The 72,089-nt window shown below is 45.0% G+C and overlaps 1 long non-coding RNA gene and 3 other non-coding genes across 7 annotated transcripts in view; 3 read left to right on the top strand and 1 right to left on the bottom strand.

The window, feature by feature from the left end:
* Positions 1 to 14,645: 14,645 nt before the first annotated feature.
* On the bottom strand, positions 14,646 to 14,727 carry trnas-gcu (transfer RNA serine (anticodon GCU)). The gene has a single exon. It is a non-coding gene; the product is annotated as a tRNA-Ser (tRNA).
* Positions 14,728 to 15,624: 897 nt separating this feature from the next.
* On the top strand, positions 15,625 to 15,716 carry trnar-ucg (transfer RNA arginine (anticodon UCG)). Its single transcript is given in 2 exon segments — positions 15,625 to 15,661; positions 15,681 to 15,716. It is a non-coding gene; the product is annotated as a tRNA-Arg (tRNA).
* A 3,213-nt stretch (positions 15,717 to 18,929) lies between these two features.
* On the top strand, positions 18,930 to 19,001 carry trnae-cuc (transfer RNA glutamic acid (anticodon CUC)). Its single transcript has one exon. It is a non-coding gene; the product is annotated as a tRNA-Glu (tRNA).
* Positions 19,002 to 56,713: 37,712 nt separating this feature from the next.
* LOC132388416 (uncharacterized) overlaps positions 56,714 to 72,089 on the top strand; it is a 21,773-nt gene continuing 6,397 nt past the window's right edge. For all 4 annotated transcript variants that reach the window (XR_009510221.1, XR_009510220.1, XR_009510222.1 and 1 more), the window contains exons 1-2: positions 56,714 to 56,885; positions 60,488 to 61,789. This is a non-coding gene — a long non-coding RNA (uncharacterized LOC132388416). The remainder of the gene's footprint in view (positions 56,886 to 60,487; positions 61,790 to 72,089) is intronic.

The raw sequence follows: 72,089 nt of genomic DNA on the forward strand, positions 1-72,089 counted from the left end.
GAAGTGGTCGATGTAATTTCATTCAGGGAACTGCGAGCTGTTGAGTTAGGAGGATTCACACGTTGAATGTTGGGGCGGCGATGAGTGCGGTGGAACAGGGGGATCGGGTAATGGAGATCCATAAACTCTCGGAAGCCGCATCACAGGTCGACAGGGCCGTAAAGAGTGTATTTGCTACATCGACCTTCATAAGTTAAGGTATTGGGTATCGGTGATGAAATGTTATGTTGACATTTTATGACGCCGGTGACGGCGGATTAGGAGTATTGTATGCAGATCTGGTCACCTTTCTGAAGGAACGATATCAAAAAGATTGAATGAGTTCATAGAGATTTTACGAGACTGTTGCGGGGTGCTGAGGACAGAGCTATAAGGATAGCTTGAATAGGTTATCACTTTATTCCCTGAATCAGAGGAGAAAAACGAGTGATCTGACCCATCACTTCAACATGGAGTAAACAGAGCGATCACGACTGCTGGTGACGCATCACTGACGCTCTGGTATTGTCACTGTGTATTCAGACTGGTCACTGACCACACGGACGAGGCTTCTCCCTCAATATCGGCAATCGTGTTAGAAATGTTTCTATCAGGTCCATGAATATTCGCACAGATCATGTCATTGCTCATTCAGAACTTCCCTCACTAAACTAACACTGACGTTACATTTCCTGTCCCAACTCGGACACAGCAATGACGTTCATATTTAAACTCGTCAATAATAATACCCCTTAATCATCGACCACGGACTGTGACTGAATATCCGAGCACAATTGTACATTTAATTCTAAATACCCAACCCCAATTCTGCATACTAAATTGTGAATTTTCCATCAAGAGCCAAAGTGTACAATCACGGGATGAACTTCTCAGTTGTGCGATTGCGCAAAATCAAATTAAGATGATTTATTAAACGAACTCCAATTAAAACACGAATCCCTATGTTATTCCAATCTCAGGATACTTTAAAAATCACCGGTTCAAAGTGAGTCTATCATCAAAATCCGTATATGTTACCATATCCTGTCTCAAGATCTTTTTTCTTTTCTGGCTGTTACAGGAGGGTGTGGAAGAAAAGTAAACTATTTCCCCCCAAGTGCTACACATATGCCGATAGCCGCTGCCAAACAACTGAGAAGGTGCGTTTTAAAAATTTCTGAATGTGAGTCTGTACGCAGCAGGGAATCAAATCGAGGCAGATCTGCAGACGGAGAAGGAAGTGAATCAGTTCCGATGGGATCGGCACAAACACTCCACTCGGCATGTCTGTGACTTCCCGGAGAGACACGACTAGGACTGAAGAGGACCAGCAGAGACGAACACAAACTGAATGTTATGCCAACATTTTAAAGTCATCAAAGCCGAAATATGGACTTTCAAAAAGACAATTCAGTTCAATAAACAGGTTTTATAAACCTGCAGAAAGACACTTCAGTTCATAAACCGAACAGTCTGCGTTTTTATAGACCTTCAGAATGACACTTCAGTTCAATAAACAGAGCAGTCTGTGTTTTTATAGGCCTTCTGAAAGTCACTTCCGTTCAATAAACAGAACAGTCTGTGCTTTTATAGCCCTTCAGTAAGACGCAGCAGTTGAATAAACAGAAGCCTGTGCTTTTATAGACCTTCAGAAAGACACTTCAGTTCAATAAACAGAACAGTCTGAGCGTCTATAGACCTTCAGAAAGACACTTCAGTTCAATAAACAGAACAGTCTGTGCGCTTACAGACGTTCTGAAAGACACTTCAGTTCAATAAACAGAACAGTCTGTGCGCTTATAGACGTTCTGAAAGACACTTCAGTTCAATAAACAGAACAGTCTGTGCGCTTACAGACGTTCTGAAAGACACTTCAGTTCAATAAACAGAACAGTCTGTGCGCTTATAGACGTTCTGAAAGACACTTCAGTTCAATAAACAGAACAGTCTGTGTTTTTATAGACCTTCAGAATGACACTTCAGTTCAATCAACAGTGCAGTCTGTGTTTTAGAGACCTTCAGAAAGACACTTCAGTTAAAACAGAAGAGTCTGTGTTTTTATAGACGTTCAGAATGACACTTCAGTTCAATAAACAGAACAGTCTGTCCTTTTATTGACCTTCTGAAAGGCACGTCAGTTCAATAAACAGTGCGGTCTGTGTTTTTATAGACCTTCAGAAAGACAATTCAATTCAATAAACAGAACAGTCTGTGCTTTCATAGACCTTCAGAAAGACACTTCAGTTCAATCAACAGAACAGTCTGTGTTTTTATAGACCTTCAGAAAGACACTTCAGTTAAATCAACAGAACAGTCTGTGTTTTTATAGACCTTCAGAAAGACAATTCAATTCAATAAACAGAACAGTCTGTGCTTTCATAGACCTTCAGAAATACACTTCAGTTCAATCAACAGAACAGTCTGTGCTTTCATAGACCTTCAGAAAGACAATTCAATTCAATAAACAGAACAGTCTGTGCTTTCATAGACCTTCAGAAAGACACTTCAGTTCAATAAACAGAACAGTCTGTGCTTTCATAGACCTTCAGAAAGACACTTCAGTTCAATAAACAGAACAGTCTGTGTTTTTATAGACCTTCAGAAATACACTTCAGTTCAATAAACAGAACAGTCTGTGCGTCTATAGACCTTCAGAAAAACACTTCAGTTCAATAAACAGAACAGTCTGTGCTTTCATAGACCTTCAGAAAGACACTTCAGTTCAATAAACAGAACAGTCTGTGCTTTCATAGACCTTCAGAAATACACTTCAGTTCAATCAACAGAACAGTCTGTGTTTTCATAGACCTTCAGAAATACACTTCAGTTCAATAAACAGAACAGTCTGTGCGTCTATAGACCTTCAGAAAGACACTTCAGTTCAATAAACAGAACAGTCTGAGCGTCTATGGACCTTCAGAAAGACAATTCAATTCAATAAACAGAACAGTCTGTGCTTTCATAGACCTTCAGAAAGACACTTCAGTTCAATAAACAGAACAGTCTGTGTTTTTATAGACCTTCAGAAATACACTTCAGTTCAATAAACAGAACAGTCTGTGCTTTCATAGACCTTCAGAAAGACACTTCAGTTCAATAAACAGAACAGTCTGTGCTTTCATAGACCTTCAGAAAGACACTTCAGTTCAATAAACAGAACAGTCTGTGTTTTTATAGACCTTCAGAAATACACTTCAGTTCAATAAACAGAACAGTCTGTGCTTTCATAGACCTTCAGAAAGACAATTCAATTCAATAAACAGAACAGTCTGTGCTTTCATAGACCTTCAGAAAGACACTTCAGTTCAATAAACAGAACAGTCTGTGCTTTCATAGACCTTCAGAAAGACACTTCAGTTCAATAAACAGAACAGTCTGTGCTTTCATAGACCTTCAGAAAGACACTTCAGTTCAATAAACAGAACAGTCTGTGCTTTCATAGACCTTCAGAAAGACACTTCAGTTCAATAAACAGAACAGTCTGTGCTTTCATAGACCTTCAGAAAGACATTTCAGTTCAATAAACAGAACAGTCTGTGCTTTCATAGACCTTCAGAAAGACACTTCAGTTCAATAAACAGAACAGTCTGTGCTTTCATAGACCTTCAGAAAGACACTTCAGTTCAATAAACAGAACAGTCTGTGCTTTCATAGACCTTCAGAAAGACATTTCAGTTCAATAAACAGAACAGTCTGTGTTTTTATAGACCTTCAGAAATACACCAGTTCAGTCAACAGAGCAGTCTGTCCTTTCATAGACCTTCAGAAAGACACTTCAGTTCAATCAACAGAACAGTCTGTGTTTTCATAGACCTTCAGAAAGACACTTCAGTTCAATAAACAGAACAGTCTGTGTTTTTATAGACCTTCAGAAAGACAATTCAATTCAATAAACAGAACAGTCTGTGCTTTTATAGACCTTCAGAAATACACTTCAGTTCAATAAACAGAACAGTCTGTGCTTTCATAGACCTTCAGAAAGACACTGCAGTTCAATAAACAGAGCAGTCTGTCCTTTTATAGACACCTCAGCGCTGCTGTGGGGAATAATGGGGACACGATTTTTTTTCTTTCATCCCGCCCCTCCCCCGCTTAATTTGCTTTATCTATCGCCTTCTGTCTTTTATCACCTCCATCTTCATATTCTAGCTCGATTCCCCATCATTTCCTGTGTGATTTTCAAGACCATTATATACAGCAGGAGGAGTCCCCTCGGCCGATCGAGTTTGCTCCGCCATTCTGTCATGGCTTACTTATATCTACCCTCAAACCCATTCTCCCTCCATCTCCCCATGACATTGCATCCAGACTCACCAGGAGCCAACCAACCAACGCTTTAGTACACGCAGTGCTTTGGCCTCTACAGCCGTCGATGGCACTGAATTACACAGGTTCAACACCATCTGGCTGAGCGATTTCCTTCTTATCTCTGTTCTAAATAGTTATTCTTCTGTACTGACGCTGTGCCCTCTGGTCATGTTTCTACAGTTTCTCCATCGAGTCCTTTGAGTATTCGATAGATTTCCATAAATCCACCCTCCTTGTTCTGAACTCAGGCGAGTACAGGTTCAGAACCTTCAAATTCTCCTCATACGCTCAGCCTTGTATTCCCGGAATCATTCCCGTGTACCTCCTCTGGACGCTTCCCAATATTAGCACAGCCTTTCTTACTGACGTGTCCCAGACCGATCACAATACTCTGTGCCGACTGATGAACGCGGTAAAACTCTCCTCCTACGCTCAGCCGTGCATTCCCGGGATCATTCCCGTGAGCCTCCTCTGGACGCTTCCCAATACTAGCCTTTTCTTACTGAGGTGTCCCAGGCCGATCCCAATACTCCGTGCGGTCTGATGAACGCGGAGAAACACCCGCTGAAACGGTTATCTACATTCGTTAAAACATAGAGCGACCAGTCGGTTTCTGCAGTAGAATTAAGTCAAACGCCATGTTTCCTCCATAAGCTATCCACCTGCCGATATGTGGAATCACGGTTAACAACTGAGCTCTCTGAAGTACACATGCATTTAGTGATGATATATTTCACTCGCCATCTACTCCGTACAGGTGAAATTTGCCCTTCATCAGATATGTAATATAACAGGAATCAGCTCAGCTGTAATTCACCCCGATGGACTCTCTGTAGAACACGGGAACTGCCGGGGATGGTTCACTCATGTCACGCCCGTTTTTTTCAAATTTTCATCCTCTCCGTTCGGTCTCATTTTTCTGTCTGGTGACGTTCACGGTGTTTTACTCCGGGAGTGTCCAGTTAGAGTGGATCAGCTCCTTTTTCCCCATCCTCATCGCTGTTCCTCATTCTCCTATTTAATGATGATCCCGGTGTTTTACTCCGGGCTGGTCCAGTCAGAGTGGATCAGCTCCCTTTTCTCCATCCTCCTCGCTGTTCCTCATTCTCCTATTTAAAGATGATCCCGGTGTTTTACTCCGGGCTGGTCCAGTCAGTGTGGATCAGCTCCCTTTTCTCCATCCTCCTCGCTGTTTCTCATTCTCCTATTTAGTGATGCTCACGGTGTTTTACTCCGGGCTGGTCCAGTCAGTGTGGATCAGCTCCCTTTTCTCCATCCTCCTCGCTGTTTCTCATTCTCCTGTTTAGTGATGTTCACGGTGTTTTACACCGGGCTGGACCAGTCAGAGTGGATCAGCTCCCTTTTCTCCATCCTCCTCGCTGTTTCTCATTCTCCTATTTAGTGATGCTCACGGTATTTTTCTCCGGGCTGTTCCAGTCAGAGTGGATCAGCTCCCTTTTCTCCACCCTCCTCGCTGTTTCTCATTTTCCTATTTAGTGATGTTCACGGTGTTTTACTCCGGGCTGTTCCAGTCAGTGTGGATCAGCTCCCTTTTCTCCACCCTCCTCGCTGTTTCTCTTTTTCCTGTTTAGTGATGTTCACGGTGTTTTACTCCGGCTGGTCCAGTCAGAGTGGATCAGCTCCCTTTTCTCCATCCTCCTCGCTGTTTCTCATTTTCCTATTTAGTGATGTTCACGGTGTTTTTCTTCCGATTTCGATCCCGATCCTCCGAATGCTTCCCCGCTTATGTCTTCTCCCTCGCCGGTATACAAATTTAGATTGGTGAGTTGCCGCATGAGAAATCATTATCGGACCTTCACACAGTGGAGTCATGTGTTTTCTTTTCTTTTTCAACACTCTGTCCATCTCCGGACTGCTCTCTCTTTGTTCTTTCATATCTCCGTCTTTATCTCTCTTCACATCCCGAGGATTCGTGACAATTTGCTTCCTCACTTCTCCCTCTGTTCTCTGTTTCTCTCTGTCCACACGTCCGGTCCGCTACTGAGCAAGGTACATCTCATTGTAGCATTTCGGAGCATATACTTACACTGATCATAAATGTACGTAGCACTTTAAATAGCTTTCAAAGACACCGGCAAAAAAGACGTCATTTGATCTTTTTCCGTCCCTCTCTCTCTCTCTCTCTGCAACTAACTGGACTTTAACTTGCAATGTAATCGATTTTTTAAAAAAAGAGAAGAAAATTTGATGCTGGAAATCACAATTAAAACAGAAATTGCAGAAAACGCTCAGCTGATAATGTAGGTCTTTTAAAAATAATAATTGATATTTGAATTGTCTCTAGTCACTGTTCACCACAAGGAGAAACAACGTACCTCGTGTCTGTGGATTCGAACACGGTATCCTCTTCCATCATCATCTGATGGGTCTTCCACCCGATCGGAGTTTCACCACAAGGAGAAACACCACAGTACCTCGTGTCTGTGGATTCGAACACGGTATCTTCATTCATTCATCATCTGATGGGTCTTCCACCCGATCGGAGTTTCACCACAAGGAGAAACACCACCGTACCTCGTGTCTGTGGATTCGAACACGGTATCTTCTCACATTCATCATCTGATGGGTCTTCCACCCGATCGGAGTTTCACCACAAGGAGAAACAACACCGTACCTCGTGTCTTTGGATTCGAACACGGTATCTTCTCACATTCATCATCTGATGGGTCTTCCACCCGATCGGAGTTTCACCACAAGGAGAAACAACACCGTACCTCGTGTCTGTGGATTCGAACACGGTATCTTCTCACATTCATCATCTGATGGGTCTTCCACCCGATCGGAGTTTCACCACAAGGAGAAACACCACAGTACCTCGTGTCTGTGGATTCGAACACGGTATCTTCATTCATTCATCATCTGATGGGTCTTCCACCCGATCGGAGTTTCACCACAAGGAGAAACACCACCGTACCTCGTGTCTGTGGATTCGAACACGGTATCTTCTCACATTCATCATCTGATGGGTCTTCCACCCGATCGGAGTTTCACCACAAGGAGAAACACCACCGTACCTCGTGTCTGTGGATTCGAACACGGTATCTTCTCACATTCATCATCTGATGGGTCTTCCACCCGATCGGAGTTTCACCACAAGGAGAAACAACACCGTACCTCGTGTCTTTGGATTCGAACACGGTATCTTCTCACATTCATCATCTGATGGGTCTTCCACCCGATCGGAGTTTCACCACAAGGAGAAACAACACCGTACCTCGTGTCTGTGGATTCGAACACGGTATCTTCTCACATTCATCATCCGATGGGTCTTCCACCCGATCGGAGTTTCACCACAAGGAGAAACACCACCGTACCTCGTGTCTGTGGATTCGAACACGGTATCCTCTTCCATTCATCATCTGATGGGTCTTCCACCCGATCGGAGTTTCACCACAAGGAGAAACACCACCGTACCTCGTGTCTGTGGATTCGAACACGGTATCCTCTTCCATTCATCATCTGACGAGTCATCCAGCCGATCGGAGTTTCACCACAAGGAGAAACATCACCGTACCTCGTGTCTGTGGATTCGAACACGGGTATCTTCTCACATTCATCATCTGATGGGTCTGCACCCAATCGGAGTTTTACAACACCATTGACGTAGGGGTTGGGACGACGGGTAACCTCCGAGCGCGAAGCGATTCATACCACCACTTTGTCCATTCTCTTTACCAGTCTCTGTCCTCCTGCACCCGCCCTCCTTAAAACAACACTTGCTGCTCCTCCACCTGTCTACGCTTAGTCCGCAGTCTTCGCTACAGCGCCATCAATTTCATCATCGTTAAAAAAGCGGTCCTGACACACCCTTGTGGAACACTCCTAGTCACCGGTAGACAACCCGAAAACCATCCCTTTGCTTTGATCCCACGATTTCCCTGTTGTCAACCAGCCAATGCTCTATGTATGCTCTTGCCTTTCATGTAATCCACTGGACAGATTCATGTGCGGAATCTTGTCAAAGACCTTCTGAAAATCGAAGTGCACAACATCCACCCATTCTCATTTGTCCATCCTGTTGTTATTTGCTCAAATAATTCCAACGCGTTTGCCAGGTTCCCTTAAGGAAAACTATTTTGTCACGTGTCTTCGATTATCCCGAAACCGCTTCCTTAACAATCCACTCCAACATCTTCCCAACCACTGAGCTCTGACTATCGAGCTAACTGCCCTATAATTTCCGTTCTGGATCTTCCCTCCCTGCCTGAAGACTGAAGAGTCATTTGGTATTCTCAGTCCTCTGCAACCATGCCAGAGTATATTAATATTTGAAAGATGATTACTAAAGCACCCACAATCCCGTCAGCTTCCACTTTTAAAACACTGGGGTGTCTTCCCGTCATTTCAAGGTGACCGATCTAACTTCAGACTGATTAGTTTCTCAAGCAGCTTTTCCTTAGTCAAAGCAACCGCCCTCACTTCTGCCCCGGACACCCTCGAACTCTCAGCACACTGTCAGTGTCTTCGACAGTAAAGACTGGTGCAAGATACTTGTTCAGTTCGTCCGCCATTCCCTTGAATCCAGTTATTATCTCGACAGCGCTATTTTCCAGCAATGTTTACACACCCATGTTTTTTACTATATATATATATATATATATATATAACCTGTATGATTGTTGATATTATTGGCGTGATACCCTTCATTTTTAATCACTCCATCCCTCTCCTCTTATGACCATCTCCAACGGAATCCCACCACCATGCATATCTTCAATTCATGTCCCACCCCCCGCCACTTTCTGTTTTCCGCGGGGATCGCGCCCCACGGGACTCCTTTGTCAATTCGAACCTCTCCATGGATCGCCCTCCTGGCGCTTTTGCTTGTAAGCGCAACAAGTGGCAGAGCTGCCCCTACACCTTCTCCCTCAGGGTTTTAAACAGTCCTTCCAGGTGAGGTGGGATGTACCTCACAGAAACTTCGCGCATTGTAACTGTTCATCCATGCTTTTGTGCTAATTATAATAACAAATTCGACTTTAGCTTTGTCCCCTACATTTTAATATCGATACTTAAACATATCGCATGGGTGAGAGCACATCACGCACTGGGTTAAACATTATAGTATGGGGTATGATCTTGCGTATGTATTGCCCCCGCTCCCTCAATATCGATTATATTCCTGTTTGTCCATCCCAGTGTCCAACTCGGACGTTGTGCTGACGTGGGGGAATGATTGTGCACGGTCATTTTCCACAGGGAAATGTTGCCATCATATTCCTAGGATCTCAGCTGGTATCTGCAGCTGCCGTGGGCCTTCTTTACACGTGGAGATCGTTCCTATAAATTCAGCTCAATACTTATTCAAAGTGACGATGGGTAATTGCATAAGGAGAGATGGGAACAGATAATGTGACCGTCATTTGAAAGGGGCGTGGTTAAAGGAGCTGGTGCAGATCACAAACACAGGCTGCTTCTGCTGGTTTGAATGAGCTGATATTGCGTGATTACATTAATTAAAATTGATTATAAATTCCTTCCCCAGGACGCAGCCCATTGCCACAGCTGATCCACCTAAGATCTTTCCTCGAGCATTTTGAATTTTCTGGGGCCTATTATAGATTTCACAGGTCGTTTCCCAAAAAGAATCAGATATATTGTCACTGACCTGTCTGTCGTGAAATTATTTGTTTTGCGGCAGCAGTACTTACCGATGTGCTGTTTGTTACAGGAAGTTGCCAGACTGAGAAAGATGTAAGACAGAGACAACATCTGGTGACAAGTCACAAGAACACTGAGCACCAGGGAGACACGACAGATACAGAAACCCGGATCAAAAATAACATATTGATGCAAGGCGTCAGCGTGTCAGACAACTACTGTGTACGGAGAGGAATGGACGGTGAATCTCTTCCCCAAGCATTTGAACAACCAATATCAATGACACTGAGGTGAAAGAGGGACGATGGGCTGGGGAAGGCGTGAATTCCCGCTGGATATCACTCCTGGAGTTAAATCCCCCAAAGCTCCCCTCCAAGTACCTTGCGTTCTGAGGTTATCATCCGGGATCCCTCTTTCAGTTTAGATAGGAACATAATAAAACAGGTGCATTTGTCGGCTATTCAGCCTCTCAAACCAGTCCTGACAGTCGATACTATCTATGGATCTTTACCATCTCTCAACTTCTCTCCAGTTCCAGGCCCACATTGTTCTAAACTCCCCAGTCTTTGAAAATGTATCCCCTTCCTTATTATCTACAGCCATTGACCTAATCTCAGCGAACCTCTAAGGGAGAGAATTCCAGATATACACTCTTTTCCACGAGAGGAAATTGCGATCGACGTCAGTTGTCAATCGGCCCCATTATGTCCGCTTGTTGAAAGCTCTATTGCAAATAGATACATATCCCTTGGGTGGGTTAAGTGGAGATTACACGGAATCCCCGGGATCTCAGATATTTAACCCGGGTGTTCCAGTTTCCTCAAACATCCCAAATATATGTGTGATTTTGGTTTGTTTTATGAGTCTCTTTAAATGCAGGTGAGCGGCAGACCGTGCATGAGAACAAGTGGGAATGTAAGGGGAGTATGAAGGGCTGGGGCATATTTAGTTTTAAAATAGACTTTGATGGCTGGCAAGGAGTTAATAGGTTGAAGAGCCTATTTTCGTGCTGTGTGTTTCTCTGCCTTCCTCTCAACATCTACCCGGCTGTGTCCTTTCAGGTTCTGTCTGGTTCAAATAGGTCACCCCTCACTCTGTAACCTTTAGCCTTTTGTGATAAGAGCACACCTTTGATCGAGGTATTCGCTGAGATGATATGTTCTGGACAGTAAACGTGAACGTATTCTCTCTGAAATAGGGAATTCAGATCCGTACACCGTGGTCGAGTTGTGGCTGCGTTAATACTCTGGACACTTTTATTTCTAAACTCCAGCCCTGTTGTAATAAATACAACAGTGTTACTTGCTGCGTTAACAGTTTGATGCACCATCATACATACTTTTCTAAATCTCACACGTAAGGACATCCCAATCCCTTTGAATCTCACTTCTGTGCAATATTCTCTACTTCATGCTTCTTCCCTCACATTTTCAATCACTAACCTGCATGTGCAGACTTTTCATTTATCTTTCTATCTATCAGTACGCAAATCGAATTTTCCGCATTGCAACCGGCCCTCTCACCTCCTTTCAGGTTATCAGCAAACTTGGATACACTCTCTAAGTCATGATTACAAGTGGAAATACAGACGATGTCCGTGTCGGGTACTGACGAATCGAAGTGTCGAAACCGGAGCGCGAGGCCGTGTCGAAGTAACACAGAACGAGGAATGACCCAATGTTTTATCGATTTAAGAAACTGGACAGATCGATATGGCCCGTTGTCGGAGTCGCAGGCGAGGGACTGTTCGGCTCTGCTCGCTTCTCCGCGGGTTTGCTCGTCTCCGTGCTGGCCTGAGGCTGTGACCTGCAACTGCTGGATTCTTGTCCGGCAGCAGTGATGCCTGACTTTGTGACCTTGAGTTGTGAATACTGTTTTCGTCCTTTTATTTTTGAACGATCTCTCTCTCTCTCTCTCTCTCTCTCTCTCTCTCTCTCTCTCTCTCTCTCTCTCTCTCTCTCTCTCCTCTCTCTCTCTCTCTCTCTCTCTCACTCTCTCTCTCTCTCTCTCTCTCTCTCTCTCTCTCTCTCTCTCACTCTCTCTCTCTCTCTCTCTCTCTCTCTTTCACTCTCTCTCTCTCTCTCTCTCTCTCTCTCTCTCTCTCTCTCTCTCTCTCCCCTCTCGCTCGCTCTCTCTCTCTCTCTCTCTCTCCCCCCCACACTGTGTGTTTGACTGTCCTCTTTTGTTTTAATGAGTTTCATTAGGTTTCTTTCCCGCTTGTACGGAGACGAATCTGAAGGCAGTATAAAGTCTGCACACTCTGATAATAAATTGGGCAGACACAGAGAGAGCGAAAAAGCGAAACTATTCGCCATCGCATGTTTTGTCGACATTGACGCCAACCCTCTTGCCCGAAGATATCGTGGAGGCACTTGTAGCGATCCTTCGGGAAGCACAATATTTTCGAATAGTATCGGAAGCGTATTTCACTCTTTACGAAGGGACGGAAGCAAAAGGGAGAACATCAGCCTGACCTCAGTGTTTGGGACGATGTTGCAGTCCTTTATTAACGTTCTCGTTTCGCGGCACTTCGAGGCACATAATAAAACAGGCGAAACTCAGCACGATTTCCTCAAGGAGCAATCCAGCCTGACAAATTGTTTGGAATTCATTTAGAAAATAACAGGCAGAATAAACAAAGGAAAGACCGTGGCGACCCATTTCCTGGCACATCCGAACCGGCTCACAATTAGCCAGCGTTCCGGCTAAGGGAGATAGCCTACAGGGGTTTGTGAGTACGTGACTTTTGGAGCATCTGGACCCACGGGGGGCAGGTTGAGGGAGGCTTAAAAGCAAGGCTGTGTAGTTCGAATAAAGTTATTCTGCAGTTTACCGACTCCGTGTCGTTATTTTAGCGCTGCGTGTAGCACACCGCTACAAGACACAACATTTTGCTTACTGGACTTTCAGTACTCGTTGACAAAGCGCAGCGCATACGTCTGATAAACTGAACATAAACGCCCCTCATAATACAGCAGAGATACCGCCATAGATAGACGAATGGCTGACTGGGTGGAGGCAAACAGTGAGTTAAAGAGGACTTGGCTATCGGTTACTAGTCGGTATTGGGGCTGCACCTTTACACAGTATATGTCAGTAATCGGGATGATGAAATTGGTGGCTTTGCGGCAATATCTGAGGAAAACCCAAATATCGGTTGAATGGTAGGTGGTCTTGGGAAGGCAGAAAGTGTGCGGAAGACCTTGGGCAGATGACGAGACGGGCAATGAAGTGGGAGATGGACTATGCTGCAGGGCATTGTATGGAAATGCATTGAGCTCGAAGTAATCAAGGCGAAGACTATTCTCTGATCGGGACAAATCAGCAAAGAAGAGATGTGACATGAGTTCGGAGACCCAGTGCGGATTCTCTAAAGTTTCATTGCCAGTTTGACGCGGTAGTGAGGAAGGTAAATACAATGTCAGCGTTTATTTCGAGAGAAATAGAAAGTAAAAAGAAATATGTAATGCTGAGCCTTTGTTAGGTTTCGCTGAGACCGCACTTGGAATCTAGTGAAAGGTTTTCGTCCCTTATCTACAATGGATGTGCCGCCAAAGGTCAGAGTGCAGAGGTCGGTCAGGAGACTGATGCCAGGAAGAGAAGAGCTATAAATGAGGAATATTTTAGCACCCTGGGCCTTGGTCGCTGGAATGTGGAAGAATGAGACGGAGATCTCATTGAAATCTACCGACTATTGTCAGGCTGAGTTGGAATGGACATGGAGAGGATTGTAATGTAGTGCGAGTGTCGATGGCCAGCGGGCACAACCTCAGATAAAGACATCACTTTAGAAAAGGGACTAGAAGCAGTTTCTGTAACCAGACAGTTATGGATTGTGGAATTTATTGCCACAGAAAGCAGTGAAGGGCAAGGAATTGGGTACATTTAAAGCGGCGGTTGAAGAGGTGGACAGGTAGTAAGGGAGTCAACTGTGTCGATGAGAAGACACGGGAATGGAAATTAGAGGAATGATATGTATGACCATAAGACCATAAGACAGAGGAGCAGAATTTGGCCATCTGGCTCATCAAGTCTGCTCCGCCTTTCAATCATGGCTGATCTTTTTATTTCTCTCCTCAAGAACTCCAGTTCCCAGCCGTCTCCCCGTAACCTTTGGTGTCATGTCCAATTAAAAACCTATCAATCCCTGCCTTAAGTAAACCAAACGACCTGGCCTGCACACCTGGATGTGGCAATAAATTCCACAAATTCACTAGTCTTTGGCTAAAATATTTCTCTCCATTTCGGTTTTGAAAGGGCGCTCCTCTATCCTGACGCTGTGCCATCTTGTCCTAGACTCTCCCACCATGGGAATCGCCCTGTCCACATCTATTCTGTGTAGTCCTTTCAACATTGGGATAGTTTCAATGAGATCCCCCTCTCATCCATCTGAATTCCAGCGAGTACAGTCCCAGAGACATCAATCATCCGTGTGAACGTCCTCTGGACTCTTTCCAATGCTAGTGCATATTTTATAAGATGAGGGACCCAAAACTGTTCAGAATGCTCAAGGTGGGGCCTCAGCCGTGATGGAATGGCGGAGATCGTTGAGCCGGATAGCCTAACTCTGTTCCTGTACCTTGTGGTATTGCTGCTAAATTTGTTGAGAAAATAATGATGAACATTGCTTTTCATGATTCGCATAACAAACCGTCCGGCGTCCCTGTGACTAAATTTGGAGGCTAGGATGTTTTAAAGTGGCAGTTTCAGAGGTGGTCCCCCCGATAAACATGTCGCGACGAGGGTGGGATTCGAACCCACGCGTGCAGAGCACAATGGATTAGCAGTCCATCGCCTTAACCTCTCGGCCACCTCGTCTGCTCTTCTCGCTCTTGTGTTCCGAACTTCTGAATTTATTCACAGCATTTAAAACTTCTGCTTAAGGTCTACACGTTTCTATTCAGATTCTCTGCCGATTTGCTTTGCTCGCCGTGCTTATCAGAAATTCATGTACGTGGATAAGGGCAGTTTCGAGAGATATGTGTCAACCACAGGAAACATGGAAATAGGTATCTTATGGACTTTAGACGCTATGGAGCTGCTGTGGCATAAGTATCGATTCCGTGCTCTGTAACTCGGAGAAACTGTGAATGTTTAGAGTTGTAAAATGAGATAAATTTATGTTGAATTGAACAAAATTTCAATAGCTTCTGCTATCACATTGCTCGAATTCAAGTAAACAGATGTTATAGGAGTTTGCCATCTGGTTGGAGAATGACGATTTTCCGTGTATTGGGCAAATGCAATAACCCGATGATTACCACATTAAGACGCGCTGAATGTCCCGTCCGGCCGTGCGCAGCCGCAGATCCGAACACCCTAACGCTGAACCGACACAAACACATGGCCACCCTGTTCTGGAATACCAATCCCACGGCTGAAGTAGCTAATAAGAAGTCGAGTTTACTCTGTCATTAATGCATTGAATGTGGTGGACCTTTGTCACTGATTCCAATCCCAGAATGTAACTGCTGCAAAAGACAGTGGCGTGTGCCTGTGACAATTCCTTTCTGTGTGACAGAAATGAAATATTGAACAGCCCAAAGCAGGAATGCATGGAGAGATATTGACACAACAATGGTCGAATGCTCACCTGGGATGAAATCACTGCAGGCGAGTACTTATAGCTCGGTCAGGAAATCATTTTACAGGTGGAAACTCCTTGCAGTATTCAACATTTCCCCATTTTCCCTCTTGGCCTTTCTCGCACAATACGGCCGTGTGGCCTAATGGATAAGGCGTCTGACTTCGGTGCTTGACTGGTGGTAGTCATCAGAAGATTGCAGGTTCGAGTCCTGCCACGGTCGTTTTGACAAACTGGCGGATTCGGTTCCATTCTGTCTCTCACTACTTGCAACATGGTTGTCTCAATTCCGCCTGGGGATTAATCGGAGTTCTCCACCCTCGGGGATAAGTAATGCCTCGTCTTGGTTGTACACAACGTATAATATTATGTGTCTACTCTGTGCAGTATTTCTGCAGACACTTTCATAAACAATTGGCTGGAGCTCCTCAGACGTTCAGGAGGAGCTGCTGCTGGGAAGGTGAAGTTTATTTCACATTCAGCTCCGTCTCCGAGCACACCTCATCGGCAAGAATTCACCACGCAGCACTGATGGTACATTCTCCTGTTTTCAACCCTGCTCCTCTTCTTGGACACAACGCGCTGGTTCTCTGCCTGCTCTGGATCATTCTATCACTATTTGCCGACTAGTCATCAACCGCCTCAACATCAGGAATCCTCACTTCTCCTCGAACCTTACCCCCTGTGAATGCACTGCCCTCCAATCTCTCAGCACCGGTCCCAAACTTACCATCAATCCCGCAGACAAAGTGCTGCTGTTGTAGAGTGGCGGACTGACCTCTACCTTGCTGAGACCAGTCGGTAACACACGGACACATCCTCACGCCTACACCTTGAAAACGCCCGACTCCGGACAATCACAGAACAGTATCCGGCATTACCACTGACATCATCAACTCTGGAGAACCTCCATTCACTGTGGAGAACTCATGGTTCCGTTGCCCTGAACTGCTCGCTCCTACCTCCTACTCTATTCACAAACCTGATTGTCCGGGTAAGCCCACTGTCTCTGCCTGTTCCTACCCCTCTGATCCTGTGTTCTCGTAGCTCCAGTCCATTCTATGCCCCGTAATTCAGTCTCTTCCCACCCGCATTCGCAACCCTTCCCGTGCGCTCGATCAACTCGCTGACTTTCAATTCCCTGGCCCTGACCGTCTCATTTTCTCCATGGAAATCCAGTCCTCACCGAAACAGTTTCTCCTCCGCCTTCTTCCACTTACTCCAAATTCAATGGGTCGCCATGAACACCAGCATGCGTCCCAGATATGTCTCCCTTTTCGTTGCCGAAGTAAATCAATCTACCAAACCAATGTACCAGACCCTCCCCGGTAACGCACCCCAGCGCTCCCAGCGCTACATCGACCAATGTATTGTTGCCGCTTCCTGCATTCACACTGAGCTCGACAACGTCAACCACTTCGCCTCCAGCTTCCACCCCGCCCTTGAACGTCCCACTCAATGCAAGCAAAGCAAAGGGAGAAGAAACCAGAGGTCCACGAGCCAGTCCTCATCGGAGGATCAGTGAGGGTGAGCAACTTTAAATCCCCGGGTGTTCCTATTTCAGAGGGTTTGCCCTGGACCCACCACAAGTGCAAATGCGAAGGAAGGACGGCGGCGCCTCTGGTTTCGTAGGAGTTTGCGGAGATCGGCAGGACATTTGAAACCTTGACACATTTCTGTAGAAGTGATATAGTGTGTATCGACTGACGCCGAATGGTAAGGTGGTGTGGAAACATCGATGTCATTGAACGTAAGTTCCTACAGACGGTGGTGGTTTCGGCCCAGTACATGTCCGGTGAAGCTCTCCACCATTGAGCACAGCTGTCTTTGGGGACGTTGCTATTGAGTATTTGGTGGCTAGTGGGCGCTGATGCTTTCTGCTGTAACGTTGGGGGATGGTCCTGATACCTTTGCTGTTCCCCTCAACCTCCATTTCTCCGCCATGTGCCCGTGACCTTAGGCGCCCTGACTTTTCAGAAACCTACCAACTGTTGTTTTACAAAAACCGAATTGCTCCGCCTTTACAGCCGACCATAGCAATGATTCCCCACTCTGATTCACCACAATTTTATCATCATCTTTCTTCCAAAGGTGAGCCCCTGTATTCTGAAGCAGTGCCGTCTGTCCTAGACTCCCTCCACTGGGTGAATTATTCCCACCAGACAGCTCGCAAAAAGTCAAGACGTATTTCTTCTGAACCACTGTCGCTGCAATCTGAAGCCCCTGATTTCCCTTTAAGAAACGTACTGTTGATCTGTCTAAATTACTCAGCAGTTTAACGAGCTGCTGAAGGACCAGATGGAACTGACTCTCGGGAATGCAGGTGCGGCACCTTTCAGCGATCAGCGAAGGTCAGCCATTACCATTGCCGGAAAACAGGTCGGTTCGGAAGACTTCAAGCCAGACTAAATCGACGGGCTACGAAGCATCGTTTACCCGGCATCTTCTTAGCCAAAGGCCAATGGCTTGAAAACAAGATACATTACATAAGCACAACGTTGCAGTTTCAGAGGGAAATGAGGGGCTGCTGTCTTCTCTGCTTCATGGAGACATGGCTCAGTTCGGTGGAACTGCCGGAAGGATTCTCAGTCCACCGTTCGGAGAAGATAAGAAGGTATTGTGGTGCTGGGTGTGGGAGGTGTGAAGGGGTGAGGGGTGGAACGGGGGTGTTGTTTCATGACTAACTCTTCATGCTCTCCGTACATAGCGGTCTTGCCGCACCCTTGTTCCCCCAATCACAACACCCAATGATTGAGTTCTGTCGGTGCTGCTTACCGAGAGCTTCTCCTCATTGATCCGGACGGCACTTCACAAACCGCCAGAGCAGATGTTAAGCAAGCAAACCATGTACTGAGTGCCGCGACCAGCAAACAAGGAACTGCCTACCCTGAGGACTTTCAAATCATTGCGGGGGTTTCTATCAGGCTTATTTAATGAAATCTAGGCTTATTTGTCATCAGCACGTCATACTCAGTACCAGCGGCTCCCGCACTCTCGACCACTGTTAGGGCACGATCAGGAAAGCCTACCATTCCACCCCCAGACCATATTTCGGGAATTCTGAACATCTGGTTTTCTTTCTCCTACCTCCACCCAGGCCGAGGGTGAGGAACAAGACACCAGGTGTATCGGCAACAACGTCACCCGAATCGGCGAGAGACAGGAAAATAAAATGACCCAGAGCTCATAAGAGAATCTGAATATCACAATCTTTATAAAGACACTGGAGAACGAGTGTTTCCCACCGATTCATTCAGAGTCCAGAGTGGTCTTTAACCAGAAGCAGTGGATGAACAAGCGATCTGCAAAGTGCTGAGCAGTATATTCACGTCAATATTTATCACATTTATTCATTATTATTATTTACCAATAAGTTTTGTTTTATATTTTGCTGATTTGGTAGTTGTCTATTGCAGTAGGCAAAGCACCATCAGATTCCCTGGTGGTCTAGTGGTTAGGATTCGGCGCTCTCACCGCCGCGGCCCGGGTTCGATTCCCGGTCAGGGAATTAGGATATTGCCTAATGAAATGTGCTTGTTTTAAAACATCGTGTGTATTAACTTACTGCCACAGACACCCCATTCCTGTCTATGCTTAACCTATTTCAGCAACATAAGACCACTAATTATAGGAGCAGAGTTAGGCCGTTTGGCCCATTGGGTTTGCATCGACATTCCCTCTCAGCCCCATTCTCCTGCTTTCTACTGGTATCATTTCATGCCATGATTAATCAGGAATCTACCGATCTCTGACAAATATGCAAAGAGACTCGGACTCCACAGAGGCCTGTGGCAACGAATCCGACAGGTTCGCCACTCGCTGGCTGAACAACTCACTCCTCATTTCTGTTCTAAAAGGATACTCCTCTATCTCGAGGCTGCGTCCTTTGGTCTTAGATTCTCCCACCATAGGAAACATCCCCTCAACATCCTCCCTGTCAAGGCCTTTCACCATTCGACAGCTTCCAATGAGGTCCCGCGCAATCTACTGAATTCCAGTGAATGCGGGCCCGGCGCCATCAAACGCTCTTCATATCACCAGCCATTCAATCCCAGCATCATTCCTCTGAATCTCCTTTCAACCCTCTCCAGCTTCAGCCATACTTTCTCAGGTAAGGGAACTAAAACTGCTGACAATACTCCAAGCGAGGCCTCGCCAGTTCTTTATAAAGTCTCTCAATCGCATCCTTGCTTTATATTCTAGTCCTCTTGAAATGAATGCGAGCATCGCACTTTCCTTCCTCACCACAGACTCAACCTGCAAATTAACCTTTGGAACATTATGGTGCAGGTGAGTACGTCACAATGGGAGGGCTGTGCAGGGACTCCCGAGGTTTTTAGCTCCTCAGTCTTCTTGTGAGCATGTTCTCTCCTTTTAGAAAGTCTGCTCCTTCATTTCTTATATCAAAGTGTCTGACCATATATCTCCCTGCACTGCATCTCATTTACCACTTCCTTCTCCATTTTCCAACCTTCTGTAGCCTCTTAATCTCCGAGAAGGACTTACTGCTCTTTTCGCTCTGAAAAATCTGAATATGGTAGATGGTGTCATACCAAAGTCTCCCATATCGAGCTGACTACTACACATCCTCACTTGCACCCGCTCGACCCTTGCCCCTTTCTTAATTCCCCATACTGGTCATCTGCTCTCCACGTTCAGTTCAGCGTCAGTGTGTGGATATGAAATGTATACTATCTCTTCAACAAGTGCAAACAAGATCGATGAACTCAACATGTCGGGTAGCATCCGTTGAAAAGCGACAACTGTCGTCGAGACATCAACCGTCTCAACTTCACCACTCCTCTCTCCTATTCCTACTTCACTCCCTCTGAACGCACTGCCCTCCACTCTCTGCGCACTAAACCTAACCTCACCATCAAATCTGCAGACAAATGTGGTGACGTAGTAGTCTGGCGGACGGACTTCTACCTCACTGAGGCCAAACGGCAGCTCTCTGACACCTCCTCGTACTTACGCCAGGAACATGAACTCACCAAAGAAAATCAAACCATTGTCTACTCATTTCAACGGATGCTGCCCGACGTGCTGAGTTTATCCAGCTTGTTTGTACGTGTTGATTTGACAACAACATCTGTAGTGTACTTTGTTTGAACTATCACTTTCCGTCCACAAATGCCTGACCTGCTGTCCACTGTTACTGCAGTTATTCGTTATTAGTTCTGTTTGAACAAGGAGAACATTACTTTGAAAAATAATATCGCAGTTGCAGTCTCAATAAAGTTGGAAATAACTTTGCGAGGTCTTACATACAATAATTTGCAATGGATACAATGTAGATTTGATCTTCTTCACTCCTCACTGCACCTCAATCCACTCAGAGACACTGTCTCTCTGTAGAAGAGGGTGACCATACATTTCCCATATTGGACTCTGGTCCTACTCGCTCGGTTTGCCTACATCACCTTGACTCATCTGCACGGGTTCATCACTGCTCAAATCTCAGTGAGTATTGTCAGGTCCAGTCGGGTTTATTGCCGTGTGCACAGGGACAGGTGCAATTAAACACTTGCAGCATCTTTGCAGGCTCGAAAAGACAGACAGTACGCAAAATTGTACAATTCTGTATCATTAACAAAAGATGGATATAAATCTTGTGCCAGTTTCAGACTTGGAAATAATTCCTCAGGCGAACTGATGATATAGAGTGCGAACTATTATCTCCCCGGGGGAGCATGCAGGCCCAAGAAAAGCCTGTTGATTCCTTTTCTTTAAAAAGACAGACAACAGAAAGAAGGGCGAGTCTCTAGACCTCTTCAGCCAGACCCGGCATTTAATAAGATCAGGCTGGCCCAGACTTTTTCTCAATCCTCCCCCCACCCCCATACCGCAGCTGCCGGACAAAAGTCTGTCGATGTCCTCCACCAAATTCTCTACCGTCTCCCCAGGTGAGAGGAGATAAACTTCTGTCGCCCGCCTTTGTTTCGACGCCATGACAGCGCCCCCAGCATATGAATATTAGAAGCATATGGATATGAATGTTATAAAATGGGACATTGTTCTGAGTTTTGATCAGTTGGGGAGGCAGAAACAGTCAGAGTCTGTGGGAGGGAACAATTCTAGGGTGAAACCCTTTTCGCAATTGGATAACACATTTGATTGACATGTGCATACACGAATGGGAGCTAGGTAGGTTGCACGCCATTTGACGAGATTGGTTGATGTCGGGCAATTACACCGGCTCAGTGACAATTGGCGAGGGTGATTTTGCCGGAAGGTCAGCGAACCGATTTGTCTATGGCAATAGGCGGGGTCGCTCGGTAGACAAGAGAGCAATGGGGAGTCTGTACGGTGAGTGATATGAAACGGCGAAAGCTTTTCGCGTTCAGAGACCGTGCTGACCACTTCAGCGAATCAGTAATAATCACAATCTCCCCTCTTCCAACCGCAGCTGAACAACATTTCTTATCGAATATGTAAATGTTTTTATAAGTTGAAAATTCAAGTGTTTTCAGCTAACCGAAATTTCGCATGATGGTCGTGTCTTAACGGAGCACTGAACGAAAGTCCAGGACAGATATGTTTAAAAAATCGCTACTCCTTCATGTCATATAAACTGTATTGGCATGTCGATTTGTCGAGTTGCCACCTGTCCCCACCCATCAGCAAGTACATTTTACATTGCACTTGTGTGTATAGATAGATGTGCGCATGAATATAAATTTGAGCTCACTTTGAGGTCATCACCACTTAAGTATAATGCATGATCCCCTCGGTTAGATCCGTCACCAGATGCAGATGAATTGAGTCACTGTCAGTTATTTTCGTGCAGTAGAAACCCAAGACCTCGACCAGCATATGTGGGTGTGGGGACGATGGTGGTGGAAGAAATTTTCAATGTTTTCCGTTGTAATACTGAATCAGGACCTCCTAATCTGCTATATATTCTCAGCTAAAAATGCTGCGAGCATTGAACTGACGGAAATATGGGATGTCAATTCCACAAATTCTCGAATCTCCCCTGTCGATCTATTGAAGAAAGTGTTACCGGCTTCGGATTTGTGTTGGATACGGTACCAGAACTCAATACATCGAAATCCATGTCGTTAATGAAAATCGAATCGGGAAAGAACCGCGTTGAACAGAGAATCAGAATCAGGTTTATTATCTCCGGCATGTGACGGGAAATTTGTTAACTTAGTAGCAGCAGTTCAAAGCAATACATAATCTAGCAGAGAGAGAAAATAATAATAATAATAATAATAATAATAATAATAATAATAATAATAAATGAAATAGAACATTTATTAAAAAATGAGATAGTGTTCTAAGCTTCAAAGTCCATTCGTGATTCTAATTGCAGAGGGGAAGAAGCTGTTCCTGAACCGCTGAGAGTGCGTTTCTGTCTCATTACCTTAGACACCCAAGGTCAACACTAATATCCGGTGCCATCTGTGTCGACGTTGCTCCTTTGCAGATTGGAAGAATTTTTATTGGTAGTGTCATGACGGTCGTTTAACGTCCTTTATTTATGAGCTGTCCTGACTGTGTGAGGCTGATGACGTGACGTAGCGGGACAGCGGGCTGCAGTGAGAATACTTAGGCTGCAATTGGTTCGTTCAGTGAGGGCACAAACTGGACAAAAGTGATTATTTTGAATAAAGAGGAATGCAGGAATGTGTGAGGTCATGTACTTCGTTGGGATTAAGTTAAAATAAAGTTGCGGTGAGACTGTCAAAGGAAACTGTTCACGAAACAGAGATGGCGAGCCGATGGGTGGATCAGGTATTTTGCAAGGCAACTGCAGATTGTCAACTGAACAAAGTTTAGGGCGCTCAGTCAGCGTCCAGGGTGTTAAATTTTATTGTCAAACTACACGCTGCTGCTTGTAGTGTTAGCGCTGCGAGCAGGGTTCGAACCAGCGCGGGGAATCCCCATTGGATTTCAAGTCCAACGTCTTAACCTCTCGGCCATCGCAGCTCCATTAATGTTCAGCACCAATCGTAGCACTACATCTGAAATGAGGGGTGTACTTGATTTATTTTCGGTAACGGAAATGGTGAATCATATTGCAATACAAATAGTATAATTGGAGAGCTGTGGAATTTGTTTCAACCCCGTTAGATTAGAATGTGAATGTGGAGCGATAACACAGGCGTCAACATCGTAAATGAAGGAGATTTCCACTGTTGGGGATAAAGGTCAAAATCAGAATCAGGTTTATAATGATGGACATACGTCAACATTACGGTGTTGCTTTTATATTCTACTCCTCCTGAACTGAATGTGAAAATTGCATTTGCTTTCCTTTACCACTGACTAGGCCTAGAAGTAAACATTTAGTAAACATTGCACAAGGTCTCTTTGCATCTCTGATTTCTGAAAACTATCCTGATTTGGAGACGTTTATACAGTGGCATGCCGAAGTGTGTCCACCTCTGGTCAAAATTTCTATTACTGTGAATATTAAGGAAGTAGACGATGAAGTGATCAAAAGTCATAAAGTGATACCCACTCTCGCATTCCTTTTATTCTTCATATGTCTGAAAAAATGGTATATTCTCTATTATTAGCCATTTATTTTTCTCTCATCAAATTTTATTTGCTTTCTTTTGTATTTTGAAAGCATCCCAAACCTCCAGCTTCCCACTAATGCTTGCTATATTATAAGCCCTCACTTTTGCCTTTATGCTGCCTTTACTTTCCAGTGTCGGCCACTGTTGCCTCATTCTCCCTAACGAGTATTTATTCTTATTTGCGATGCATCTATCCTGCGCCTTTCCAATTGCCCCTAGAACACCAGTCCTGCTGGTTCTGCCGTTAACCCTGCTCGTTCTCCTTTCCAATCGACTTGGCCAGCCCTAGACTTTGGTCGCTGTTGTTTTCTGCGAGTGACAGTGTCGAGAACTGTTATCGTCCCTGACTTTTTTCTCTGCGAATGACGTGGTCGGGAACTGTTATTGCTGTTGTTTCCATGCGAGTGATGGGGTCGAGGATTGTTATCGTCCCTGACTTTTTTCTGCCAGTGATGTTTTGGGGGACTGCTATTGTCGCTATTATTTTTTTTTGTTTGCTGCTGGGGAGGAGACAGTTTGGGGGTTGTGAGGTTTTTTTTCATTTCCTTTTTCGTGCCGGGGTTGATGTCTGTCCTTACATCAACCCCGATGGCCTGTCTGTATTCAGTTGTTCTCCGGAGCAGACAAATATCAGAGTTGTATTGTACATGCAGCCTTTGAGAATAATATTAACCGTTTGCACCTTTCTATTCTCCTCACTCGCGCCACTGCAGTTCCACTTACTGCAAGGAATACTCATACGTCTAATTTTAGATTCTCGCTCTCAGACTGCAGGATAAAATCGATCACATTACAATCACTGCCTCTGAAGCATTCCTGTATACTAATGTACCTGGTCAAAGCACAACACAACACACAATCCACAACTGTCTTTTCCTGATGGGCTCAACCACAATGTACTCTAAAAAACTATTCAGTAGGCATTCCCAAACTACCTACATGTTGAGATCCTACAATGACCATCGTAATATTGCCATTTTCACATGCCTTGTGCATCCATTGTTATTTGTACGCAAAGTCGACTGCTAGAGACTCCCATTCTCTGATCCTATGTTAACTCGCACTAAGGATTTTTTTAATGTTCTGGACATCATTATAAATTACAATAAATAAAATAAATAGAAATTTAAAAAGGAAATTGTTAGGGAGAGTTCATGCGTTCATGTGTTGAGAAATGTCTAAGCTGAGCAGAAAAAGTGGCTCTTAATAAAAATGTGATTTTCTATTTTCACCACCCCACACCACACTCCCCCACTCCCCACCCCCGGGGTAGAAATATGTAGAGGGCATGTGTTCCTTCAAGTTCCGAGGTCAGTATGGTTAGCAGGGAGAGTCGCTGCCTCCTCGGTACTTCACCCGTCCCAGTCATTGATCAGCAGTACAGTCAACGCAATGGCTGTTCCTCCGGAGTACCCGGTGTGAGTGACTGTGAGTAATCAGTCCTTGGTCGTTCAGTGTCTACAGAATGGAGCAGCGAGCGGCGTCACGGAGAAGGACACTCTTCAGAAAGGGTTTGCACATTTCACTGCAAACACAGGATGGGCTGAGACTATCACTGTCACGTGATTGGTTTCAGTTCGTTATGATGTCAGACATTCCTGGTATTCGTCTCAGGCTTGGCTTATAATTAGTGATCACATACATAGACTCCAAACAGAACACAACCTAGTCGCGGTATGAAGGCTTGCCTGGCTCAGTAACCTGGAGAGCGAAGCTGGCTGGAGTTAGGAGTTAATGCTTTGGCCTTTGGTCGTGTCACTCATGCCAAACAAGTCAAATGGTAGAGGGCAGACGGCGAGTGTCCACCGGCCCTACAAATTCGAGGGCTTAGCTCAGAGATAACAAGCGGAACTAGTCAAAGAAAACTTCAGTTTAACGAAAATGAAGAGTCCGTCTACATATGTACCCATCGGTATTTCTGAACCGCTACCCGGGACTTGGCAGGCCGAGCGGAAGCTACTGACACGATGAATTAATCCCTGAACATCGCCGACTGGCAGGGATGGAGGATCTTCACTGCGGTCCCAAAAAGCCAGCGGCGAGACTGGCAGTAAGTTATGAATTTAGTCAGCTCCGCCATGGAGACAGGCCTCCGTTGTAACCAGGACATCTTCATGTAGCGGTGACTCAGAGAGGCGGCGACCGTCTTTAAGGACTTCATCACCCAGGACGTTCCTTTTCTCACTGTTACCTTCGGGAAGGAGGTACAGAAGCCTAAAGCCACAAACTCAGCGATTCAGGAACAAATTCTTCCCCTCTGCCATCCAATGTCTAAATGGACATTGAACCTATGAACACTGCATCACCTTTTTTTTAGCTGTTTTGCTCTAGTTTTAATTTAACAATTTAATATACATATTTTTACTGTAATTGAATGTTTGATTGATTTTTACTTCTATATTTATCATGTATTGATTGCACTACTGCCGCTAATTTAACAGATTTCTCGACAAACATCCCAAATATTAAACCCGAATCTGATTCTGATTCTGAAGTAAGTCAGACCCGTTAAACAGATGTTGGTGAAGATCAGAACTGAGACTCTCAATCCGGATCAGCAGAAAATGAGTTCAGTGGGAAGATTCCAGCTCTCTAAATCCAAGCGTTTGGCACAACAATGTGACCGGAGTGAGCAGTTTCGCTTGTCACCTAATTTCTGCCCGCACCGATTCGCAACCCTGTGAAGTGTATAAGCCGATATTCTATGCAAGTTAGCGGCACTTGTGTCCTGGTCGGAAAAAGGGAAGTGGTTAAACTATATAAGTTTACTTGCCGGTTTCTTGTTCTTCCACATTAATGTCTACAGTGCTCATCAACATGCAGATCCATCGTTTTCCAAAAACTGCTGCGCTGTTACCATTTTACACGTATTTCCACAACAGAGTTCAACAGCAACACAGTCTCCCAACTCCTACACTGATCTGAGGCCAGGGCGCCGAACACCTTTCCCACAGTCTCTCTGCATATGAGACGGCTTTCAGCAAACTATGCCTCTCTCCGACTCTCTCTCCCTGCTGAGTTGCACTCCCCGGTGCTCTAATCCTCACAGAATATATACTCAGCTGCACTGACATTCCAAAATGTGACACTTCAAACTTACCTGCATTGAAAACTATTTCCAATTCCTCCCTCAGTGTTTCTGTTTGATATAGCTAATGTTATTCGTGCGTCAATGCAAAAATCGTGAAGCAAATCACTAATAATATCCAATAACGGGGCTCGTCCGGGATTTGAACCCGGGACCACTCGCATATGCCTTTTTTCACCCGAAGCGAGAATCATATCACTCTAGACCAACGAGCCCGCATTCGCAGATTGCGTCACAATTGAACTGCGAAGCTACTTAAAGTTAATTAGTGTAACACCCATTGTCCTCTCCGTTGGTGAGAGGAGAGCCCGATGTCGAAATATGTTGGGCCCATATTCCTTTGAGATTGCAAGAGTATTCGTTACTTGATTCAGTCAAAAAAAGAATATAACGCACCCTGATGTAGAGCAGATCAGAATGCGTTTGCCGATGGAAAGGACCCAAACAAGGGACGCCTGTTTAAAACTCAGTTCCGAGCATACTTTTCTTGCATTGGGTGATGCTTCTGAGCAATTCCCTGCCCCGGCGGCTGCTGGACGGTGAATAATTGGCATGATTTCAGGCGGGTGTATAGAAGCATTTGTCTCATGAACAGCGAAGACGTTTGATAAAAGGCGTTTAATAAGAACTTTATTCAGGACGAATTTTCACACGTCGATGCTGCCTGGTCTGCTGAGTTCCTCCAGCCTGTTGAAATTGTGAACATTGAATAACCGGCGAGGTGGTGGGGTGGTTAAAGCGATGTACTGGTCACCTATTCTGTTTTGCGAAAGTGCATCCGAATCCCGTCCTTGACCTTGCCAGTTTGTTTTGTGGGACCATCTGCTGCGCTTTCACATAAACCGCTGCAAAATTATCATTCAAGTTCAGCTTCAAATTTACTGTTATTAAACCGTAAACAGGCAAACGTCCAGACGAACATTTTTCTGGGTCGAAGCAGCGAAACCCAAAACCTACGTCACATACAACACATAAAATTATATTAACACAATAATTTTACCGGATAGTAAATATATATTCGGGAGATATACTGTACAAATTGACATCAAGTGCATATCTAGTACAACATATAGTTAAACATATGTGAATAATGCCACAGACGTTGCCATAAGTAATGTTTAATGGATGACAACAGGCTGTTCAGAAATCTCACAGGGCGAAGAAGATGTTTCCTAGCCGAACAAACCTTGCTCCCAGCCCGTGGTACGTTCTGCCTGACGGTATGAGGACGGAGACATTATGGAACAGTAGGACGAATGCGAGTTGCCTTTGATATTGACGGAGAGTCCCGGATAAATTCCTCAGCCGTTCTCACAATCCATTTCAAAATCCGGGACAAAACTGATCAGCGTTTTCCCTCCCTTTCAACCCAAGTGTCCGACTGAGTGCGGTCCGTTTCACTGGAGCTTCTGCTCAGCCTGAGAACTTGACTTTGATCGAAGAGGAAGAGTAAGCTGCCGTCCTATCCCGCAATCAAGGTGAAATTTATTGACCCGTCGTGGGCAATTTCTAGATTTCCGCGGACTTCTGTCGATCATAGGTAAGCAATGGACATTTTGCTGCCGATTTTTCTTACCTGCGTGAGCAGGCTTCCTCCTGTTTAACAAGCATCGAGAGCAAGGATGACGTCAGGTAGAAAATACCACTTATTGAAACCTACCGAATGCAGACAGGACCAGACAGGGCGGATGTGGAGAGGAGTTCCCTAAGGTGGGGATATCCAGAAGTAGCGGGCACAGCCTCAGAACTGAGGGGGCGATCTTCTAGAACAGCAATAAGGAGGATCTATTTCGTTAGCCAGAGAGTAGTGATTGTCACACACTGCGTTGGAGGACAGGTCTGTGGGTATTTTTAAAGCACAAGTTGAGAGCTTCCTGAATGGTCAGGGTTTTAAATAATATGGCGAAAAGACAGGTGTACGGGGATGAGAGGGATCCAGAATCAGCCAGAATGGAATGGTAGAGCAGATTCGATGGTCTGAATGGCCTACTTCTCCTTCTATGTCTTATAGTAAGCGTGTGCGCTTTATTGGTTTAAGACTCTATTACAGGATCACACAAACAACCTATACTTTTTGATGTGTTTTATTGCCACTCAAACGGAACAGGCGACTAACAGTAGACCATCGGTCTGTGATGACAAAGTCCACGGAGCCAAGCAATGGACAAGATCAACAATGGCAATCATGAAACCGAGAGGCGATCCTGAGGGTGTTTTACAACAACATTCGCTGACAGCTCGCATTGTCATATCTTCATCTGTGAGATTTTGTAATTTCCCGTCAAGCTATCCATGCCTCATTACAATTGGGACTGTAATCGAATGACATCATGTTTATTTTTATCCCAGCTGTTGTGAGACAGTCAGCCTTGCGTAGTATTGAATATTCAGCGTGCCGGAGCGAGTATAAATGAATGAGCGTGGAGATTCATCAGCTCAGAGTTTCTTCAGCGAGATCGCAGGCAGCTGGAAGACAGTCTGAATCTCACAGAGCATGCTTGAAACGTTTTACCGTGTGAGAAAGACATATTACTTGATCATTGCCGTTATCGGTGTTCCCGGTAAGAATATCGGCGAACTATCATTTGCAGTCTTATGTGCGCGGTCTGTGGTCTCGTTCAGTTACCGACAGCGTTGTGATGTCGCTGTATCGGTGCAAACATTGTGTCAAAACTCTGTGCTTTTTCAGAAGCTCCCTTGTCAGCTGAAAATGAACCGACTATTGACACAGATGTGGAGAGGAAGTTCGGTGAGATGGACTCATTTTATGGATTCAGAGCAGGCAGTTTTGATCTGTGATCAAATCACGACGTACAAAAAAGCTGGATGAACTCAGCAGGTCGGGCAGCGTCCGTTGAAAGGAGCAGTCAACGTTTCGGGTCCTGACGAAGGGTTTCGACCCGAAACGTTGACTGCTTCTTTCAACGGACGCTGCCCGACCTGCTCAGTTCATCCAGCTTGCTTGTACGTCTCGTTTTGATTTATCAATGCAAAGTCGCTGTCGGAGTAAACTGCCGTCATTCACTGCGCCCGGCACCTATACCGGTTACTTGGTTTTATCCGTCTCAATGGTGATACATGTTTGAAATTTAAAGGTTTTGCGCGGTGTTTTCAGAAACTGCTGCGAGCTCGAAGGGAAAGCGAGCAGCGAAACCCCGGAGAGATCCCGCGGAGAGCGGTAGACATCACTTCCGAGTGAGAATCCGAAACATCGGGAGCTTTCAACAGTCATATCGGGTGTGTGTGAGTTTTAGTGTACCGGGGATTGTTTCCACGCTCTGTTATCCGCCAAGTGAAGCAAGAAGAAAGAGTCAACCCGGCAGTGTCCGTGACAGGTCAGACCGGGTAACGGCGATACTCCGCTCTCGAAAAAAAAGCTTGGAAGCATTTAGCTAAATGCTGCAGGAATTTCGGAGCAACCGAATGTTTTGAAGTATCTGCATTGACTTCCCTTTGAAAATTAGATGGTTTAATCACTAACCTGCAGAATATCTATAAATTCAGCGGGTCAGGCAAAATCTTTAAAAGTGAAAAATGAAACTTTCTGTTAAGATCCGTTGACACAGTGTGAAGGAGCTACGAACAGAAGTTATTGCAGAATGCAAACGAAGCGAGAATAAGGCATGAAAATGCGGGAAATAAAATTGCTTTCAACAACGAACTTTGGAAGTGGACAGAGACGGAGGGAGCAGACCTTCGATCTATATGGAGTTTGCGGAACATAAGTGACGGGAACTCGGCAAGCAGTATCGCTGAGACAGTTGCTGAGGAATCTTGGCCTCACACGCTAGTCGAGAACCTTCTGGTGTGAAATTTATACTGATTTTTTCATAGCGCCTTTGGCCATCAGATGACAATGTCTCCTTCTCAAACAACGTTCCTCTTCCAGTCCCGCGTTCTGTACCCGTTCACCCAGCATTCACGCGCCTTGGGCATCGGTCCTTCCGCTTTACACTTGTCAACCTCCAGTAGTGAGTTCTCTGCAAAGTTTGATTGTGCTCAATTTCCAGTTTATCACTGTCCTGAGACCCACGGAGCGGCGAGACTGTAATTCACTCTCTATTTCTGCTTTCCCCCCCCCCCCCCAGTGAACTTAGTGGCGATTGTGATCCTGTCCCGGGGAAAATGCGGCCTCTCCACCTGCACCACTCGCTACCTGGTGGCCATGGCAACGGCGGATCTAATAACCATAATCTTTCGGGTCCTTTTGTGGCGGATCAGTTATTATTACTTCCCCGGGACATTCCTGGATATCACCCCCGTATGCAGTGTGATCTCTGTCCTGGGATTTTCAGCCACAGACTGTTCTGTCTGGTTCACCTTCAATTTTACGTTTGATCGGTTTGTCGCCATTTGTTGCCAGAAGCTGTAAACAAAATATTGCACCGGGAAAACTGCGGCTGTTGTTCTGACAAAAACCGGCGTTCTGTTCTGTGTTAATAATGTGCCCAGATTCTTTACATACTATCCTGCGAAAGTCATTGACAATATACCTTGGGACTGTATTCCAAAGCCCGGCACCTATACGGATCCCGGGTGGTTGGGGTATGACTGGCTTACTACCGTCCTAACGCCATTACTCTCGTTCGTGTTAATACTCCTGCTCAACGCTCTGACCGTCAGACACATTTTAGTGACGAGTCGCGTCCGTAAGGGGCTGAGGGTTCACGGCAAGGCGGAGAACCGCAGTGACCCGGAGATGGAGAGCAGGAGGAGGTCTGTGATCTTACTTCTCTCCATCTCCGGGAGCTTCATCATCCTGTGGTCGGTGAATGTTGCCGAATTCCTTTATTACACCATCGCCGGACTGGATCCAAAGAATTACAACGAATCGGAGTACATATTTCTACACCTCGGATACATGCTCATGATATTAAGTTGCCGCACAAACACGTTTATTTATGTGGTAACTCAGACCAAGTTCAGAGAGCAGTTCATCAGCGCAGCGAAATATCCGCTCGCATCAATTATTCAACTAATTAATAAACAAAAAATCTAAATTCTTCTCAGAGGCGGTCTCCCCGATTTCAGTGTCGATACTACAGATCTATGCCGGCTGGTGGCTACTGGCATCAGCGCTGGACTTCGGGGCGAGAAGTTCCGGTTCGAATCCGGCCGGCTACCTTGCACGCTCTCCGGAAATGCCTGGGTTGAGTGTCAAGCTGGCAAGTCGACCTCGTTAAAAAACAAACAAACAAAATAACTGAAGAGGGATAGGCTCTTCCAGGTTCCAGGTTTTCAGGCGGTCACCCGGTGAAAGCGACAGCGGTGAAAATAAAAGGGAGAGACACACAACACGGGAACAGACCCTTCAGAATCTATGCTTTATACTTTGCTTTATTGTCACCAGACAATTAATACTCGAGTGTACAATCATCACAGCGATATTTGTTTCTGCGCTTCGCGCTCCCTGAAGTACGGATCTGGAATCTGCGACCTCCACCTCCGACCAAAAAATAAACTCATACTACCTTTTATTTTTTATCTTTTCACTGTATTCCTTCTTTAGTCTCCACCGCTTCCCTTTGGGTAATAACAGAGCGGGTGAGGATCTGAGCATATTCAGGACCAAATCGGCAGGAATGCAACTCATTTGATAGTTTTTTCTTCTGCTTGGGAATGACACGAAAAAGAAAACAAACAGCCGAGATCAGCAGAAAACTTTACTCTTCTCCTTCGTATTAGATAAACTTGTTATGGAAAAAAAAAAAACAGCTTTAGAAAAGTCGTGCAATTTGTTCACAATTGTATAAATTTCTATGGATAATCCTAATGTTCTCTCTGCATTAAGGAAGGAATGAGTTACACTTCCTGATTTCTAAAAACAAACATCCGAGCAAACTGCATATTAAATCTCCATTGCATTCACTCCACAACAATCTCATGTTTATACTACTGCGAACAACAACAATAACAATGATGATGTTGATGATAATCTCTGTTCCGGGTCTCTTCTCATCTCCCTCGTCACTCAGACTTCGCTTCCCACTCCAAATCATTTTCCCCAACCCAGATCCCTCGACTCACCCAAGCATTCCTCCTCCTGGTCTGGTTCTACCTCTCCCCCTCGGTTTCTTTCTACCTCATCTTCCTCGCGCCCCATCTCTCACTCCTTCTACCGCCAGTAACTCTCCTCGGCACTCCATTCTCTCTCTCAGAGCATTTCCGCTCCAGTCTTTCTTCCTCATGCTGCTCCATCTCACCCCCTCCCTCATCTATCTGCCCCACATACCCTCTCCGGCCACTCTCTCCACCGTCTCTTTCTCTGCCGCTGTTTCTCTCTCCCCGTCTCATCTTCCAGACACTATCTCGCCTCCGAGGTGCTCTCTCCCATTTTCTCTTACCCCTACCCTCTTTACCCCGCCCTTCCCGCTCCTCAGTCTCCTACCCTGTCATTCCATTTCCACTCGGCTCTCTCCATCGTCTCTCTCGTCAAGCCTCTCCCTGCCCTATTCTCTCTTATTCCATTTCTCTCTCTACCTTTCACTCTCCCACTCTCTCACCATTTCTCTCTCATTCTCTCTCACCGCTTCTCTCCGCAGTCTCTCTTTCCCTGTCCATGCCCCTCCCCAGTCTCTCTTTACCCTGTACATGTCCCTCCCCAGTCTCTCTTTCCCCTGTTCATGTCCCTCCCAAGTCTCGCTTCTTCCAGTCTATCTCCCAGGCTCCCTCTCCAATCTCTCTTCAATCAGTCTATCTTGTCCAGTCTGTTTCTCCCAGACTGGTCCGCTCAATCTCTATGCCAGAAGTCTCTATCCCTGGTCTCTTTCTCCCTCTCTCCCAATGTTCCCCCCCCCCAATCGCCCTCGCCAGTCTCTCTGTTATCGAATCACTCTCTCCCCAGTCTCTATCTACCGATTCTCTCTCCCCAGTCTCTCGCCCTCTGTCACACGCCACATTCTCTCACTCCAGTCCATCTCCAACTAGTCTTTCTCTTCCCCAAGTTGTCTCCGTCTCTCTCCCCAGTCTCCCTGTTTCTCTCTCATACCGGTCCACTTTCTCCTCCAGTTCTCACACACAGTTTCTCCCGCCCCCCGCCGTTTTCCTCCCTTAGGCCATCGGCTTCGTCTCCCTCTCAATTGTCTTCTCTTCTACGTCCCTCTCCCCTGTCCTTCTCTCCTCCCCAGACACCCTCGTCTCTGCACATTCTCCAGTCTCCCTTTATCCCCCATTACCACTCCCGTCTTCCACTGTCTCTCCCATCACTGTCGTTTTCCAATCCCGCTACCTCTCCCCAACCCGGGATTCTCTCTCCCAGTCTCCCATCCTACCAACCCTCACCCCGTGACTATCACCTCCGGATTATCTCCCCGCTATTCTCTTTCTCACTCATCCTCTCTCAAGTCCCCCAGTTTCTCTCTGTACAGTCTGTCTTCCTCACGTCTGCCTCTCCCTCCCCGTCTCTTGCTTGTCTCTAGTCTCCCTCCTCGCAGGGGCTCTCATTCCACACTTTCATCCGCATTCTCACCCTCTCTCCTACCAGTCTATTTCTCTCCTCAGTCTTTCGACCCTTCAGACTTTTGTTCCCCCCCTAGTCTTCTCTCTCTCTCTCTCTCTCTCTCTCTCTCTCGCTCTCTCTCTCTCTCTCTCTCTCTCTCTCTCTCTCTCTCTCTCTCTCTCTCTCTCTCTCTCTCTCTCTCTCTCTCTCTCTCTCTCTCTCTCTCTCTCTCCACCCCCCCAAGGCTTTCTGTCTCCCGGTTTCTATTAGCCCGTTCGTTCTCTCTCCTTCAATTCTCCCTCCCTCGCCCCGTTTCTCTCTCCTCGTCACTCTCCTTCTATGCGTATCCTTCTCTTGTCTCAGGCCCCGTACTTGTCACTCGCTGCTTCTCAACCTCTCCCTTTCTCCCGTCTTTCACCCAGTCTTTCTCCTTCCTACGCTTCTCTTTCGCTCCCCGTGCTTCTCCGCATATCTGCAAGACTCTCTTTCACTAGTCTCCCTTTTCTCCCAGTCTGTCTTTCCTCTGCCGCCTCTCTCACTATAACTCTTTCGCCCACTCCCACTCATTCCAACCAACCTTTCTCCTCCGTAGTCTTTCTAACCAGTGTCTGCTCCATTGAAATTTATTTTCCCTCACGTCTCTAGTTCGTTCGCTTTTCCTTACCTCGCTGATCTTCCGTCTGTCTCTCATTTATATCTCAGTTTCTCTACCCATCTCTCTCTTCCCCTTGTGTCTCCACTCCACTGTCCACTGTGCTCTCATTCTCCCGTCATTGCCTCCCCCACGTCCGGTTTTGCTCGGACTCCTTCCAAGGCTTGGAAAATGTTTAACACTGCGGATACTTGCTGATGGTATTAATTTGCTGATTAAACACGTTATGGGGTAACTCAGTCTAAATTCAGAGAGCAGTTCCCCAGCGCAGCGAGATATCCTGTCATGTCAACTAATTAATAACTAAAATGTCTAAATTCTTCTCAGTGGAGGGAGGATGTATTTTTCCACCTTGAGAGTGCAAAACCGGCGGTCATTGGAGGACGTGGCAGCGGGGAGAATAAAACTGGTTTTCAGCCCGACGGAGACACATCATGAGAACAGACCCCTCGGCGCCCGCACCCTGCGACCTTCACCTCCGACCAGTGATTAAATTCATCCTGCATCTTATTTTGATTTTTGACCATAACCCCGCTGTCATCATCGCCGAACCAGGTTGAATAATAAATCCCGCCGTACGGTGTAAATACTCAGCGCTCAAGTGACGGACAAAGCCGGTGCTTCTCGCAGAGACGGAGCAGCTGCTGGAAATATGGCCGTCACAAGGAGAGCGGACGGAATTCACAGTGAGCACCCCGACGGTCAGATCGGGACTGATCCGAGCTCGCAGTGAGTGGGCAGCACCACAATGAGATTTAGCTGTTTGCACCCAACATCGGATCCGTCAACACGCGATGAGCAGACAACATCCGCCTGTAAACAGACCAGAATTGTAACTGTCGAGTTTTGCAGTTTTCCAAATTTCCATCCGAGCAAAATACATGTTGAATCTCCTCTGCATTTACTCCAGTACAAACGCATGTATGTTAATAATTTTTCTTTTTTTTTCTCACAGCTAAGACTGGTAAAACTCATTTTTCAATTGCTGGGAACATTCCTACTATTCTAGTGATATTTATTATTGTAGCTTTCAGGAGATTTACATAAATATTGCTGCATAGGAGTAATTATTGTTGCGCAGTGACTCTAGGATGAAACTACCATTGGAAATTACAATTGGGACATTATATACCCTTTTCATATACCATAGTCTTTCAATTTTATTTTTCAAGTCAGCATATTTTTGTTGTTTCTCAAGTACTGATTTCTGTCTATTATGTGTGTTTGGAATGACACACACACATACCTGCAGATTTGTCTCTTGTTTTTTATTGGTTGACTATTAAGTAAATTGTTTTTGCTGTTTAATCCTGTAATATTATATCCGGATGTGTCTGATGTATTGCCCTATCTCTAGGAATGGATTGGTCATAATAAAATTGTCGGAATCTAACTCTAAAACTCCCTCAGGATTCGATTTAGAGTAATGGATCATGTCTCACGTGCCTGGTTCAATTCTGTGAGGATGTGACGGTTAACCATGGCAGGACCTTTCAGAAGGTTTGGTGTCCCGGGAAAGTAGGCTTGTGGATTCAGGACTGACACCCCAGAAGGCCGAGGGTAGTTGTGGATGGAGCGTTATCTCCCCGCATGCTGGTGCCGGTGGTGTCCAGCAGAGATCTGTTCTGAGAGCCCAGGATATTTGTGCTTTGAAATGATGTGAATAAATAAGTGGAAGGGTGGTTTATTGTATTTGCAATGATGTGGAGTTTGGTGGAATTAGGGATAGTATAGAAGGTAGTCAGAGTTAACAACAGGATAGTGACAGGACGCAGAGCAGCGCTGGGAAGTTACAGATGGAGTTCAACCCGGAACGTTACGGAGTGATTCACTTTGGAAGGATGGATTTGAAGACTGAGGTGATACTTTCTCGAGTCAACCGAGGGCCGCACATTAGTCCGAGTTCCACAATGGAAACGGAGTGATGAGACTTTCTCCAATAAGCCGAGACCCGCTCATCGGTACGAGAACCACAATCGGCACAGAGCGGTGCGCTGCAGGAGCAGACGGAAGTGTAATTGACAGGTGAGCTTGAACACTTCCGCTATTCTGCACATACTCACAGTGACGCTGGAAAGGCAATATACCTGACGGTAAATCAGGGGGGAAATATACAACTTCGTGGCAAATGATACAACAGCCTGAGAACCTGCTGATTGATCATAGATTTTGCTTACTATATTTGTTCAAACAGAGAATGGATGGAGAAATAGTGGTAGAATTGTAGCAGGTCTGAGAATATGTTTAAAGTTAAACAGACTGCATCGCAGGTCACGGTTATGGGGCGGTGAAGTCATTCACTGGCAGAGGTCAAGTTCCTGCCAAACGGCCCATGTGTGCGCTGGAAAACATTGTTCTTCAAACTGTCCACAGCCCGCGCTAATCTCCAGAGGACAGTTTTCCTTTTTGACGACAGGTCTTTGGAATATCGTTGTGGATCTTTTACAGTGTTTGGAGGAATATGTGCAGTTTATTTTATTGTAACACATGTCAGCTGTGACTGTGATTTCCATCACTCAAACCGCTCGGAATGACTGGAACGAACGAAAGAAAAGATGATGAACGTTCCCCTTTCATAAAGAAGTGTTCTCCATTCCACCCGCCAGAACAAACTCCTTCCCTCAATTTCAGAAGCGAATGTGCTCCGTCAAATATTCCAAATATATCGACTTCAAGCTGAATGCCTGATTTAAAAGCAACAATGACAAAATATATCTTCATTTAAATAGCTGAAGCCAGGTATCATGGAAAAAAAGCACATCATATTTTGTTTTAAAGTAATGACATTGCAAAATCCCTTGAGGAGTCAAATTCATGACAAGGGGATTGAGAGAGTAAAAATAGTTTAACGTAAATGTTTGTGTAGTTGGTTGTTACTAATGTCCCTGACGTGATCGCCACGCTAATTAATTCAGTGGAATTGCTCTCTCCTCAATAAAACTCTGCTAAACCGATCACCAGTCCATCTGAGCAACTGAAACGTTCCGTACAACTGAACGCTGCTTCTGACGGAATATGGGATATCCGGCGATTTACTACATCGCGGCCATTTACTATCCCACACTTGTGGCGGTTGGTGTCCCCGGTAAGATGCCGGAGCTGGTTACTTTATGTACGGTGCCGTCGTTACTCTGCTGCGGTATCCGCACTGTTACTAAGCACTGATGCTACCGTCGGCTGAAACGTGTATCCGGAATGGAGGTTTCAGGAATCTGATTGTTTTATTTCCATTTTCGTACTTTGTTCGAAGTGATTATTCTTTTGTCAATTATGTATATGCCGATATTGACATTGTTTCATAATTTCACCTCGCTAGGCTTTCTGAAGTGATGCTGGTCTCTGCTTTTCTAGGTCCGAGTTTCTGTCAGTGCAGACACTTCGACCTTAAAACAACATGGCAGCTTATTTAAATGACTGTCCAGTCTATTTCCGACACGCGGGTCTGTAAATGATAAAATGTGTTTTGTATCTTTTGATTCCTCTTTGTCACAGCTGCAAGCAATCCCTTCTGCTCTTTCACCTCTAGAAATGGAAATGGTGTTGTTTACTGGGACGATCGTCCGTTCACCGGTGCGTGAGCCGTGGAACTCAGATTCTTTGCTCTGACCTGCCCAGCCGGAGTGCAGCGACGGAGACTCCCGCTTTCCACTTCCAAGACCCTACCCTGCATACCATCGGTAGAATGGGGCATGCAGGGAGATGACCATATCTCTAATCTCTTTTCATATTTCTTGCAGTTAATTTAACGGCGATTGTGATCCTATCTCGGGGAAAATGCGGACTCTCCAAATGCATCACCCGTTACCTGGTTGGAATGGCAACAGCGGATCTGATGTTGGTTATCGTTGCTGCTTTAATGGAACATACCAACAATATCTACATTTATTCCAAATTCCTGCTCATCACTCCTGTCTGCGCTCTGACACTTGTATTTCGGGTTATAATGAGTGACTGTTCTGTCTGGTTCACGGTCAGTTTTACCTTCGATCGCTTCATCGCAATATGTTACGAAAAGCTACGGGAGCGATACTGCACCGAGAGAACAGCAACGGTGGTTATGGTGACGGTGGTTATAGTGAGCTGCGGGACAGGGGTCCCGTTTTACTTTGGCATTGAACCTTACGTCATCATTGACAACACGCCGTGGCGGTGCACCACCACATATGAATACGCCACTTCACCCGTGTGGAAAGGATACGAGTTACTGGAGAGCATTTTAACACCATTGCTACCAATCGGCTTAATCCTGGTGTTTAACGGGCTAACCGTTAGACATATCGTTGTGGCAAATAGAGTCCGCAGAAGGCTTCGGCACAGCAGCGATAATCAGAAAGATGCCGAGGTGGAAAAACGCAGAAAATCGATGATTTTTCTGTTTTCTATATCAGCTAATTTCATATTATTGTGGATGCCCCATGTAGCCCGTACTCTAAAATGGCAAGCACAAAACTATTTTTACGAGGACAGATATTTGAGTTCCCCGGTATATATCTTCCAACAATTTGGGTTCATGTTAAAATTTCTCAGCATGTGCACCAATACTTGTATCTATACACTGACACAGAGGAAATTCAGAGAGGAGCTGAGGAATGGAATGAAGTATGTGTTCACATTAAATGGCCATCTGTGTAGATAACGTCGGCCTTCAAAGGCAATTCAGTGAAGTTTTCAAATAAAGCCGTTTTACAATGAACAGGCTTGGCATGGATGTCATAAATTCAAACATTCATATGCCTGGTCATCCGGGAATTGGAGAATTGGTGGAAAATTGCTGACGTGATACAGTTCAGGTAGGTAGCAATACAAACACTCAATGCTGCTACCGTGATTGTTAGATTGGTTGAATTATGTGTCACTCGCCTGTCTGTGAAAGGTACATAAGATTCGCTTATGTACATAGACTAATTTTACGTACTTAAATGAACGCTGGTTGCGCGAACTTCCGAACATGATATGTGTCTGACAGGAAATTATAAATTGACAATGTCAATGGCCACTGAAATGTGTCAACAGGGCAGGGATGGCTTCAGGGCTTTCCGAGCTTTAGGTGTTTCAAAATGGACAGGGTCAGGTCACAGAGTGTAAAGTGAGTGCGATGGGAAACAAGGGATAGTATCGCAGCTGCAGAAAGGGAGGACAATGTGGAGAGTTCGTTTGTTAATAGACTGGGAGACGAACACAGAAACATGAAGGACGCGATCTCTCCGTTTGGAGTATTCTATACAGCTGCCCACAGATTGAACAAAAATAAAAACGGCGACTGAATCAGTGAGGTACCGATCGGGAGCGGAACTTGGACACGTGTCATGTTATTGGCAAGGGCAACTGAAAATTCCCTAATGTTCTTTGGAACATCCCCAGGGTAAAAGATTTGGTTATGACAGAAATCCTCAGTTGTGTGCTGGAAGGATTCACGTCACTATATGAAGACAGGCGGACTAGCGAAGAGTCCATTCCGGATCTAATATTAGAAAAGGAAACGGATCAGGTGTCAGATCTCTCCGCGGGTCAGCATTTCAGAACGACAGGGAGAACTCCCCGACGTCCACCCTGCACGGGGATAGGACCAGAGAGCATGGAATTATTTAATTCCGATACATCGGGCTACGTGGCAGGAACTTGGGAAGGTAAATAGGAAAATGATGTACTCAGGGAAATGCACAACACACATGTGGAGATTGTTCAGGAAACACTTACATGGGGTTCAGTAAAAGCTTGCCTCATTCAGGCAGGGAAAGGATGATAGCGTAAAGTAACCCTTGCTGACAAGAAATTGGAACAGCTTGTCAAGAGGAAGAAAGAAAGATACTTAAGGTTCAGGAATAAGGATCAGATAGGGTTAGGGCGAGTAACAATGTAGATAGAAAATGAATTTAACAATGGACTTCAAAGTTAGAAGGGGAGTAGAGATCAGTAAGATAATTGAAGAGCAGAAAGATGACTGGAGAGAGTGTGGGCAGATCAGAGGTAAAAGAGGAAACCTTGTGTCTGGAGTCCAAGGAGGCGGTGAAGCTCCTCACTGAATACATTGATCAATGTGAACACAGCGTCAAAAGGCAGATCTGCCAGAACCTGCCGACGCTCAGAAAGAGGATGCGCTGGAAACTTGGAAAACATTATGATAAATGATTCCCCGGTGCCGAAAGGGATATAGTCCAGGTAATTTTGAAAGGTGAGCAAAGATTTTGCTGCACCTTTAGACAGGATATTTGTATCTTCGCTGGCCACGGAAGTAGAACTAGATGATTGGAGAGTGGAAAACGTTATTCAATTGTTGACGAAAGATAATAGGGATATTTCTTTTAATTTTAAGCAGGCAGTCTTACATCAGTAGTGGGTAAACTACTGGAGAGGATAATTGAAGAAGGAATTTATGTGTATTTGGAGAAACTTAGTCTGGTTAAGGAGAAACAACATGGCATGTTGTCCTTTATTAGCCAGACTGAGTTATTTGAAAAAGTGAAAATAAATCAAACAGAAGAATTAGAACAATAGACAATAGGTGCAGAAGTAGACCATTCGGCCCCTCCAGTCTGCACCGCCATTCTGAGATCATGGCTGATCATTCACAATCAATACCCAGTCCCTGCCTTGTCCCCATATCCCTTGATTTCCCCTATCCATCAGATATCTATCCAGCTCCTTCTTGAAAGCATCCAGAGAATTGGCCTCCACCGTCTTCCGAGGCAGTGCATTCCACACTTCCACAACTCTCTGGGAGAAGAAGCTCTTCCTCAACTCTGTTTTAAATAACTGACCTCTTATTCTCAATCCATGCCCTCTGGTACTGGACTCTCCCAACATCTGGAACATATTTCCTGCCTCAATCCTATCAAATCCTTTAATTATCTTAAACGTTTCAATCAGATCCCCTCTCAATCTCCTCAATTCCGGCGTGTACAAGCCCAATCTCTCCAATCTCTCTGCGTAAGACAGCCCTGCCATCCCAGGAATCAACCTAGTGAATCTACGCTGCACTTCCTCAATTGCCAGAATGTCCTTCCTTAAACCTGGAGACCAAAACTGTACACAATATTCCAGGTGTGGTCTCACCAGGGCCCTGTACAAATGCAAAAGAACATCCTTGCTCTTGCATTCAATTCCCCTTGTAACAAAGGCCAACATTCCATTTGCCCTCTTCACTGCCTGTTGCACTTGCTCATTCACCTTCTTTGACTGGTGAACTAGGACTCCTAGATCTCTTTGCATTTCTCCCTTACCTAACTCTTCACCGTTCAGACAATACTCTGCCCTCTTGTTCCTGCTTCCAAAGTGGATAACTTCACATTTATTCACATTGAATGACATCTGCCAAGTATCTGCCCACTCACTCAGCCTATCCAAGTCTCCCTGTATTCTCCTAACGTCCTCTTCGTATGTCACACTGCCACCCAGTTTAGTATCGTCAGCAAACATGCTGATATAGTTTTCAATGCCCTCATCTAAATCATTGACATAAATCGTAAAGAGCTGTGGTCCCAATACAGAGCCCTGTGGTACCCCACTAGTCACCTCCAGCCAGTCTGAGAAACACCCATTCACTGCTACCCTTTGCTTTCTATCTGCCAACCAGTTTTCTATCCATGTTGAAACCCTGCCCCCAATGCCACGAGCTCTGATTTTACTCACCAATCTCCTATGTGGCACCTTATCGAATGCCTTCTGAAAATCTAGGTACACAACATCTACTGGCTTACCCTCGTCTAACATCCTTGTTACACCCTCAAAAAACTCCAACAGATTAGTCAAGCATGATTTGCCCTTGGTAAATCCATGCTGGCTCGGCCTAATCCTATTTCTGCCATCTAGATGTGCCAGTATTTCGTCCTTAATATTGGACTCAAGCATCTTCCCCACGACTGACGTTAGGCTAACAGGGCGATAGTTCTCTGTTTTCTCCTTCCCTCCCTTCTTGAAAAGTGTGACAACATTAGCCACTCTCCAATCTTCATGAACAGATCCTGAATCTAAGGAACATTGGAAAATGATTACCAATGCATCCGCAATTTCCTGAGCCACCTCTTTTAGAACCTTCGGATGCAGACCATCTGGACCCGGGGATTTATTAGCCTTCAGCCCTACCAGTCTACTCATCACAGTTTCTTTCCTAATGTCAATCTGTCTCAATTCCTCTGATATCTTATGACCCTGGCCCATCCATACATCTGGGAGATTGCTTGTGTCCTCCCTGGTGAAGACAGATCTAAAGTATGCATTAAATTCTGTTGCCATTTCCCTGTTTCCCATAACAATTTCTCCCAATTCATTCTTCAAGGGGCCAACATTGTTCTTAACTATCTTCTTTCTCTTCACATAGCTAAAAAAGCTTTTGCTATCCCCTTTTATATTCCTGGCTAGACTGAGCTCATACCTGATTTTTTCTCTCCGTATTGCTTTTTTAGTTAAGATCTGCTGTTCCTTAAAACTTTCCCAATCATCTGTATTCCCACTCATCTTAGCCCTGTCATACTTCTTTTTCTTTAATGCTATACAATCTCTGGCTTCCTTTGTCAACCACTGTGGCCCCTTCCCCCTCTTTGAATCCTTCCTTCTCATTGGAATGAACTGCATTTGCATCTTTTGTATTCTGCCCAAGAATATCTGCCACTGCTGATCCACTGTCTTTCCTGCCAGGGCATCCGCCCATTTAACTTTGGCCAGCTCATCCCTCATGGCTCCGTAGTCTCCTTTATTTAAATGCAACACTGACACCTCTGATCTGCCCTTATCCCTCTCAAATTGTAGATAAAAACTTATCATGTTATGATCACTACTTCCTAATGGCTCCTTTACTTCAAGATCACTTATCAATTCCTGTTCATTACACATCACCAAGTCCAAAATAGCCTCGTTCCCTGTTGGCTCAAGCACAAGCTGTTCCAAAAATACATCCCTTAGACACTCCACAAACTCCCTATCCTGGGGTCCAGCACCTACCTGATTCTACCAGTTCACCTGCATGTTGAAATCTCCCATAACGACTGCATTACCTTTAGCACATGCCAATGTTAACTCCCTAATCAACTTGTACCCAATATCCACGCTACTGTTTGGGGGCCTGTACACAACACCCATTAGGGTCTTTTTACCCTTACTGTTCCTCAGCTCAATCCACACAGACTCTACTTCCCCTGTTCCCAAGTCACCTCTTGCTAAGGACTGAATCTCATTCCTCACCAACAGGGCCACCCCACCCCCTTTTCCCATATTTCTGTCTCTATCATAGCACGTATACCCTGGTACACTCAATTCCCAGGCCTGATCCCCTTGCAGCCATGTCTCCGATATCCCAACAATATCGTAGTTCCCCATTTCCATTCATAATTTAGTATAATGACGGCGTGCGAAGAGGGATATGATTTTAATATAGGGTTGAACTGGAAACAAATATTAAATCGATTAATTATTTTATTTCCAGTTTTGTGCGTTGATTATTTCCCCCTGCTGGTAAATAATCAACACACAGTTAGAATTTAAACAATTTGATTTATAATTAAGGTGAGGGGTTCACGCTGAGACGATTTGGGGAACCTTGTGTGCCCGTCATCCGCCAGACAACCGTCGTCAGGAGACGTGCGAGTTATTTAGCTCCATTGGTGCCGAAAAGTGTCAATTTCTGCCTCACCTCAGACTGAACTCTCCGCGCAGGTTAAACACCCTGGTCCAGATCCACTGCCGCTCACCCGGGAGGTCAGAGTGAGGTTACCCGAGACCGCACCGATCGCCATCCGGTTACAGTCTCAGAGGTAAGTGGTGTCTCCTATATCAGGGTATAGGTTTATCTGTTTCCCCGCAGGTTAAGCACCCTGGTCCAGATCCACTGCCGCTCACCCGTGAGGTCAGAGTGAGGTTACCCGGGACCGCACCGAACGCCATCCGGTTACAGTCTCAGAGGTAAGTGGTGTCTCCTATATCAGGGTATTGGTTTATCTGTTTCCCCGCAGGTTAAACACCCTGGTCCAGATCCACTGCCGCTCACCCGGGAAGTCAGAGTGAGGTTACCCGGGACCGCACCGAACGCCATCCGGTTACAGTCTCAGAGGTAAGTGGTGTCTCCTACATCAGGGTATAGGTTTATCTCTTTCCCCGCAGGTTAACCACCCTGGTCCAGATCTACTGCCGCTCACCCGGGAGGTCAGAGTGAGGTTACCCGTGACCGCACCGAACGCCATCCGGTTGCAGTCTCAGAGGTAAGTGGTGTCTCCTATATCAGGGTAATCTGTTTCCCCGCAGGTTAAGCACCCTGGTCCAGATCCACTGCCGCTCACCCGTGAGGTCAGAGTGAGGTTACCCGGGACCGCACCGAACGCCATCCGGTTACAGTCTCAGAGGTAAGTGGTGTCTCCTATATCAGGGTATAGGTTTATCTCTTTCCCCGCAGGGCAAAGGGTTGTGTGAAATATGAAAGCGACGTCGATCACACCTAAACGAGAGTGAGTTGTTGGGTAAATTGGTGTTTGCGCGAATAGGGAGCTGCTGACAAATAGAACCAAGTCTCACAGGACCACAACCCACTTCTCCAAAATCAATCAAACATCTGACCCTTCCCCCTTCCTTTCCAGTACGGATGGAGTACTAATAAAGCTGCTTACCCTCTCAACCCCAGATCCTGTCAATGGGGGTTAGTCTGTCTCCCTTCCTCCTGTAGTCCACAATCAGCTCCTTAGTTTGTGTGACAATGAGGGAGAGGTTGTTTTGTTGACAAGAGATAGATGTTGTTCAGACGTCAGGGCATGGAATTATGATATTGTAGCCATTACTGGAATTTGGTTTCACCCAACAGTCTGTGGGATTTACAGGAACCTATTTATAGAGAGATCGCAGACTATGCCAAGAAGCAATTTTTCATTTAGTAAGTGAACTTAACTTTCCATATATTGACTGGGACTCCCATACTGTAAAACGACTAAATGGGGTAGAGGCGTCAAGTGTTCCTTTAATCAGTACGTAGAATTCCCGACGTAGAGGTTAGGAAATGATCCAGGGCTAGAGACAGAAATTAGTGTATGGGGACACTTTGTGTCTAGTGATCATAATGCCATGAGATTCCAAGTAAATACGGAAAAACAGAGGCCTGGACTGCACTTGACATTCCAAATTGCAGAAAGCTCAATTTTAAGGATTTGACAAGTGTGGATTGGGACAGAATGATTTTTGGCAAAGGAGTACTTGGTAAGTGGGAGGCCTTCAGAAGTGAAATATTGAGGATGTCTAGTTTGTATACGCTTGCCTACATAAAAGTTGAAAAGGAACTGGTGCAGGGTACTTGGTTTTCAAGAAATATTGAGGCCCCGGATATTTTGTTCCTCTAAATGCCTCAGACTGTTGGGTGCAGCCAAGACTCATTAATGACTACATCATTACATCATGACAACATGACTACATCATTCCACGCCGTGAGCTCAGATGACATTTTTTAGTGGTCTTCTGTTGGTTTCTGAAAGCTTCCCTATGGGTTTTGCTCGTTTGTTTGCCCTTTCTTTTGCTTTTATGTTGGCTTTGGTCTCTCATTTCAACCACGGTTGTGCCCTCCTGCCTTTCCAATGCTTCCACTTCTTTGGGATGTATCTACCACGCACCTCCTAAGTTGCTCCCAGAAACTCCAGCCATTGCTGCTCTGTCGTCATTCCTACCAGATTCCCCTTCCAGTCAACTCTGACCAGCTTCTCTGTCACAGAAACGTGGAGAAGGTCAGAACAGAAACATGCCCACTCTGGACGATCAGAATGGTAATCTATACGGGAGACAAAATGGATGGGGGAGGTTTGAAATAGTAGTTTTGCATCCGTATTTACACAGGAGATGGACACAGAGTCTGTAGAAGTGAGTCAAGGCAGCATCAACTTCAGGGATCCTGGACAGATTACAGAGGTGAAGGTGTTTTCTGTCTTAAGGAAAATTAGCGTGGATCAATCCCCAGGGCCTGACAAGTTGTTCCCCAGGACCCTGCATAAGACAAGTGCAGAAATTGTCGAGGCCTAAGCACAGATATTTAAATCATCCTTAGTGACAGGTGAGGTACTGGAGGATTGGAGGACAGCCAATGTTGTTCCTCTGTTCAAGAAAGGCTCTAAAAATAAACGAGGAAATTGACATCAATAGTGGGAAACGTATTGGAACATTTGTGCAGAAACAGAATATATAAATATTTGGATCTACGTGGATAGATGGCATGGCTTTGTGCATGGTAGGTCATGTCTAACCAATCTTATAGAGTCTCTCGAGGAAGTTATCAGGGAAGTGGGTGAAGGCAAGGCTGTGGATGTTGTCCACATAGACTTTAGCAAGGCACTTGACAAAGTCTCATATGGGAGGTTGGTCAAGAAGATTCAGTCACTCAGCGTTCAAGACGAGACAATAAATTGGATGAGATACTGTCTCTGGCAGAATTCAGAGTGTGGTAGCAGATAATTGTCTTTCTGACTGGGGGCATGTGACTAGTGGTGAGCCACAGGAATCAGTGCTGGATCTGTTGTTGTTTGTCATCTATATCAGCAATCCGGGTAATAACATGGATGGCCGTATCAGCTAATTTGTGGATGAAAACAAGACTGCGGGTTTAGCAGACTGAGAGAAGACTTGCTTGCCGTCTTGCAGTGCTTGCAGTGCGAACCGGACCAGGTGGAGAAATGGTTTGAGAAATGGAAAATGGAATTTAATGCATCCAGTTTTGAGGTATTACACTTTGGTAGGATCTACCAGGATAGGTCTTACACAGTGACTGATAGGGCACTGAGGAGTGTTGTTGAAGAAAGGGATGGGACCATAGGTCTATAATTCACTGAACGATGTGTCACAGTTGGATAGGGATAAAAAGAAAAGATTTGGCACATATGCCTTCATAAACCGAAGTACTGAGTACAGGAGATCGATGTTATGTTGACGTTGTACAAGACAATGATGAGGCCTTATTTGGAGTATTGTGTGTAGTTTTGGTCACCATCCACAGGAAAGACTTTTAAAAAAGTTGAAAGAGCTCTGAGAAAATTCGCAAGGATGTTGCCAGGTCTGGAGGTCTTGGGTTATAAGGAGAGATTAAACTGGACTTTATTCCTTGGAACGCAGAAGATTGAGGCGAGATTTGATGGAAGTGTACCAAAATTATGAGGGCATAGATAGTGTAAATTCAAGCTGACTTTTGCTACTGAGATTGGGTGGGACCAGAACCAAACGTCATGGGTTAGGGGTGAAAGGTGAAACATTAACGACAACATGATGCAAAAAGTCATCATGTCATCGTGCGAGTGTGGAATGAGCAGCCAGCTCAAGTTGTGCATGGGAGATCGATTTCAGCAAGCTAGAGGTTTGTACAGGTACCTGGATAGTAGCGACATGGGAGTGGGCAGATGGCCATCGAGCCTGTTTCTATCTTGTACATTCTATGACTCTGTTTCAAGAAACTGAAATAATACCAATATTAATTCTAAATCCTTTGAACAGCTGTGTGGATCAAGTATTCATCTCAGCAGGATATATTTACATGGCTTTAAAATGTGGCACTTTATATTGACAGTACGTGAAAGAAAGTCAACATAGGCTACTTGTGTGAGATTGTTTCAGTTGCTCTGGGGCCAGATACCAATGCAGCTCAATGGAAACAGGGAGTCATACTAATTCGAGTCAGACTGAGGCAAGTCACAGATTGGAGACAGCAGAAACATAGAAAAAATCCAACAGCACAATACAGGTCCTTCGGCCCACAAAGCTGTGCCGAACATGTTATTACCTGAGAAATTACCCAGGGGTAGCAATCGTCCTCTAATTTTCTGAGCTCCATATACCTGCCCAGGACCCTCTTAAAGACCCAATGGTATCCGCCTCCACCACCGTCGCCGGCAGCCCATTCCACGCACTGACGACTCTCTGTGTAAAAATCTTACGCCTGATAACTCGTCTGCACCGATTCTTATAGAGAAAGGAGGAGCATCAGAGAATTTGATGGGCATCCCATATACCAGCACTGTGCCCAGTTAGAAGGTCATTTCTCTCTCCAACTTGGGTTGAACTTCACTGTAACAGTGTGATGTCAGACCACACCTCGGCGACCAAAGTGATCTCATCTTAAATGTTGTCCTTCACACACTGATTGATTTTGTTATTTTTTTCAGGTTACACACGACAAGGAATTTGGCTACGGGAATCTCGAACACAACAAGCCAGTCTCGCTGTGTCTGCCCAGATATTTAAAAAGTGCAGCGGGCTATTCGTGCAATCATCCTTCAATCGTGCAATCATCCATTCGTGCAATATTTCCCGATCCTACCTGTTTCAACCGGGAAGGGACTCGCTCGGTCATCTGACCTACTGGCATACCCGTCATTTTACACCGGGGAGCGGCCGTTCATCTGCTCAGACTGTGGGAAGGGATTCACTCGGTCATCCCACTTACGGACACACCAGTCAGTATACACTAAGGAGAGGCCAGTCACCTACTGAATTTGTGGGGAAGGTCATCTGACATAATGGCAGATCAGCGAGTTCACACTGGGGAGGGGCCATTCACCTGCTCAGACTGTGGGAAGGGATTCAGTAAATCATCTCACCTACTGAAACACCAATCAGTTCACACTGGGGAGAAGCCGTTCACCTGCTCAGACTGTGGGAAGGGATACACTCGGTCCTTTCAGCTGAAGGCACATCGGAGACTTCACACTGGGGAGAGACCATATATCTGTTTTTTTGTGTGGGAAGGGGTTCACTCAGTTATCTAACCTAAAAGCACACGAGTCAGTTCACATTGGGGAGCGGCCCTTCATCTGCTCAGACTGTGGAAAGCGATTCAGTCGATCATCTCATCTGAAGGTACATCAGAGTGTTCACACTGGGGAGAGGCCGTTCACCTGTTCAGACTGTGGGAAGGGATTCACTCATTCATCCTACCTGCGGAGACACCTGGTAGTTCACTCTGGGGAGAGGCGATTCTCCTGCTCCGACTGTGGGAAGGGATTCAATCGATCATACGACCTACAGAAGCACCAACAACTTCACACTGGAGAGAGGCCGTTCACCTGCTCAGTCTGTGAGAAGGGATTCACGCGGCCATTCGACCTACAAAGACACCAGCGAGTTCACACTGGGGAGAGGCCGTTCACCTGCTCAGTCTGCGGGAAAGGATTCACTTTCTCATCTCACCTACAGACACACCAGTCAGTTCACTCCGGGGAAAGGCCATTCAGCTGCTCAGACTGTGGGAAGACATTCACTCAGTCATCTAACCTACAGAGACAGCAGCGAGTTCACAGTGGGGAGCGGCCGTTCACCTGCTCAGATTGTGGGAAGGGATTCGCGCGGTCATCTAATCTACTCAGACACCAGCGAGTTCACACTGGGTAGAGGCCGATCATCTGCTCAGACATTCGGGAGAGATTCTCTCAGCCATCTCCACCAAATGTGCCTCATTGAGTTTACACTGGGGAGAGGCTGTTCACCCGTTGTGAAAGTGGGAAGGGATTCACTCAGTAATCTAACCTTGTGACAACTGGCGTTTAATATTCTGGATCTGAGACGAATAAATCAGTTCTATTTTAAACTCTGTCTCCGGTACATAGTTAATTTATAACACGCGTAGTGCAGAGTAGAGAGTCAATTCAGGCTAGCTGGACCCTGCCAGTGATTCTGTTCCAGGGCAGTCCTTTAAATCCTCCCCTGTTGTTCCCCTTTCGCTCTCCCTGTGGGATGGGTTCCAGTCACCAGTCTATCGGTTAAGAGGTTCCCCTTGAATTCCCTGCAGACTGAAGAAGACGAGCTGACTGCAGTTCTGTCTGACATGTTCTCCGTCCCTCTCATCTCTGGACTGAGGAAGAATGACCTCCTTATTCACGACTCATTTCCACATTATGTGTCATTTTTCCTGCTTCTAAAGGTTGTTGAAAACACCCCTGTCCTTTAAAGACTGAAAGCAGAATGGGGAAACATCTGTTGGATGTTCAACGAAGCAGGGTCAGAAACCCGATGGGGATCTGCACAGGGCAGAGTTTGGGGCTCTGGATTATGAACGTATGATGAGGAGAAGGGAAGCAGCAGCGGGGCGTGGCAACGAATGACAGAGTAGCAACATTTGGAAGCTGATTGACAGAGAAAATCTTTTGTTTGTCTGACTGACGAGACAAACAATAACTGTGGTGTGGTGCTCCACTGGTCGTGGAACATGTGTGTGTTGGGAATGGTTTTATCTATTAAGGGAGTTGTCCCTGCTTGTTTATCTTGTAGAATTATATCCGGATGGTTATTATGGATTGTCCTATCCTAATTATTGATTATCATATAATTTGTAAGATTTTGACTCTAAAATTGGATCAGGCTTGAATTTATTGTGCCTTTATGAAGTGATAGAGGGCATTCATGAGTTTGTATTTTAAAGATTTTGGTGAATGATATTTATAGACAATAGACAATAGACAATAGGTGCCGAAGTAGACCATTCGGCCCCTCGAGTCTGCACCGCCATTCTGAGATCATGGCTGATCATTCACTATCAATACCCAGTCCCTGCCTTGTCCCCATATCCCTTGATTCCCCTATTGAGAATATTTGCCTCTTGATTGTACTTTTGTAAGTAATCAGATTGAATTAAACTGCTGCAGGAGCCTGAAATGTCTCGATTGTCTCTGGTTTCTCTTGGCATTTTCTTCACTTACTGTTTTGTTTGTTTGTTGGTAGAATCTGCGGGTAGAATGAAGGGATAGCAAATGTAAAAACAAACTCCCTGATGGGAATTGTATAGAGACCTCCAAACAGTAGTAAGTATGTGGTCGACAAATTCCAATGGGAGTTAGAAAATGCGTACCAAAAGGGCAACACTACAAGATCACAAGACAATGGAGCAGAAGTAGGTGAGTCTGCTCCGCCACTCCACCTTTTGTTAATAGGAGGGCTAAAAATGGAACCAAGACAAATTCATGTTTGATAGAACTATTTAGAAAAAAAGAGAAGTATAATTCAGATAATTGTAGTAGAATAATTTCAAGCGTGTACATTAAAACAAAATGGGACAAGGAATGAGGAATAATTATATCTGAGGAAGAATGGACAATATTATGGAGTTATCAATGGAGCTGTACCAGTTCACAGAAACGGACGGAGATTGGATGGAAAACTTTGATATGATTATTTTATTACACCCTCTCAGAAATCCCATTATGATAGTTAACTTCCTGTTTGCTGGAGAAATTGTGTAAATCAAAATGCATACCATTATCATATTTTCTGGGATGGCCCTGTTATCAAAGACTATAGGGGTGGAATGCACAATGCCCTGAAAGACATTTTAAATGTGAAATACCTTTAGAAAGTAAGACCATATATATTGGGTATATACCTCAAGAATCGCTACAAAGTGATAAATATTTAATGAATATACTGCTGGTGACTGGTAAAAAGATTTTTTTTTTACCAAGAAATGGTTATCACAGAACAGCCCAATCTTAAACGCATGAATGGAAATTCAATGGATATTTACAAAATGGAGAAGTTAACAGCATCTGTTAATCATAAGTTAGAACAATTTGATTCATACTGGGAAAAATGGTTTAACTACATAACACCTCATGGACCTGATTTTATTCTCACAAATGAATGAAAGTGTTGTAAAAAAAAAAGACCACTGCTTACTTGTACATAGTTTTCTCCTTTCACTTCTTCTTTTATCTCTTTTCTATAAGTGCATATCTCAGATAAATATTGTGTGGAGACTTGTGGCATATATGTGTACAATACCTGAAATACATCTTATGGAAAAGTTTGTTGATGATGAACTTCATTAAAAAATGAATTACAATAAAAAGAATCGGGATCCCGATGAAGGGTCTTGGCCCGAAATGTTGATTCCCATCCATAGGTGCTGCCTGACATGCTGAGCTCCTCCAGCACTTTGTGTGTAGTGCTCTAGATTTCTAGCATCTGTAGGTCCTCTTGTTTCCCAGATACTTATACATTTATTGAAAAAACAAGCTGCTGGTGGGGTTGTGTGTCTCTGCCGGTAAAATATTAAATAAAATCATGAGAAAGAGGTGGCATAGGTTTGGAAGGTGTAGAATCTGTGGGTAGAATGAAGGAGCAGCAAATGTAAAAAAAAAATCCCTGTTGAGAATTGTATAGAGACTTCCAAACCTCCAAAGTATGTGGTCCACAAATTATAATGGGAGATAGAAAATGTTTGTCAAAAGGGCAATGTTACAATAGTCATGGGGGATTGTCATGCAGGTGATTAGAAAAATCAGGATGGTGTTGGTCTCAAGAGCAGAAGTTCCTGGAATGCCTACAAGACGCTTTTTATAGAGCAGCTCGTGGTTGAGCCCGCTTGGGGATCAGCTTTTCTGGATTGGGTGATGTAACGAACTGGAATTAATTAGGTCATTTAATTTCCAAAAAGCCTGAGGGACAAGTGATCTTAATCTGATCCAATTCACCCTGACATTAGAGAAGGAGAAGCTAAAGTCAGATGTGGAATAATTAGAGAGGCATGAGAGCAAAACTGGTCGAAATTGATTTGAAAATAACAAGGGCAGTGATGAAAACAGACAAGCAATGGCTGGAATTTCTGAAAGCAATTCGGAAGTCACAGAGAGGAAGTGGTATGCTAAAGGTAAGGTGACAAAACCGCGGCTGATAAGAGAAACCAAAGAAAACGTAAAAAGCAAAGAGAGGGCATAGAGCAAAAATTGCTAGGAAATATCTTCAGCTACATATAGTGTAAAAGAGATTTGAAAAAGGATATTGGACCACTAAAAATTACGCTGGAGAGGTAGTAATGGGGTGGCGGTGCAAGGTGATGGCAGATGAACTGAATAAGTATTGTACATCACTCTTATCTGTCAAAGGCACTGGCAGTAATATGGAAGTCCCTGATGTCAGTGGTCAGAATGTGTAAAGTTACGTTACTCGGGAGAAGGTTCTTTGGAAACAGAGATGATCTGAAAGTAAATAGGTCACCTGAATCAGATGGTGTACACCCCATCTGAAGATCTGAAGGAGGTGACTGAAGAGATGTGGAGGCACTAGCAATGAGCTTTCGAGAGTCGTTAAGGAAATTATATCCTAAGAAGTTTTTACCTTCACTCCTCCCCCTCTCGTAGTTTCACCTATTACCGACCACTTCTTCCACCCCTTCACCCCCACACTTCTTCCTCTGACATCTCATCTTTTTTTTCCCAGTCCTGATGAAGGGTCTCGACCCGAAACTTCGACTGTTTTCTATTTCCCATATATGCTGCCTGGCCTCCTAGGTTCCTCCAGCATTTTGTGTATGTGTTGCTTGGATTTCCAGCAACCACTGATTTTCTCCCGTTTTTTGATAAAAGCAAAAGCAGGGTCAAGTCAAATCAAGTCACTTTTATTGTCATTTCGACCATAACTGCTGGTACAGTGCATAGTAAAAATGAGACAACGTTTTTCAGGACCATGGTTTACATGACACAGTACAAAAAAACTGGCCTGTACTAAGTAATAATAACAAAAAAAAAACACAGAGAAAGCTACACTAGAATACAGACCAACACAGGACTTCATAAAGTGCACAAAAACAGTGCAGGCATTTACAATAAATAATAAACAGGACAGAAGGACAAGGTGTCAGTCCAGGCTTCGGGTATTGAGAAGTCTGATAGCTTGGGGGAAGAAGCTGTTATATAGTCTGGTTGTAAGAGCCCGAATGCTTCGAAGCCTTTTCCCAGACTGCAGGAGGGCGAAGGGATTGTATGATGGGTGCGTGGGGCCCTTCACAATCCGGTTTCCTTTGCGGATGCAGTGTGTGGTGTAAATCTCCGTAATGGCGGGAACAGGGACCCCGATAAACTTCTCAGCTGACCTCACTATCCGCTGCAGGGTCTTGTGTTCCGAGATGTTGCAATTTCCGAACCAGGCAGTGATGCAGCTGCTTCACTCATTATATATATATGACTATAGGTCATACTATATAGCAAGAAAACAGTGGGAAGTTAGAGGATCGAAAAGCTTTTACATAACCAACAGGAGACAACCAAAAATAGAACCCAGGAGAGACAAGATGAAAAATTAAGGTCAATGAGCCGATCATATCAAGTATCAAAAGAGGTTCAGATACATAAAGAGTAAAAGAGAGGCAAGAGTTAGAGTAAATAGTGGCCGAATGTAGTACTTTGTGTCAATCTTCACTGTGTAAGACACTAGCAGTATAAGACCATAAGACATAGGAGCAGAAATAGGCCATTCAGCCTATCAAGTCTGCTCCACCGTTCTGTCATGGGTGATTCCGTTTCTCACTCAACCCCATGTACCTGCCTCCTCGGGGTATCCTGTAATGCCCTGACTGATCCGCAAACTATTAGCTTCTGCCTTAAATGTACCCAAAGAGTTGGCCCCCACAGCCGTCTGTGTCAAGAGAATTCCACAGATTCACTGCTCTCTAACTAAATAAAATCCTCCATTACTATTCTAAAAGGTCGCTCCTCAGTTTTGAGGCTGTGCCCTCTGTTATGGCTACCCAGACCATGCTAAAAGTCCTCTCCTCATCCACCCTATCCAGACCTTTCCACATTCGGTGTGCTTCAGTGAGATTTAACACCCCCACCCATCCTCATTTATTAAACATAGGTCAGTGTAGGAGTACAGGCCCAAGGCTGGAAAATGCTCCTCATATCTTAATCCCTTAATTCCCGGAATCATCTTCTTGAACACCCTCTGGACTCTCTCTAATGACAACACACGTTTTCTGAGATATGGGTCCCAAATACTCTCATTGCGACTTGAGTAGTGTCTTATAAAGTACCAGCATTATCTATCTCCTTGCTTATATATTCTACTTCACTTTAAATAAATGACAGCATTTCATTTGCCTTCTTTACCACAGACTCAACCTGTATATTAACCTTCTGGGAGTCTTGCCCGAGGACTCATCTTTCCTTCTGTACTCCTGTTTGAACCTTCTCCCCAATCAGATAATATTTCACCATTCACGAACACGAGGAAATCTGCAGATGCCGGAAATTCAAGCAACACACAGAAAATGCTGGTGGAACGCAGCAGGTCAGGCAGCATCTATAGGGAGAAGCGCTGTCCACTTTTCGGAACGTTTCAGGACTGACGAAGGGTCTCGGCCCGAGGCGTAACTGCGCTTCTCCCTCGAGATGCTGCCTGACCTGCTGCGTTCCACCAGCATTTTGCGTGTGTTGACTGATTTAAAAGAAACCAGCTCATTTTCTGTGTGGGTCTGAACTGTGTGTCGGGATGGGAAGTGAATCAAAACTATAACTCTAAGAACTCTGTGACCTGGGGCTGGAGGGAAAGGGTTCGGGAAAGATATGGAGGGAAAATCTAAATACGTATGGAAATGATATAGGGAAATAATGAAATAATGTGGGAAATGCGCCGGTGGGTAGGGCGGTATGTGAAGGGCGAGGAACAGTCACCGGTTACATGGGAGACCAGCGAAACGTGATCGTGTTTTACCGCAGATCGGCAGCATTTGCGGGATTCTTTCCGTGGCTCCGCCCACCGACTGTGACGCAAAAGGAAGCACATTGCGCATGCTCACAGTGCCGAGCCAGGCAGCGATGTTGTTTTCGTTCTTTGTGGAAGTGGGTCAGCGGCGGGTCCGGGTTCGGGTTCGGGATCGGGATCGGGATCGGGAGGGGGTCCTCGCCCCCTTGGACGGGGAGCCGGAGACGGATTATTCTCTGCGGGGCAACACCAACAATTTCCATTCAGTGAGTATTGAAGCCGGTCCCGAGCGGGGAGGTCTGACGTTGTGTGGTGAGTTAACTTTCCCGAACGCAAACAAGAGAAAATCTGCAGATGCTGGAAATGCGAGCAACACGCACAAAATGCCGGAAGAACTCAGCAGGCCGGGCAGCATCTAGGGGAAGAATACAGTCGACATTACCGACATTACTGCCCTTCGGCAGGACTGGAGAATAAAAGGTGGGGGAGGGGAAGGGAGAGAGACACGCAGGGTGATCGGTGCAACCTGAAGGGGGAGGGGATGAACTTTCCAGAACTGGCGGCCTCGCCTCGCTTCCTTCACAGAATCTGCCGGGGTCGGTCCGGGTTGTGAGACCTTCACACCGAACCGTCTGAGATGAGCCGCCGCTCAGCCCGTTGTTCTGGTCCTATTAGCAGGATGAAGTTAAACATGTTTCTATCTTGTTACTGACAGAGAATCGTATAATTTGTCTTCCGTGTGTTATCTGAATGTAGTTGCCAGTGATGCTGCCACAAGTCACCGTTTCTCTGTCCCTGTACCTTCCCGTACTTGTGCAATTGGCAATAAATTCAACAGGACCTGAGAAATCTCAGTGGGATTTGATTAGTGATGATCATCTTGGCAACTCGGTAGGTCGAATGTATGAGACAGTACACTGTTAAATGCAAAACCCTGAACAGTGTTGATGATCAGAGGGATCTTAGACTCCAAGTTCATCGCTCCCTGAAAGAGACTGCACAGATTGATCGGGTGGTTAAGAAGGCAAATGGCATGGTTGTCTTTATTAGTTGAAGCACTGAGTTCAAAAGTCGGGAAGTTGTGTTGCAGCTTTATAAAACTAGTTAGACCACATCTGGAGTGTTTCATACAGTTCTGGTCGCCCCCATTCTCGGAAGGATAGCGGGGCTTTGGAGTGGGCGCAGAAAAGGTTTACCAGGATATTGCCTGGATTAGAGGGCCTGAGCCATAACGGGAGGTTGGACAAAATTGTGTCGTTTTCTCCGGAGCCTTGCCGGCTGGTGTGAGACTGGAAAGACGTTTAGAAGATTACCAGACGATTAGAAGCCATGTCTCAGAAAGGCAGCGTCCATTATCAAGGACCTCCAGCACCCAGGGCATGTCGTTTTCTCACTGTTACCATGAGGTAGGAGGTACAGACGTCTGAAGGCTCACACTCAGTGATTCTGGAACAGTTTCTTCCCCTCTGCCATCCGATTGCTAAATGGATATTGAACCCTTGAACACTACCTCACATTTAAAATATATAGTATTTCTGTTTGTTGCACGATTTTTAATTTATTCACAGAAACATAGAAAACCTACAGCACAATACAAGCCCTTCAGCTCACAAAGTTGTGCCAACATGTCCCTAACTTAGGAATTACTATGGTTACCCATCGCCCTCTATTGTTCTAAGCTAGTATTTCTTTATTTTTCTCCAGTGTCTCCAGGTACCTATTGTGCTGTCTTGCCATAACCATTTCAGATCTGGGAAAAAGTCTCTGACTATCCACATGATCAATGACTCTCATCATCTTATACACCTCTATCAGGCCACCTCTCATCCTCCATTGCTTCAAGTAGAAAAGGCCGAGTTCATTCAAACTTTTCTAATAAGGCATGCTCCCCAATCCAGGCAACATCTGTGTAAATCTCCTCTGCACCCTTTCTATGGTTTCCACATGCTTCGTGTAGTGAGGCAACCAGAATTGAGCACAGTGGGGTGAGACCAGCTTCACATATAGCTGCAACATTAACTCTCAGCTCCTAAATTCAATCCCACGATTGATGAAGGTCAATGCATCATATGCTTCTTAACCACAGAGTCAACCTGCGTAGCAGCTTTGAGTGTCCTATGGTCTGGGACCCCAGGATCCCTCTGATCCTCCACACTGCCAAGAGTCTTACCATTAATGTTATATTCTACCATTATGTTTGACCTAACAAAATGAATCACTTCACACTTATCCTGGTTGAACTCCATCTGCCACTTTTCCACCCATTTTTTCATCCTATCAATGTCCCACTGAAACCTCTAACAGCCCTCCACACTATCCACAACACTCACAACCTTTGTGTCATCAGCAAACTTGCTAACCCATCCCTCCACTTCCTCATTCAGGTCATTTATCAAAATCCCAAAGAGTAAGGGTCCCAGATGAACCAGATGATTTAGTTGTTTATTTTTATTATTTTTGTTTTGTTTTTCTTCCCCCTTCTATAATATGTATTGCATTGAACTGCTGCTGCACGGTTTTCAAATTTCATGACACAGACTGGTGATAATAAACCTGATTCTGATTCTGAGTGGACAGACAATCTATGTTTCCCGGGAGTTGAAATGGCTAATATATTTAAGGTGAGAGAAGATGTAAGCAGCAAGTTTGTTTCTTTACACAGAGTAGTGGCTAGCTGGAAAACTCTGCCTGGGGTGGGAGACCCGACTGGTCACGTGATCCCGTTAGTCCCTTCCATTTAGCAGCAGATGGGCAGCACCTGTGCATCTGTTTCCGAGGCCCTGCCCTCCGAATGATGTGACACTCACTTTGCGCATGTTCACTGTCTCCGGCCGGGCGGTGTTTTCATTTCCACTCAGTGCTGAAGTGCATCATCTGTGGGATCGAGGGAAGGGTCCTCACCTCCTGGGTGGGGGAGCCAGGGGTCGGGATCACTGCCTGTGGGCCGAAAATATTGCGTTCCCATTGGTGAGTATTGCGACCGATCCCAAGCAGGGAGATCCGATGTTGGCCGTGAGCCCCGAACTGAGGACCAATTACTCATTTATATTCTGATTATCTGGGCTTGTCAAAAATGTGTAGACTTCAATTAATCTGCATTGAACGATCCAAACCTGGAGCCCAGGCTGTCTATTTCCACAGGGTTGAAATGGGAGAGCCACCGACAGGTCACGTGAGGCTGTTTACTGCAGATCTGCCCTACCCTTCGCTTTGTGATGTGAGATGACGTCGTGTGTGCTCAGAGTCCCCGGATGGGTCAGGATGCTTCCTCTATGTTGTGTTGGGGAATCTGATGTTGGTCACTGAGTCCCGTTAACTTCCTGCAACTCGCCTCGTTTCCTGAGGCTGCTCACATTTGTCCTTGAGCTTTATGGCTGTTGTGTCTTCTCCCGGACTGGGGTGGGTGAGAAATGAGAACATCCCAGGTTTTGGGGATCTTTGATTTCACTGCCTGCTTTACCGAGGGACTGGGAAGTCTAGGGGGTGAATGGTTTCTATGATGTGCACGTGGCCGAGTGGTTAAGCAATTTGAAGGTCATGAGTTTGAGCCTCAGGCCAGGCAGTGTGTTGTATCCTTGTGCATGGCACTTAACCACCCATTGCTCCTGCTCATTTATAGCCCAGATGGATCAAATCACCTAATCCTGTTCCTGTGCCTTATGTATTACCATGATAGAATGATGGCTCCTTCTTATCCCATATTGTTTTGTGATGTGTGAGGGACAATAAAAGATCGCTCATAGAGATTATTATATTTGGCTTCAACTTTTAAATTACAGTGAGTTTTGTTCTTAGTAACATTAAGCAGATATGTTTGGTTCTCTGTTTCATTGTTAATGTGCTTCGTGATCTCTCTGGTTAATGTTAGACCTGCTGTGAGAGGTTTATTGGAAAAAAAAACCCAACTGGAAGCAAACCACGGCTGAAGATGTAGGAACAGCAACAAGTGAACTGGCCCGAGGACTGAGAACATCAACTGGAGAGAACAACACTGAATCAGGTGACTTGGAGTTCCCAGTGAGTCAGTGAGGAGGAAGTTTGGTGAGTCTCATTTACTCAGACACTGGTCCTTTATACATTACATGCCTGTACATTAGAAGGTGGGAAATAGTTGGTGTTTGAAGTCATTCTGACAAAATGTTATTAACCTGAATTGTAAAGTTTGTTCCTGTCCCCACAGCTGTTCCTTACCTGCTGAGCAGTTTGGTAATTCCAATTTCTTTTTATTACATTCACTCTGGATTAGTTTATGTTTCCTGAATTGTACCTGTTTTAATGTGGGAGTGGAAATGGCTCACTCTGTGATAGTAGAACAGTAAAGTAACCACAACTTTTCCCTGCAAATTACCCTGGTGCCAATTAGATTGTTATTCCTAGAAATGTGTTCAGTACAGTTGTTGTGAACAAGGCTTACAAGAATAATCTCAGGAATGTTCGGCATTATGTATGAGGAGCATTTGATTGTTCTGGACCAGTGCTCAATGGAGTTCATCAGGACGGTGGGAGTGGTGGGGGATGTATGGTTAAGTAAACCTACCAAATGCTGAAAAGCCTGGATACGGTGGACACAGAGAGGATGTTTCCATTAGACTGTGATCTGACAGCGCAGTCTCAGAATAAAGAAGCTTCCCTTTAAAACTGAGAGGAGAAAAAAAAAATTGGCCAGAAGATGTCTGATCTGTGGAATTTGTTGCCACAGAGGTTGGTTGAAGCTGCTATTTGGGTATATTTATGACAGAGATGAACATATTGATGATTGCTCAGCAGCTCAGGGTTACAGGAGGAAGGCAGGAATGTGGTGTTGGAATGAAAATCAGCCATGGTTAAATGGTGGGGCAGACCAGTTGGACCAAATCACATAATTCTGTTCCTGACTGAATGATGGCTCCTCCTTATCCCATATTGTTTTGTGATGTGTGAGTGACAATAAAAAATATGTTTACTGAAATCATTATATCAGCCTTCAACGTTTTGTTCTTAGTAACATTCAGCAGAAATGTTTGGTTCTCCTTTTTATTGGAAGAAAAACCCCAACTAGAAGCAAACCACGGCTGAAGACGAGGGAACAGCAACAAGTGCACCAGCCTGAGGACTGAGAGCATTAACTGGAGAGATCAACTCTGCCTCAGGAGAATCGGAGATTCCATTGATTCAGTCAGGAGAAAGTTTGGTGAGTCTCATTTACTCAAACACTGGTCCTTTAGACATTACATACCTGTAAAAGGGAAGGTGGGTTATATTTGGAGTGAGACTGAATGCGCCCAGAACAACCATTTATGCCTCTGTCAGACCCAGTTGCAATCACTCCAGGTCTGGTAATGAGCTTCCAGTTTCCAGCCCTTTAAAACCACTCCCATTCTGTAAGTCGAAGCTGGAGAGAGTCACTCAGAGACCGTACAGTACAAACTCTTTATTCCAAGTACCTGGGGCTTACTCAGTCGCTCAAACAGGAACAGTTGATGACTGTCCCCACCCAATCCACTAACTGACTAACAATTCCCCTGACACCATGGATATATCCATCCAGATACCCCCACACAAGACAGGCTATTTACTACATGACAGGCTGGAGCCCCTAAAGACAAACTACAAAATAGTCATTATCAAAATAGTCCAGATCCTCCCCACGCAAGACGCTGGAGCCAAAGATATTTACTACATGAGCCGCCCCTATAGACAAATTACAAAACAGTCATAAAGGCTTCCAGACACAGGACAGACTGAAGCTGTCCTATCTCTTCTCATGAGTGCACATGGAGATAAGCATCTTGAAACTCTAGCTAGCTACCCACAAAAAGAAACGTGGCTCAGCACAACGGTTGATCATCAGAAATTTCCTTCAGAAAAACAGGCTGCTATTGTTTAACAAAGTGTTAACCATTTTACAGACTTTATCATTCCCTCCTTTTGATCATTACAATATCAACAAAGCAGTAACTTTTTATAGAGAAAGCAACTGATGACAGCATTGACTTATCAGTGGGTAAAGACAGTGTACAACAGTAATTACAACAAAGATATGTACTACTATTAGGCTATAATGCAGTATCATGCCCCACATATTACCAAACAGGCCTTCACAGATCACCATTTCGACCCTTCGGTGAACACGTGTAAATCCTGCCCTACTTTCTTGTTGCTGTCAATCTCCTTTGCAGTGTGCTTTGCAGTGTGGAGAGGGATGTAATGTTAGTAGATTCATCAGGGATATAGGTTCAACATTCTGTGTCAATAATAGCACAGGTTCCCCCTTTCTCAGCTGGGATAAAATCTAAAGCTGTACGATTCTGTAGGACTGTTTGCCAGATTGCAATCATTTTAGTGGATATTTCTGTTACTTGGGCCTGTGTTACTGTCAGGGCCCCTGCAGTATTGTGGCCAGCTCCTCAAGTGCTGTATCCAAATTGATTATCTCTCATGAATTCCTGATTTTCTCCATAGGAGAGAAAAGTAATCATCCAAAATCAATCAGTCTCGGTTGTTCCTCTCTGCTGCTAGGCACCTGCAAGTATGGCCAGGATGCATGTTTCCCAGTATAGGAAGTTCAGTTTGGTGGGGGCCTGCGATACCATCCCTCAAAACACTGACAGCGACAGTCATCTCTGACTGGACCACAGGTCCTCACTCTCTTCCCCATATGTTATTTGAGAAAGCCCAGGCTGAGAGTTCCTCACTCTGGTTGAGTGGGATTAATGACATTGGAACCATAGTTTTACCATGCTGTGGAATTTCAGCACAAACCTAGCAGGCCCCTAGCTCTACCTGTTTGGCATTGGTATGACAGAAAGACAGAAATGTTTTAACATGGGGGCCCCCGGATGCTGGGGTGAGCCCTCTCAAATACATCAACATGAACACCACTAACAACCAATACATTTTCCATTAGTCCGAGAGAGACCTTCTGCTCAGTTCCTTCAGTAACATGTTTGGCGCCTAATGATGTATCCACCGAGATTGCCCATTCAGTTTCTCAGCCGTGGGAGTGGTCGGTAACACCTGATGGTCCTCTCTACCGAGGTCCAAGATTCCCTTAATCCCAGTTCTTCATCAGGAAAAAAAATCCCAGGTTCCATGGTGGGATAGTCATTCCTCTCTGCGTAGTTGTTCTCTTCATTGTAAGCCTGTCATACCTGTGAATGTAATGCTTAGAAAATTTTGTTTTTTTTGGCATATATATTTCCCCGTGTCTTCCCCTCAGGTATGAATATCCAATTTTGCTGGTAGACTTCTGGGAACAATGGTACACAAGGTCTTAGTCCCCAGGGTGTCCTCATGGGCTGTCCATAAATGATTTCAGCTGGTGACAACCCTGTTTTCCCCTGTGGGGTAACCCTCATGTGGAACTGGGTATCGGTAGGACTATCAACCAAGTGAGTCCAGTCTCCACTGTTAGTCTGGCCAGTTTACTCTTCAGAGTGCCATTGGCTCTTTCCGCTATTCCTTCGGCCCGTGGGTGGTGTGCACAGTGGAATTGTTGCTTGATAGCTAGGTCATTACGTACCCCTTTGTTTACTTTCATCACGAAGTGTGGGCCATTGTCAGAGCTCAGCATCTCCGGCACACTGTACCTGGGAATTTTTTCCCGTAACAATACCTTCACAACAGACATTGCAGTATTAAATGTATTGGTTGTTAGTGGTGTTCATGTTTATGTCTTTGAGAGGGCTCACCCCAGCATTCGGGGGCCCCCATGTTAATTCTCCAATTTCCAGTAATTCCCTCCCCCTTCCCCTATCCCAGGTCCCTCTCTGCCTCTCTCCCATTTCAACTTTCTGCTCCTTTATCTCTACAGTTCTTTCATGCTTATCCCCTCCCTCTCCCCCCTTTATCTCTCCTCTGATTGGTTCTCCACCTGCCTCTAGCCCTTCCCCTATCTGTTTCACTGGGCTTCGGCCCTCTCTTCCCCCCCATTCCTGACGAAGGGTCTCGGCGCGAAACGTTGGCTACTCTTTTTCCCACAGATGCTGCCAGACCAGCTGAGGTCTTCCAGCATTGTGTACGTATTCTTCGCAGTATTAAAGGTAGTTGGAATAGCTTCAATCCATCCACTAAGCATTTCTATAATAACTGAAGCAGTATCCAAAACAATGTACTCTAGCCAATTCAAGAAAATCAACTTGTAAACACGAGAAAAGTCCACCTGTCAAGGGAGTCGTACCGGTGTGCAGGGTACAGGTTTCCAACCATTCCCTCCTTTCCAAGGGCTGTACAATTATGTATATAATCGACCAATATTGGTAAAAACTGTGTAGGAACACAAACCTGTCCCGTTGGGGTGATCCAAAAATCTAGCTCGGGGTCTTTCTGGCACCCCATCTGGGACCACAGTTTGTGCTCCTCCTCAGAGACGTCCCCCTGAAAAGTACGTACCTCCCACATGTCCGGCAAACGCGTTCTGCTTGAGTGATGGAGGATTGCTTGACGGGAACCCGAGGGGTCTACAACTACCGAGGATGGTGCCACACTTTTCGCTGTCTCATCTGCTAAAGCATTGTATTTCGTGACTCAGTCGGACATGTGGGTGTGGGCTGCTCATTTAATAACAGGTAGTAACAGGTAGCTGTGTAGCAGTGAGTAAGTTGTTTACAAAGGTGGCATTACTAATGGGGTGGCCAGAGGAAGTCAGGAATCCCCATGTTCCCAGAGAGCCCCGTAGTCATGTACAATTCCAAATGCATAACGGGAGTCTTTGTAAACGTTCCCACTTCTGTCTGTTGCTGGGATACAGGCACGAGTCAGAGCAAACAGCTCAGCCTTCTGGGCGGAGACAGCTGCTTCAAAAGAGGCCTGTGCAATTACTTCACTGTCCGTCACTATCGCATCGTTTCCCTGCTGGATCCACAAAAGAGTTTCCATCCTCATAAAACATTGCCTCCAGCTTGAGGGGATATTGTGGAATGGATGGGAGAGTCGGTCTTTCCTTCACGGTGATCCACATGGGGGCAGTTGGTATGGCCAACTTAATGGCCTGAAATTGCCCAGAGATGGGGTACGACTCAGGATCGGTGAATATTAAAATAATGTATTACCATAATTCCTGTCTTCACCTTAGAGTCCTTCCAGTGTTGGAGTTGGCCCGCGGCCAAGTCTTGCCAGGCTCCCTCGCTGCTGGAGGCTTGTTTCGTCAGGGTGTAGGCAAGGAACCCTAGTCTCTTTTGCTTGTACCCAGGACAAATCCTAACGGTTGTATAGGGAACCACCAGCCCTGTCTGTCACCAAAGGAAATCCGAAATTTTGGCCAGTAATGCATTGTACTCTCTTTCTGTAACTTCTCCAATCAACGTGACTGGGAAGTTCTGTCCCTCGAGAAGTGCAAAATATGGGCTTTCCTACGTTGAGCACCCTTCAGGTTCATTGAACCATAGAAAATTACAGCACAGAAACAGGCCTTTTGGCCCTTCTTGGCTTTGCCAAACCATTTTTCTGCCTAGTCCCATTGACTTGCACCCGGCCCATATCCCTCCATGCACCTCTCATCGCATGAGATTTGGCCACTGGGAACGCAGTGGAGCCCAGATTAATTGCCCAACACTGGAGAGATCAGAAACTGGAGAAGCTGTTAGTTGTTCGCTAGTCCCGAAGTGATACCTTTGTCCGTGCATAGAATCTCAATTTCCAGCGGACAGAGCAAGTCTCTCCCTGCAAGATTACACCCCCGTCTGGTGGTGACTGTAAATGAAATCTCACACTGGTTCCCCTGGAATTCCACCTGCAGTGGATGGGTACGTGAATATGTACGTTCTGTGCCTTCGAACCCAGACAGAGTGATTGTAGCGTCTGATAGCTGGAATCCCTTTTGATAGTATTTCCTGATCGAGGGTGTTGTGGTTGCCTCCGTATCAACCATAAATGGAACTGGAATTCCAGCAACTTGCAATATTACATTGGGCTCTTCCTGAGGGATGATACTCACAGTAGGAAGCATCCTTGTTTGTCAATTTCTAAACGGGTTGTTGTCCCCACCTGTCCCTTGGTAGGTTTTTGATCCCATTTTTGATCCCAAGATTTAGCCCACTCATGTCCTTCTTCCCACTGAACGTATTCACCTTTTAGTATTAGTTCCCTTCGAGGTTCGAAAGTCAGGTCCCAGTAATATGTCAAAGCTCATCACATTCGATTTCGGTGATTGTCAGGCCAATCCATATTATTTGTTTTAATCTTGTTGGCTAACTTAGTTGGTAACCATTGGAACAGTAGGGCATAAACTGGGGGGACGGATTCCCATCATTAAAGGTTTGGTCTCCTGTGAAAGTGCCATAGTAGGCCACAAATCACTCGCAATATTCTGTTCTCAATTCCCCAGGCTTAGGCTTGCATTCAAGTACTTTAGTGATGTTTACAGGTTGCTGGAGAGCCCTTTCCAAGGTTTGAATAATCTGCTCTGTCTGTTCATTCTCATTATGGTTTCCTGCCTGTAACTCCTGACAGGTTTGGTATCTCAATTCTTCCTTCCATTTCTGCCCTTCATCAGCTGAGTGAATCACGCAGCAGAGACTGAATAAATCTTATGGGGTTGCATTAAACTTTTGTATAGTACTGCGGACACACTGAGCAAACTGTGCTGTTTTTTTTCTTTTCTCTCTGGGGACTGATTCATGATCATTATCATTTCTTGAGGCTTCCAGGGAGCATACACAGGAATCACTGAGGGCTGTCCCTCCTCCTGCTCAGGAATTGGGCATCATTCGGGTGGGCTGTTGTCATTGTGGAGCAATTAACTCTGGGGTTTTATTGGATTCTTCCCTCCCTGTCTCAGAATAATCCTCAGTATTCCCATTCTGGGAATTCTGCAAAAAATCACTCTGTCCTTTTAACAGCTGTGCAGACCAACCATACATCTCAGCAGGAATTTTCTACATGGTGTTAAATCTGTGATACTTTAAGTTAATAATACATAAAAGAATTCCCAGCTGTGCATCAAGAAAGACTATTTGTGTGAGACTGTTTCAGTTACTGTGTGGCCAGGCCCCCGTGCTGCTCAGCAGGAACAGGGAATAATACCAATGGAGAGAGTTAAACTGAGCCAGGTCACAGATTGGAGATGGCAGAAATGCCCCATTCCTATACAGACAGGAAGACCATTAGGGAATTGATGGTCATTCCCGATCCCAGCACTCTGCCCAGTCAGAAGTTGATTTCTCTCTCCAACTTGTGTTTAGCCTCACTGTAGAAACATAGAAAATAGGTAGAGGGATAGGCCATTTGGCCCTTCGAGCCTGCACCACCATTCAGTATGGTCATGGCTGATCCTCCAACTCGGAACCCTCTGCCTGCTTTCTCTCCATACCCACTGATCCCTTTTAGCCACAAGGAACATATCTAACTCCCTCTTAAATATAGCCAATGAACTGGCCTCAACTGTTTCCTGTGGCAGAGAATTCCACAGATTCACCACTCTCTGTGTGAGGAAGTTTTTCCTCATCTTGGTCCTAAAAGGCTTTCCCTTTATCCTTAAACTGTGACCCCTCGTTCTGGACTCCCCCAACATCGGAAACAATCTTCCTGCATCTAGCCTGTCCAATGCCTTTAAAATTTTATGTTTCAATAAGATCCCTCCTCAATCTCCTAAATTCTGGTGAGTATAAGTCTAGTGCCTAGAGAGTCATCAGCGAGTTCACACTGGAGAGAAGCCGTTCACCTGCTCAGTCTGTGGGAAGGGATTCACTCAGTCATCCACGCTGCAGAGACATCAGCGAGTTCACACTGGGAGAAGCCATTCACCTGCTCAGACTGTGGTATAGGATTCACTTAGTCATCCCAACTACTGGCACATCAGTCAGTTCACAATGGTGAGTGGCTGTTGTTATGAATCTCTAGGTTTCTTTTGCTGCGGACTGTCATTTTAAGAGAGAGAGAGATTAAGAAGGCAATTCAGTCTGACTTGCAGCTTGTTTAGTTTTACCCGAGGACACAGACACTCAGAGTCAGACAGAGACGAAGGAGGAAAAATGGAAGAATCAAAACCAGAACCAAGGGTCACTGTTTAGAAGTTTCCTATGCCCACAAGGGTGGGTTAATTATCGATCCATCGTACATCAAATGTGTGGTTGTCACCTCATTTGATCCATAGGAGTGTATCTGATTTGTTGTATCTTGTGAAGACCACTTATGTGTTAACCCTTGCCTGGCTGTGGTGTGGTAATTCACTAGAAGATGATACTTCTTGTGACAAGTCGTTTTCGGTGATAATTTGTATGTCGACTTTGAATGACACATAAAATCTACAGTGACTGTTCTCTCGTTTTACCACCATGGAACCTGTGGAATTCAACATAATTGTCTTCTGTCAACATTTACTCTGGATTACAAGTATCCCTCTCTCATCACCTATTCCGTGGATGAACTGAACTTTCCTACTTTACCATTTCAAGACTCTAAGCCTTATTTCCCCCAAGCTCAATAGTTTGGGAGTTATATTTATACACATAACACTTAACTTTTGTTTATCTTGTTTAAGTTACAATATTATAAGTAGTCACTAGTAAAGATACTGGTTCTAACATCAAAACCAGACTCCAGGTGCAGTCAATTGCTACTGGTTTGTTTCTAAAGCATTAAGGTTCATAAAAAAAATTGGGGCCAGCATCTCAGATATGAACAAATTTGGGGGTGTATTGATTGATTAATTATCGATTTGATTGGGGTAATCCCTTTTGATTGTAATCCTGCCTGTAATGCAACACTGATCATCATAGGAAGTCATTCCTGCCCTGAGCCAATAGGCTGTTCCTGGACTTTTTCCAATTGGCATATTTTAACTATTTCTAATTATTTATTGTTTTATATTGCTATATTTCTACACTACTCCTGGTGGTGCGACTGTAACAAAACCCAATTTCCCTCGGGATCAATAAAGTATGTCTGTCTGTCTTGTGTGTGGAAATCAGCAGCAGTGGATATTGCTATATTTTTGGAAGCGCCAACCCCTGAGGCATTAGGAAAAACCAATCAGAATGAATTGATGACTATTGCTAATAGGCTGAGCCTTAAGGAGTTAAGAATCTGTGAATGACAAGGGGAAGCATAAATCTGGGAGAGCAGGTAAAGGTTAAAAAAAATAGGGGCTTTATTCCCCAAAATGTTTACAAACTCAACAGAACTGTTCTAGAGTCCAAACTTGAATCAGCTAAACCGAACAGAACTGGGTGACAACAACATAGTGAAATACTCCTCAAACCAAGAGACACCACTCTGCTCCTGACTTTGGGTTTACATTTGATGCTGGCCAGTCCATAGTACATTGCAGGGAAGATAAAACATTCTACTCCTTAAACATATGGCATAAATGAAGTAGCTCCAGATAACATCCCGCTGGCTATAGTAGAATGGCACAATTCAATTATCCAGCCCCATCTACTTAGGCTGGTGTAACGCAACTGCTCATTCGTTTCCCAGATTATCAGGAGGATGGTCGGCTCCAGGACACTTTAATATGCCCAGCTGATGGTGCAGCTGGGAATTGCAGCCACCATAGGAGGGCTATGAGAAAGCCAGAAATTCAGAGGAAAATAGTTGAGCACTATATATCTATGAAGGTGTTTGATCAGGAGGTGTTACAGAGGTTTCCTGTGAGTAAAGAGGAGATCCTGTTATGTCTGGAACAATTGAGGATTGATGTACTTAGATTAGAGGCTGAAGTAAAGGAGAGGCAGAGGGGGGTTTGATACTAGAGAGGCAGACAAACAAAGGGAAGAGGCAGGAAAAAAGACTCTTGAAACTGAGGAAGCAGACAAACAGAGGGAAAGAAGACAGGCAGTTTGCGATAGAGAAGTTAAGGCTTGAGAAAGAAGGTGCTTGCTCAAAGGAGTTGGTTGTACCGTTCATTTCCAGCCAGGAAGTTAAATTGGTCCCTCCATTTGATCAGATTGATGTTTGTAAATATTTACAGCCTTTTGAAAAAGTGGCTCTAAGTCAAAAGCGGCCGAAAGGAAGCTGGACTCTTGTTACAAAGTATAATTAAGGGTCAGGCTCAACAAGCACATTCAATTGAAAATGCAGCTAATTATGACATTGTGGAGCAGGCTGTGCTCAAAGCTCATGAGTTGGTTCCAGAATCAGATAGACAAAGGTTTAGAAATTTGAGGAAATCTGTGAACCATAATTATATGGAATTAGCTTATGAGAAGTTTGTGTATTTTGACTGCTAGTTCACATATAAAAATATAAATGATGATATTTAACAGCTTGAGAGTTGGTTTTAATTGAAGAATTCAGAATGTGTGTCCCCGTTGACATAAAGACGTATTTAGATGAAAAAGATGCTTCCACTTTGCAGGAGTCTGCTTGATTAGCAGCTGAGTTTGCTTTAACTGACAAGGTTAAGTTTATCCCAAATAAGAGTTTCCAGAAGAGTAGCAAGGATAACCAGGGTAAAGCAGAAATTAAAGCTGGGACTACCGACAAGAGAAAGGAGGAAGGGAAGCAGTTGAAGTAGAAATACTCTGATCTCACTTGTTGCTATTGTAAGAAAGCTGGTCATATGATGGCTAATTGTTCCGTCCTGAAGAAGAACAAGAAAAAGGAGGCAGTCCCAAATGCCTCTGATCAGTATGTTGAAGCACCAGTAAACCCACTGGGTCCTGAACATTCTGTTGTGGCTCCGATAAGGTCTGAGAGGTCTGACCGAGTTAAGGTGGTGATCAATCATTTTATGTCAGATGGGATTGCATTATTGAAGGTTTCGGGACCTGTTGAGATCGGATTATGCACCAGTTTACCGGTGGAAGATGTTACTTTGCTGTTAGGGAATGACCTGGCAGATGGTAAAGTTGTTCCTGCAGTGCTGTTGACAACTAAGCCAACCACTGACGACCCACAGATGGATTTTAACATTTATCCTTCCTGCGCAATAACTCGAAGTATGGCTAAAAAGTCTGCCGACGCAGACGGTTCTGTGCAGCATGATTCTGATACCAATGATAGCCAAAGTCGGGATTCAGGTTATGAAGACTTGTCAGGGACTTTTCTGCCTTCATTGTTTCAACATGATTCAGGTAGTAAGTCTGATGAGAAAGATTTATCTCTGTCTAGGAAGGAATTTATAGCAGAATAGAACCGAAACCCTGAGATTGAAGCTTTAAACGAAACAGCTCTCTCTGATGATGAGATTAAGGAAGTGCCAGTAGGGTATTATATCAGGGATGGAGTGTCAATGAGGAAGTGGAGGCTATTTGCTATACCAGCGTGTCAGGAATGGGTAATTGTTCACCAAGTTGGTGTTCCTAAAGTTTATAGGACTGAAACTTTAACGTTGGCCCATGGTATGCCCTTAGGTTGAGATCCTAGAGTGAATAAAACTGTAAACAGGATTATGAAAGCATTTTACTGGCCTAATTTGAGGAAAGATGTAGTGACCTTTTGCAGAACCTGTCACACTTGTCAAGTTATGAGTAAACCCTATCAGGTCGCCCCAATGGACCCACAGCGGCCTATACCTGCATTTGGTGAACCCTTTTCCAAAGTGATAGTGG

This window comes from Hypanus sabinus, unplaced genomic scaffold, assembly GCF_030144855.1.
Source record: "Hypanus sabinus isolate sHypSab1 unplaced genomic scaffold, sHypSab1.hap1 scaffold_322, whole genome shotgun sequence".
Lineage (NCBI taxonomy): Eukaryota > Metazoa > Chordata > Chondrichthyes > Myliobatiformes > Dasyatidae > Hypanus > Hypanus sabinus.